The sequence below is a fragment of the Ranitomeya variabilis genome, chromosome 2, assembly GCF_051348905.1.
Source record: "Ranitomeya variabilis isolate aRanVar5 chromosome 2, aRanVar5.hap1, whole genome shotgun sequence".
NCBI lineage: Eukaryota > Metazoa > Chordata > Amphibia > Anura > Dendrobatidae > Ranitomeya > Ranitomeya variabilis.
This window is the reverse complement of record NC_135233.1, coordinates 171,544,063-171,616,151: the sequence shown is the minus strand read 5'-3', so window position 1 is coordinate 171,616,151 and position 72,089 is coordinate 171,544,063. Positions and strand designations below refer to the sequence as shown.

The window sequence follows — 72,089 nt, the reverse complement described above, 5'->3', positions numbered from 1 at the left end:
ACCCGAGTGTCAGAGGCGAACATATGTGCTGCGCCAGGCCATGAATCCCAGCCCCGCAGTGTTTTAACAATGTTAAGACACTGCGGGGCTGGGATTCATGGTCATCGCGAACCGCACCGGCCGACATTACATGAGGTCAGAAGATGGGCAGCGCTAACAGCGCTAGGCCGGGGGATAACACGACAGCGCAGACTCCTGTACAGCAAATAATAACGCTCAGGAGGCTGCACCCAGCACCAAGGTGGGATTCTTGACATCTGTGCTGCGTCTCATTACAAAGGGAACTCGCGCCTCCAACACAGTTTGACTGTATAAAGGGCTAAATGTTATACGTGTTTCATTCGGCGTGTGCAAGGAGCAAAATTAAAAGAGCAACCTTTGACTTGTGCGGCACTACTGCTGCATAAGCTGTGGCTCTTCTAGTTTGTAACCCCTGAGGGGGGGTTAAAGGTTACCTTTGAAATCGGTTCAATTAGGCTTCGGCCTACACTCTGCTCCACCGGCAGAGCCCGGGCTCCAACAACGCTAGTTGCTGTCCGGAAGTGCTGGCTGCACAGAGCCAAACACCTCGCCAATGTGTCAGTGGGGTCCAGCACCGCCAGCTGTTCCCCTGCTGTGTAGCCAGCAACGTGTCCTGCGACCGCCACGCAGGCACAACAGACCCAAAGCTGCCGCCAGTGCAGGCTTCGGCCTACACTCTGCTCCATCTCCTTCTCCTGCTGACCCCGGGCTCTAACACCGCCAGTTGGGGCCCGGTACTGCTAGCTGCACAGAGAAAAACACCAGCCAATGTGTCAGTGGGGTCCAGCACCGCCAGCTGTTCCCCTGCTGTGCAGCCGGCATCGTGTCCTGCAAAAGCCACGCAGACACTTGCTCTTGTACCTTCTGCTCCCCATCCTGGTTCCAGTACCGTCAGCTGGTTCTGGGCAGAGCCTTTGGCTTAGGTGCCTCCCTCTGGGTATCCGAGTTCCACCAACGTCAGGTGGTCCTTGGTAGTGCTTTCAGGCACGGGTACCTCCTGCTTAGTAACCGGGTTCCAGTAACGTCAGCTGGTCCTCGGTAGTTCCATTGGCTCTTGGACCTTCGGCTACCCATCCGGGTTCCAGCACCGTCAGCTGGTTCTCGGCAGTGTCTTTTGCTCTTGTACCTTCTGCTCCCCATCCTGGTTCCAGTACCGTCAGCTGGTTCCGGGCAGAGCCTTTGGCTTAGGTGCCTCCCTCTGGGTATCCGAGTTCCACCAACGTCAGGTGGTCCTTGGTAGTGCTTTCAGGCACGGGTACCTCCTGCTTAGTAACCGAGTTCCAGTAACGTCAGCTGGTCCTCGGTAGTTCCATTGGCTCTTGGACCTTCGGGTAGCCATCCGAGTTCCAGTTCCATCAGCTGGTTCTGGGCATTTTCTCAGCCTTCTTGTACCTTCTGCTACATTTCCAAGTTCAAGAGACTAAACACGATGACCCGGAAGACCACCCCTAAGATGACGACGACACCAGAGACGACAACCACCGTGATGACGACGACCCTGGAGACGATGACCCTGAAGACCACCCCGATGACGACGACCCAGGAGACGACGACCCTGGAGACGACGACGACCTGGAAGACCGAGAAGCAGAAGAACAAGAGGCTGCAGAACAAAGAGCAGAAGAACATTAAGCATAACACTAAATATCAGAGCAAAAAATATTATCTAAATTATAAGCAGAAGAAGACTAAGCAGTGTATGGGGGTGAGTCCGTTCCTCCTCGTGGTGCCCCTGGATAAAGCCTGATGCTGCAGGCCAAACTGAACGCGGACAAATGTAACTCTTTTGTGACAGGCAGAACGGAAGGTGTAATCTTCAAACTTTTATAGATAACAACTACGGGAATGCCTGTCACAAATAAGAATATGATGAAGAAGTAGAAAATGATGAAGATAATAGTAAAATAAAAAGAATATGAACAATGTAACCAAAAAAAATAATAGGTAGAAGATGAAGAAGAAGATGAATAAGGTGAAGATAGTTGATGTCAAAGAAGCTGATGATGAGGATAATGAAGAAGAAAGTGTGGGAGAAGTAAAAAAGAAGGTGAAGGGCGTGGAAGTAGTGAAACATCAATATCTGACAAAATAAAAAAAAAATTAACATAGTCAAAATCTTTCTACCGCCGAACGTCATAAAAAAAAACAAAATCCTGCTATTCTATTACATTGGGCTAAACCTCTGTGCCTTTAATGTCTCCGCCACGTCCCCCAATACATCCTACATTATTCTTAGTTGTTTTCCTTCATGTAGAATGAACCTACAAGTTTATAAAGGTTTTTTTTTAATTCCGATATTTTCGTCCCATTGACTTGCATTGGGATCGGGTATCGGTATCGGATTAGATCCGATATTTTGACGGTATCGGCCGATACTTTCCGATACCGATACTTTCCGATATCGGAAAGTATCGCTCAACACTAGTCCTAACGAATAAGCGCATAAGGGTGTCCCCTGAAAGTGTTGACTGGCTAACTTTCATTAAGATGAACAAGTCGTGGATATCCAAGGACTTTTGCATCCCAATCGCAGACTGTACAGACTAGGTGATATTGTATTTTTTAGTGTGATGCATTAATGTGACGTAACTGCACTCTGTGATATCTTTAGCATCACTTCTGTGGCTGCTGCTGATGTTAACACAAATTTATGGAAATGTGAACGGTCATGGTTGGTCTACATCTGCTGTTAGCTGTAGTGGAAGGCTTGATGGTCCCAATTATACTATTTCTATTCTCGTGAAAGTTATTTCACTTCGTGGTGTCAACTGTCAAGCCCTCATTGTTAATAATTTGAAAACTCCAATTTGGGTGTCCATCTGCTGGTTTGGGTGTTGTGATTGACCTGTCAGTCCCTATTCTACTATTTCTACTGTGGTGAAATTGATGCCACTTTGGCAGTGTCTTTTCCAAATTTTTGGAAATATGGATACTCCTTGTTGAGTGTCCATCTGCTGGTTTGGGTGTTGTGAAAGGCCTGTCGGACCCTATTCTACTATTTCTAGTGTGGTGAAGCTGATGCCACTAGAGTTGAGCGACTTTGACTTTTTTGGGATCGAGTCGGGTTTCGCGAAACCCGACTTTGTGAAAAGTCGGGTGAAATTGGCCGATTATTGCGAAAAGTCGGGGGCCGACTGAAACACGAAACCCAATGCAAGTCAATGGGGAATCAAAGTCGGCAGAGAGTGGAGGACAGGAAAACACCTACAGTGCCCATTTTAATGCCAAAAACATCAATTCTTATTACTGAAGCTTGTCAATCTTAATTTACTTTATAATAATAGTTAGGCATTGAAAACTGGGGGTCATTTGGCTAAAGTTGTGGGGGGGTAGGGCTGGCTCTAGTTTTTTGCAGGCCCAGGAAACGTGGAATACGTCACGGCGGTGGAGCAGGGAGAGGTAAGTATTTCAACTTTGGAAGTGCTGTGATCCTGAGCAAGCAGGGGGGGCTCACTCGTTGGCATTGGCACTGGCACAGGGCCCCTCATAGTACGGCGGTGTGTTTGACGGCGGGTGGCTGGTGGCGGCAGAGACACTTTTGTGTACTATGAGGGGCCCTGTGCCAGTGACGTCACCAACGAGTATGCCCCCCCACCTGATGAAGAAACCTGCACTTTCATCTGCACCTTCCTCTTTGTCCCCGTGTAAGGTGGTATAGTATGCGGGAAGGGGAACCTGACTTTCAGCAGGGTCAGATTCTGGCTGTGTAGAGTGCAAGGGGAATGTAGTGGTCTGGATCAATGTACCAACAGACTCATCTAGCAGTGGCTGGGCAATGGGCAGGATGAGGAGGAAACACAGATATAAGCCCAAATAATAAAGTGGGCTAAATGCAGTTCAAATGTGGTAACAGGACTAACCAGGCGGCATTGCTTTGTTCAGCGGAGGACAACTGTAAGGAGTGGCTGACACAGTGAGTAGGCCCAAATAATAAAGTGGGCTAAATGCAGTTAAAAATTGGTAACAGGACTAAACAGGCGGCATTGCTTTGTTAAGTAGAGGACAACTGTAAGGAGTGGCTGACACAGTGAGTAGGCCCAAATAAGTAAGTAGGCTAAATGTCTGCCAAAATTTTTTTCATAAATAAACAGGTGGCATATATAGGTACAGGGGTGGGCTCTGCTGAGTAGCAGACAGTGGTAGTAGGCGCAAAGTATTAACTGGTCTAAATGGAGACCAGGGCCCCTGTATATTTTAAGTATCATCTATCATTTCAACAAATTTGTATTGGCAGTGCCATTGAAGGATTTAACAGCACAGACTACACAGTGGTGGAACAGGGAGAAGTAAGTATTACAAGTGGGCAAGTGGTAGAGCACTGTTCGAGCTGGGGGGAACACTCTTGTGGGCGGCGGTACTGGCACAGGGCCCCTCATATTACGACGGTGTGTCTGACATTGGTTGTGCACCACCACCGTCAGAGACACTTCATTGTACTATGAGGGACCCTGTGCCAGTGCCGTCGCCCAAGAGTGGGCCCACCCACCTGTCCAGGCAAACGGCACTCGCTTGCGCCAGGTGGTGACCACGGCCCTGTGGGGGGAGTCAGCCCATTCAGGGAGGTATAAAAATTACCTATGGTGGACATTCAGCAGCTGCAAGTAGAGGAATTGGAGAAGTCAGTAAGAGGAGGCCAAAAGCAAGAAATTTTTCAGGCAAGCTTACGTGTCAGCAGGGGAAGGTGGGGCAAAATAATTTGAAATCTATGATTGGTTCATTTTAATGAAGGTTAGATCATCAACATTTCGGGTAGCCAGATGTGTCCTTTTTTCGGTCAGTATTGAACCAGCAGCACTGAATACTCTTTCTGATAGCACACTAGCAGCAGGGCATGCGAGCTCCTGTAATGCATATACTGCCAATTCAGGTCAGGTGTCTATTTTAGATGCCCAGTAATCAAAGGGGAATGACCTGTGAGGGAGAACATTGATAAGGGCGGAAAAGTAGTTCGTAACCATACTGGAAAAATGCTGTCTCCTGTCACTTTGAATCGATGCAGCAGTACCTGTCGTGTCAGCAGTCGTTGCAAAATCACTCCACAACCTGGTCATAAAACCCCTCTGTCCAACGCCACTTCGGATTTGTGCACCTCTAACACCTCTGCCATGTTGCCCACTACGGCTCGTGTGAGAACCATCACCGCCGCTGTGTGCTGGGAATGCCTGAACCAAACGGTCTACAAGAGTTGCTTGTTTGGTAGCCAATATTTGCTCAAGGTTCTCATGTGGCATGATATTTTGTAATTTTCCTTTATATCGTGGATCCAGGAGGCAGGCGAACCAGTAATCGTCATCGGTCATCATTTTGATAATGCGGTTGTCCCTTTTTAGGAAACGCAAGGCATACTCAGCCATGTGGGCCAATGTTCCAGGTGTCAATTCACTGCTTGTGCTGGGTTGAGGAGCACTTTCTTGCAAATCAACATCACTTGTGTCCCGCAAAAACCCTGTACCTGACCTTGCAACGCCACCAGTTTCTATTGCCCCCTGAGAAGCATCTTACTCCCATAAATATTTATCCCCATCCTCCTCCTGCTCCTCCTCTTCGTCTGCCACCTCGTCCAGGAGAGTTTCCTGAGCTGACAATGGCTGTGTTGTGAATTAGACTTTTTGGCTCCCTCTTGTGGTCACTAGTGATATGACACTTTGATATTCCTTCCCTGGCTTGGAACCCACCTGGCCTCGTTAGTCCAGGGGTGTCGCTATTTGAACTTCCTGGATTTTCAGTCTGGTGCCTGGCATCGTTGTAATCAGATCCTTCTGTTTGCTCCTGTCTGCTGGTCCTGGTTCTTTGCAAAATAAGCTAAGTCCTGCTTTCTTGTTTTGGGTTACTTGCTTTGCTCTTATTTTTGTCCAGCTTGTACTAAATGTGATTCCTGATACTGCTGGAAGCTCTAGGGGGCGGATGTTCTCCCCCCGTGCCGTTAGACGGTTCGGGGGTTCTTGAATATTCCGCGTGGAGATTTTGTGAGGGTTTTTGCTGACCATATAAGTTCATTTCTTGCGTTTGTCTTTTCTTTTTACCTCACCGTTATTATTTGTTGGGGGCTTGTATCCAACTTTTTGGGGTATTTCCTCTGGAGGCAAGAAAGGTCTTTCTTTTCCCTGCTAGGGTTAGTTAGTTCTCCGGCTGGCGCGAGACGTCTAGAATCAACGTAGGTACGTTCCCCGGCTACTGCTATTTGTGTGCTAGGTTCAGGTATATGGTCAGCCCAGTTACCACTGCCCTATGAGCTGGGTTTTATGTTTGCAGACTTCGCTATTGTCTCTGAGACCCCCTGCCATTGGGGTCATAACAGTATGCCAGGCCATAAGTGAATATTTAATGCATTGCAGAAGTGGGATTATAAGAAAGGAAATTCTGAGTTTTTTTTTTTTTTTCTTTCTTTCCTCCCCTTTATCTCTGAGTGGCTGGAGCCTTGCTGCAGACATGAATGTCCAGACCTTGATTACTAGTGTGGATCAGCTTGCTGCTCGTGTGCAGAGTATTCAAGATTTTGTTACTGGCAGTCCTATGTCAGAACCTAAAATACCTATTCTGGAATTGTTCTCTGGAGACCGATTTAAGTTTAGAAATTTCAGGAATAATTGTAAATTGTTTCTATCTCTGAGACCTCTGTCATGATTCCCAATGGCAGGGACTTAGGCAAAAACGGACTAGCTCTAGGAAGATGGTAACTCAGATGACCGCGATGCTGAACCTAACACACAAATAACAGTAGCCGGGGGGCGTGCCTACGTTTTTATCCCTAGACGTCTCGCACCAGCCGGAGATCTAGCTACCCCTAGTAGAGGAATACACAGACCTGACTTGCCTCCAGGGAAACCCCAAAAGTGATAGTAGCCCCCCACATATAATAATGGTTAGGTAAGAGGAAAACACGTACGCAGTATGAATATAGGTTCAGCAAAGAGAGGCCCTCTGACTAGATAGCAGAAAATACAAAAGAGGACTTCGCGGTCACCTCAAAACCCTAATCAGCCATCCTGAAATTACTTTAACTCCGATATCAACTCATGACACCAGAGTAGTAATTTCAGATCACTAGAGCTTCCAGCAGCAAGAGTGTATAAATGCGTGCTGGACAAAACAAACACAAAAATACCAAAAAAATCCAACTTAGCTGAATTGCAGACTTGGAGCAGGTAGCAAGCAACAGAGGTGCTCTGATAACATTGATTGCCGGCACTAGAATGACTGAGAAGCCAAACTAAATAGGAAACTCCCAAACCCTGACGGGAACAGGTGCACTGGAAACAAAAGACAAAAGTAAGCCAGTACCACCAGTAGCCACCAGAGGGAGCCAAAAACAGAATTCACAACAGTACCCCCCCCCCTTAAGGAGGGGGCACCGAACCCTCATGAGAACCACCAGGGCGATCTGGATGCGCCCTATGAAAGGCGCGGACCAAATCAGAGGCATGAACATCAGAGGCAGTCACCCAAGAATTATCTTCCTGCCCGTATCCCTTCCATTTAACCAAATATTGAAGTCTCCGTCTGGAAACGCGAGAGTCCAAAATCTTTTCCACAACATACTCCAATTCACCCTCCACCAGCACAGGAGCAGGAGGTTCAACAGAAGGAACAACCGATACCTCGTACCACCGCAACAACGACCGATGGAAGACATTATGAATGGCGAAAGATGCTGGTAGGTCCAAATGAAAAGATACAGGATTAAGAATCTCCAAAATCTTATAAGGACCTATGAACCGAGGTTTAAACTTAGGAGAAGAGACCTTCATAGGGACAAAACGAGAAGATAACCACACCAAGTCCCCAACACGAAGACGATGACCCACACGACGATGACGATTAGCAAACTGCTGAGTCTTCTCCTGAGACAACTTCAAATTGTCCACCACATGACTCCAAATCCGGTGCAGTCTATCCACCACAGTGTCCACTCCAGGGCAATCCGAAGATTCCACCTGACCAGATGAAAAACGAGGGTGAAACCCTGAATTGCAAAAGAAAGGAGAAACCAGAGTGGCAGAACTGGCCCGATTATTAAGGGCAAACTCTGCCAACGGCAAAAAGGCGACCCAATCATCCTGATCAGCAGACACAAAAAAAAAACCTCAAATAAGTCTCCAAGGTCTGATTAGTTCGCTCCGTCTGGCCATTAGTCTGAGGATGGAAAGCAGACGAGAAAGATAAATCAATGCCCATCCTGGCACAGAACGCTCGCCAGAACCTAGACACAAATTGAGATCCCCTGTCAGAAACAATGTTTTCCGGGATACCATGTAAACGAACCACATTCTGAAAAAACAAAGGAACCAACTCCGATGAAGAAGGCAATTTGGGCAAGGGTACCAAATGAACCATCTTAGAAAAACGGTCACACACCACCCAAATGACAAACATTTTCTGAGAAACCGGGAGGTCCGAGATAAAGTCCATAGAGATGTGCGTCCACGGCCTCTTCGGAATAGGCAAGGACAACAACAATCCACTAGCCCGAGAACAGCAAGGCTTGGCCCGAGCACAAACGTCACAAGACTGTACAAAAGTACGCACATCCCGAGACAGGGAAGGCCACCAGAAGGACCTGGCCACCAAATCTCTGGTACCAAAGATTCCAGGGTGGCCTGCCAACACAGAAGAATGAACCTCCGAGATGACTCTACTGGTCCACTCATCTGGAACAAACAGTCTCCCAGGCGGACAACGATCAGGCCTATCAGTCTGAAACTCCTGCAAAGCACGTCGCAAGTCTGGGGAGACAGCAGACAAAATCACCCCATCCTTAAGGATACCCGTAGGCTCAGAATCACCAGAGGAGTCAGGCTCAAAACTCCTAGAAAGGGCATCTGCCTTAACATTTTTTGAACCCGGCAAGTATGAAACCACAAAATTAAACCGGGAGAAAAACAGCGACCAGCGCGCCTGTCTAGGATTCAGACGCCTGGCAGACTCAAGGTAAATCAGATTCTTGTGATCAGTCAAGACCACCACCTGATGTCTAGCACCCTCAAGCCAATGACGCCACTCCTCAAATGCCCACTTCATAGCCAAGAGCTCACGATTACCGACATCATAATTTCGCTCGGCGGGCGAAAATTTTCGAGAGAAGAATGCACATGGTCTCATCACTGAGCAATCGGGACTTCTCTGCGACAAAACCGCCCCCGCTCCAATCTCGGAAGCATCAACCTCGACCTGAAAAGGGAGCGAAACATCAGGCTGGCGCAACACAGGGGCAGAAGAAAAGCGGCGCTTAAGCTCCCGAAAGGCCTCCACAGCCGCAGAGGACCAATTGACAACATCAGCACCCTTCTTAGTCAAATCAGTCAGAGGTTTAGCAACGCTTGAAAACCCAGTTATAAATCGACGATAGAAATTAGCAAAGCCCAAGAATTTCTGAAGACTCTTCAGGGAAGTAGGCTGCGTCCAATCACAAATGGCCCGAACCTTAACAGGATCCATCTCAATAGAAGAAGGGGAAAAAATGTACCCCAAAAAAGAGATCTTCTGAACCCCAAAAATACACTTTGAACCCTTTACAAACAAAGAATTGGCCCGCAAAACCTGAAAAACCTTCCTAACCTGTTGAATATGCGATTCCCAGTCATCCGAAAAAATCAAAATATCATCCAAATACACAATCATAAATTTATCCAGATATTTACGGAAAATATCGTGCATAAAGGACTGAAAGACTGAAGGGGCATTAGAAATACCAAAAGGCATTACCAAATACTCAAAATGGCCCTCGGGCGTATTAAATGCAGTTTTCCACTCATCTCCCTGTTTAATCCGCACCAAATTATACGCACCCCGAAGATCAATCTTAGAGAACCACTTTGCCCCTTTAATACGAGCAAATAAATCAGTCAATAGTGGCAAAGGATACTGGTATTTGACTGTAATCTTATTCAACAGGCGATAATCAATGCAGGGCCTCAGGGAGCCATCTTTTTTACCCACGAAAAAAAAACCTGCTCCTAAAGGGGATGAGGATGGACGGATATGTCCCTTTTCCAAGGACTCCTTAATATACTCTCGCATAGCAGCATGCTCAGGCACAGACAGATTGAACAAACGACCCTTAGGAAACTTGCTGCCCGGAATTAAGTCTATAGCACAATCACAATCCCTGTGAGGGGGGAGAGAACTAAGTTTAGGCTCCTCAAAAACATCACAATAGTCAGACAAAAATGCTGGAACTTCAGAGGGAGTAGATGAAGCAATGGAAACCAAAGGTACTTCCCCATGAGCCCCCTGACATCCCCAGCTTAACACAGACATTGTTTTCCAGTCAAGGGCTGGATTATGAGTTTGCAACCATGGCAATCCAAGCACTAAGACATCATGCAAGTTAGGCAACACAAGGAAGCGAATCACCTCCTGATGGTCAGGAGTCATACACATAGTCACTTGTGTCCAGTATTGTGGTTTATTCCTAGCCAATGGTGTGGAGTCGATACCCTTCAAAGGGATAGGAACTTCCAAAGGCTCTAGGCCAAACCCACAGCGCCTGGCAAAGGACCAATCCATAAGACTCAAGGAAGCGCCAGAATCCACATAGGCATCCACAGTAATAGATGACAATGAACAAATCAAAGTTACAGACAAAATAAACTTAGACTGTAAAGTGCCAATTGCAAAAGACTTATCAACCTTTTTTGTGCGTTTAGAGCATGCTGATATAACATGAGCAGAATCACCACAGTAGAAGCACAACCCATTTTTACGTCTATAATTCTGCCGTTCACTTCTGGACAGAATTCTATCACATTGCATATTCTCCGGTGCCTGCTCAGAAGACACCGCCAAATGGTGCACAGGTTTGCGCTCCCGTAAACGCCGATCAATCTGAATAGCCATAGCCATGGATTCATTCAGACCTGTGGGCGTAGGAAACCCCACCATGACATCTTTAACGGCGTCAGAGAGGCCTTCTCTGAAATTCGCCGCCAAGGCGCACTCATTCCACTGAGTAAGCACAGACCACTTTCGAAATTTTTGACAATATATTTCAGCTTCATCATGCCCTTGAGAGAGGGCTATCAAGGCTTTTTCAGCCTGAATCTCCAAATTAGGTTCCTCATAGAGCAACCCCAGTGCCAGAAAAAACGCATCCACATTGAGCAGCGCAGGATCCCCTGGTGCCAATGCAAATGCCCAATTCTGGGGGTCACCCCGCAACAAGGAAATAACAATTTTAACCTGCTGAGCGGGGTTCCAGCGGAGCGAGATCTCAGAGAAAGATACAATTTACAATTGTGCTTAAAATTCAAAAAACGAGATCTATCTCCAGAAAAAAACTCAGGTATAGGAATCTTGGGTTCAGACATAGGAGCATGTATAACAAAGTCTTGGATATTTTGAACTTTAGAAGCAAGAGTATTCAGGTTGGAAACTAAACTCTGGATATCCATTTCTCAACAGCTGAGATCTGAGCCATTCAGGGGTTAAGAGGAGAGAAAAAAAAAACAAACAGCAGATTGAAATTATGGCTAGACAGAACTTCTGAGTAAAAAAAAAAAAAAGGTCAGAAACTTCTTTTTTCTCTCTTTCTTCAGCCAATACCTTTAATACATTATGGCCGGCAATACTGTCATGATTCCCAATGGCAGGGACTTAGGCAAAAACGGACTAGCTCTAGGAAGATGGTAACTCAGATGACCGCGATGCTGAACCTAACACACAAATAACAGTAGCCGGGGGGCGTGCCTACGTTTTTATCCCTAGACGTCTCGCACCAGCCGGAGATCTAGCTACCCCTAGTAGAGGAATACACAGACCTGACTTGCCTCCAGGGAAACCCCAAAAGTGATAGTAGCCCCCCACATATAATAACGGTTAGGTAAGAGGAAAACACGTACGCAGTATGAATATAGGTTCAGCAAAGAGAGGCCCTCTGACTAGATAGCAGAAAATACAAAAGAGGACTTCGCGGTCACCTCAAAACCCTAATCAGCCATCCTGAAATTACTTTAACTCCGATATCAACTCATGACACCGGAGTAGTAATTTCAGATCACTAGAGCTTCCAGCAGCAAGAGTGTATAAATGCGTGCTGGACAAAACATACACAAAAATACAAAAGTTCCAACTTAGCTGAATTGCAGACTTGGAGCAGGTAGCAAGCAACAGAGGTGCTCTGATAACATTGATTGCCGGCACTAGAATGACTGAGAAGCCAAACTAAATAGGAAACTCCCAAACCCTGATGGGAACAGGTGCACTGAAAATAAAAGACAAAAGTAAGCCAGTACCACCAGTAGCCACCAGAGGGAGCCAAAAACAGAATTCACAACAGACCTCGTTCGTCTGGAGACTCAGCTCAGCAAGTTAAAATTGTTATCTCTTTCTTACGGGGCGACCCTCAGGATTGGGCCTTCTCGTTAGCGTCAGGCGATCCGGCATTGGCAGATGTTGATGCGTTTTTTCTGGCGCTTGGGTTGCTATACGAGGAGCCCAATCTTGAAATTCAGGCAGAAAAAGCTTTGCTGGCTATCTCTCAGGGCCAGGATGAAGCTGAAGTGTATTGCCAAAAATTTCGGAAATGGTCCGTGCTTACTCAGTGGAATGAGTGTGCTCTGGCCGCAAATTTCAGAAATGGCCTTTCTGAAGCCATTAAGAATGTGATGGTGGGTTTCTCTGTTCCTACAAGTCTGAATGATTCCATGGCGTTGGCTATTCAAAGTGACCGGCGTTTACGGGAGCGCAAAGTCGCTAATCCTCTGGTGGTGTTGTCTGAACAGACACCTGAGTTAATGCAATGTGATAGAGTTCAGACTAGAATTGAACGGAAAAATCATAGACGTCAGAATGGGTTGTGTTTCTACTGTGGTGATTCTACACATGTTATATCAGCATGCTCTAAACGCTTAACAAAGGTGGTTAGTCCGGTCGCCATTGGTAATTTGCAACCTAAATTTATTTTGTCTGTGACTTTAATTTGCTCATTGTCTTCCTACCCTGTTATGGCGTTTGTGGATTCAGGTGCTGCCCTGAGTCTTATGGATCTGTCGTTTGCCAAGCGCTGTGGTTTTGTTCTGGAGCCTTTGGTTAATCCTATTCCTCTGAGAGGTATTGATGCTACGCCATTGGCGGAAAATAAGCCGCAGTTTTGGACACAGGTGACCATGTGCATGTCTCCTGAACATCGAGAGGTGATTCGTTTTCTTGTTTTGCATAAAATGCATGATTTGGTCGTTTTGGGTCTGCCATGGTTACAAACTCACAATCCAGTTTTGGATTGGAAGGCAATGTCTGTGTCAAGTTGGGGCTGTCAGGGAATTCATTGCGATTCCCCGCCGGTGTCTATTGCTTCCTCTACTCCTTCGGAAGTTCCTGAGTATTTGTCGGATTATCAGGATGTATTCAGCGAGTCCAGGTCCAGTGCTCTTCCTCCTCATAGGGACTGTGACTGCGCTATAAATTTTATTCCGGGTAGTAAATTTCCTAAGGGAAGATTATTTAATCTGTCTGTACCTGAGCATACCGCAATGCGTTCGTATATCAAGGAGTCTCTGGAGAAGGGACATATTCGTCCATCCTCTTCCCCTCTTGGTGCGGGATTTTTCTTTGTGGCCAAGAAGGACGGATCTTTGAGACCTTGTATAGACTATCGACTTCTGAATAAAATCACTGTTAAATTTCAGTATCCTTTGCCTCTGTTGTCGGACTTGTTTGCCCGGATTAAGGGTGCCAAGTGGTTCACCAAGATAGATCTTCGTGGTGCGTACAACCTTGTGCGCATTAAGCAGGGAGATGAATGGAAAACTGCATTTAATACGCCCGAAGGTCATTTTGAGTACTTGGTGATGCCTTTTGGGCTCTCTAATGCTCCTTCAGTGTTTCAGTCCTTTATGCATGACATCTTCCGGAAGTATCTGGATAAATTTATGATTGTTTATCTGGATGATATTCTGTTTTTTTCTGATGATTGGGACTCCCATGTAAGGCAGGTCAGGATGGTGTTTCAGGTTTTGCGTGAGAATGCTTTGTTTATTAAGGGCTCAAAGTGTCTCTTTGGTGTGCAGAAGGTTCCCTTTTTGGGTTTTATCTTCTCCCCTTCTGCTGTGGAGATGGACCCAGTCAAGGTCCGAGCTATTCATGATTGGACTCAGCCCACGTCTGTTAAGAGTCTTCAGAAGTTCTTGGGTTTTGCTAACTTCTACCGTCGTTTTATCGCTAATTTTTCTAGCGTTGTTAAACCTTTGACGGATATGACCAAGAAAGGTTCTGATGTTGCTAACTGGGCTCCTGCAGCCGTGGAGGCTTTTCAGGAGCTGAAGCGCCGGTTTACTTCGGCGCCTGTTTTGTGTCAGCCTGATGTCTCGCTTCCCTTTCAGGTTGAAGTGGATGCTTCTGAGATCGGTGCAGGGGCCGTTTTGTCGCAGAGAGGCCCTGGTTGCTCAGTAATGAGACCATGTGCTTTATTTTCTAGGAAATTTTCGCCTGCTGAGCGGAATTATGATGTTGGCAATCGGGAGTTGTTGGCCATGAAGTGGGCATTTGAGGAGTGGCGTCATTGGCTCGAGGGTGCAAAGCATCGTGTGGTGGTTTTGACTGATCACAAAAATCTGATGTATCTCGAGTCTGCTAAACGCCTGAATCCTAGAGAGGCCCGTTGGTCATTGTTTTTCTCCCGTTTTGACTTCGTGGTCTCGTACCTACCTGGTTCAAAGAATGTGAAGGCTGATGCTCTTTCTAGGAGCTTTGTGCCTGACTCTCCTGGAGCCTCAGAGCCAGTTGGTATTCTTAAAAAGGGAGTAATCTTGTCGGCCATTTCTCCGGATTTGCGACGTGTGTTGCAGAGATTTCAGGCTGGTAGACCTGACTCTTGTCCACCTGACAGACTGTTTGTTCCTGATAAATGGACCAGTAGAGTCATTTCCGAGGTTCATTCCTCGGTGTTGTCAGGGCATCCGGGAATTTTTGGCACCAGAGATTTGGTGGCTAGGTCCTTTTGGTGGCCTTCCTTGTCACGGGATGTGCGGTCATTTGTGCAGTCCTGTGGGACTTGTGCTCTGGATAAGCCTTGCTGTTCTCGTGCCAGCGGGTTGCTTTTGCCCTTGCCTGTCCCGAAGAGGCCTTGGACACACATTTCCATGGATTTAATTTCGGATCTTCCAGTGTCTCGGGGCATGTCTGTCATCTGGGTGGTGTGTGATCGCTTATCCAAGATGGTCCATTTGGTCCCCTTGCCTAAGCTGCCTTCCTCTTCTGATCTGGTTCCGTTATTCTTTCAGAATGTGGTTCGTTTGCACGGCATTCCTGAGAATATCGTGTCTGACAGAGGATCCCAGTTTGTTTCCAGGTTCTGGCGATCCTTTTGTGCTAAGATGGGCATTGATTTGTCGTTTTCATCTGCCTTTCATCCTCAGACTAATGGCCAAACTGAGCGAACAAATCAGACTCTAGAGGCTTATTTGAGATGTTTTGTTTCTGCAGATCAGGATGATTGGGTGACCTTCTTGCCATTGGCTGAGTTTGCCCTTAATAATCGGGCTAGTTCCGCTACTTTGGTTTCGCCATTTTTCTGCAACTCTGGTTTCCATCCTCGTTTTTCCTCGTGACATGTGGAGCCGTCTGACTGTCCTGGGGTGGATTCTGTGGTGGATAGGTTGCAGCGGATTTGGGATCATGTGGTGGACAACTTAAAGTTGTCACAGGAGAACGCTCAGCGTTTTGCCAACCGCCGCCGCGGTGTGGGTCCCCGACTTCGCGTTGGGGATTTGGTGTGGCTGTCTTCTCGGTTTGTTCCTATGAAGGTCTCCTCTCCTAAATTTAAGCCTCGCTTCATCGGTCCTTATAAGATTTTGGAAATTCTTAATCCAGTGTCCTTTCGCTTGGAACTTCCTGTGTCGTTTGCCATTCACAACGTGTTCCATAGGTCTTTGTTGCGGCGGTACGTTGTGCCTGTGGTTCCTTCTGTTGAGCCTCCTGCTCCGGTGTTGGTTGAGGGCGAGTTGGAGTACGTGGTGGAGAAGATCTTGGATTCTCGTCTCTCCAGGCGGAGGCTTCAGTATCTGGTCAAGTGGAAGGGCTATGGTCAGGAGGATAATTCCTGGGTGGTCGCCTCTGATGTGCATGCGGCCGATTTGGTTCGTGCCTTTCACGCTGCTCATCCTGATCGCCCTGGTGGTCTGGTGAGGGTTCGGTGACCCCTCCTTAAGGGGGGGGTACTGTTGTGAATTAGACTTTTTGGCTCACTCTTGTGGTCACTAGTGATATGACACTTTGATATTCCTTCCCTGGCTTGGTACCCACCTGGCCTCGTTAGTCCAGGGGTGTCGCTATTTGAACTTCCTGGATTTTCAGTCTGGTGCCTGGCATCGTTGTAATCAGATCCTTCTGTTTGCTCCTGTCTGCTGGTCCTGGTTCTTTGCAAAATAAGCTAAGTCCTGCTTTCTTGTTTTTGGTTACTTGCTTTGCTCTTATTTTTGTCCAGCTTGTACTAAATGTGATTCCTGATACTGCTGGAAGCTCTAGGGGGCGGATGTTCTCCCCCCGTGCCGTTAGACGGTTCGGGGGTTCTTGAATATTCCGCGTGGAGATTTTGTGAGGGTTTTTGCTGACCATATAAGTCATCTTCCTATATTCTGCTATTAGTTAGTGGGCCTCTCTTTGCTAAAACCTAGTTCATTTCTTGCGTTTGTCTTTTCTTCTTACCTCACCGTTATTATTTGTTGGGGGCTTGTATCCAACTTTTTGGGGTATTTTCTCTGGAGGCAAGAAAGGTCTTTCTTTTCCCTGCTAGGGTTAGTTAGTTCTCCGGCTGGCGCGAGACGTCTAGAATCAACGTAGGTACGTTCCCCGGCTACTGCTATTTGTGTGCTAGGTTCAGGTATATGGTCAGCCCAGTTACCACTGCCCTATGAGCTGGGTTTTATGTTTGCAGACTTCGCTATTGTCTCTGAGACCCCCTGCCATTGGGGTCATAACAGGCTGACTGTCATCAAGGCTTCCCTCCTCTTCGGCTGCAGACGCCTGCTCCTTAATGTGCGTCAAACTTTGCATCAGCAGACGCATTTGTGGGATGCTCATGCTTATGATGGCGTCGTCTGCACTTACCAGCCATGTGCATTCCTCAAAACACTGAAGGACTTGACAGAGGTCTTGTAGCTTCGACCACTGCACACCAGTCAACTCCATGTCTGCCATCCAAGTGCCTGTCCGTGTATGTGTATCCTCCCACAAATAAATTACAGCACGCCTTTGTTTGCACAGCCTCTGAAGCATGTGCAGTGTGGAGTTCCACCTTGTTGCAACGTAGATTATTAGGCGGTGCTGGGGAAGATTCAGCGATCGCTGATGGTTCAGCATATGGCTGGAGTGTACGGGCGACCGGCGGATGTGCGAGCAAAGTCTTTGCACCTTCAGGAGCAGGGCCGGATAATTTTTCAGGAAGCACTGCACCACCAGGTTCAAGGTGTGAGCCAGGCAAGGTATGTGTTTCAGTTCTGAAAGGGCTATGGCAGCCATAAATTTCCTTCCGTTATCACTGACTACCTTGCCTGCCTCAAGATGTACACTGCCCAGCCATGACTGAGTTTCTTGCTGCAAGTACTCAGCCAGTACTTCCACGGTGTGTCTGTTGTCGCCCAAACACTTCATTTGTAACACAGCCTGCTGACACTTACTGCTAGCTGTTCAATAATGGGACACCTCGTATGCGACACTGGCAGCTGCGGATGGAGTGGTCGTGCGACTGCGCTATGTGGACGAGCTTTCACTTCTGGAGGAGGAGGAGGAGGGGTGGCGAATGCCTACAGCCAACTGTTTCCTAGACCGTGGGCTAGGCAGAACTGTCCCACTATGGCTGTCCCCTGTGGACCATGCATCCATCACATTAACCCAGTGCGCCATGATGGAAACGTAACATCCCTGCCAATGCCTACTGGTCCATGCATATGTTGTGAGGTGCACCTTTCCACTGACTGATTGCCTCAGTGCATGGACAATGCGGTCTTTGACATGCTGGTGGAGGGCTGGGATGGCTTTTCTGGCAAAGACGTGCCGACTGGGTAGGTCATAGCGTGGTATTGCGTGGGCCATCAGGTCTTTGAAAGCTTAGCTTTCAACCAACCGGTAGGGTATCATCTCTAACGAGATTAGTCTAGCAATGTGGGCGTTCAAACCCTGTGTACGCGGATGAGAGGATGAGTACTTTCTTTTCCTAACGAGAGTCTCTTGTAGGGTGAGCTGGACTGGAGAGCTGCATATGGTGGAACTAGCGGTGGTGGTAGTGGTGGACATGGCGGATTGAGAGAGGGTTGGTGATGGCATTCTTGATGTTGGCCTACATGCAGTGTTTCCTACCAATAACCTTGTGATTCCCTGACTGCTTTGGCCTTGTGACGATACCTCCACATTTGCTGCTGGTGGTGTCCTAACCGGTGGGCTTACAGTGAGGGAAGCAATGTAGCGTTGCTGACTACCTTCATTCTGAGCAGGTGCACCAATGGTACGTGGCGTTTGGCAGTTAGTCCAGGCATGCAAATGCATGCTGGTTAAATGTCTACGCATGCACGTTGTATTTAAATTTTGAAGACTCTTCCCTCTGCTAAAGGTCTTTGAGCATTTCTTACAGATAACTTTGCACTGATCATTCGGCTCTTGGTTAAAAAATTGCCACACTGCACTCTTCCTACTATCGAATACCTTTTCAGGCATTGCACGCTGTGCTAGTTTCACCGGATGGCCACACTGTCCTAAAACTGTTTTTGTTTTTGACACATGTTTTTGGCCTGATATGGGCCTGCCAGATGACAGCAGTTGCGATGTAGATGGCTGCTGCTGATCATCCTCCTCAGCTTCTGAGCTACTGGTAGCGGCACCCTCTTCCCCCAATGGCTGCCAATCTGGTTCAACAACTACACTATGTTCCAAATTATTATGCAAATTACATTTTTCTCAGATTTTCCTAAAAGGTCGGGGCAAATGACAGTCAGTCTAATAAAAGTCATCACCCGTTAGATTATACATTGAATTTTATTGAGAAACCTCCCAATGATAACAGTATAATCTCCAAAATGAATAAAAACTCAAAATGCACTGTTCCAAATTGCACAGTAGAATTTCTAAACATTTGATATGTTTTAAAGAACTGAAAATGCTCAATTGTGGAATTTGCAGCATTAGGAGGTCACATTCACTGAACAAAAAAGCTATTTAACTCCAAAACATCCTAACAGGCCAAGTTACATGTTAACATAGGAATATCACCTTCACAATTCTTGGATCCATTACACTTGTGAATTTTTGGAGAGTTTCTGCTTGTATTTCTTTGCATGAAGTCAGAATTGCCTCCCAGAGCTGCTGTTTTGGTGTGAACTGCCTCCCACCCTCATAGATCTTTTGCTTGATGATACTCCAAAGGTTCTCTATAGGGTTCAGGTCAGGGGAAGATGGTGGCCACACCATGAGTTTATCTCCTTTTATGCCCATAGCAGCCAATGACTCAGAGGTTTTTTTTGCAGCTACAGATGGTGCGTTGTCATGCATGAAGAAGATTTTGCTCCTGAAGGCACGTTTCTCCTTTTTATACCATGGAAGAAAGTTGTCAGTCAGAAACTTTATGTACTTTGCAGAGGTCAATTTCACACCTTTAGGAACCTTAAAGGGCCCTACCAGCTGTTTCCCCATGATTCCGGCCCAAAACATGACTCCTCCACTCCTTGCTGACGTCGCAGCCTTGTTGGGACATGTTGGCCATCCACTACTCCATCCATCTGGACCATCCACAGTTGCTCGACACTCATCATTAAACAAGACTGTTGGAAAATTAGTCTTCATGTATGTCTGGGCCCACTACAACCGTTTCTGCTTGTGAAAACTGTTTAGCGGTGGCCGAATAGTAGGTTTATGCACCACAGCAAGCGTTTGAAGGATTCTACACCTTGAAGTTCGAGGGACTCCAGAGGCACCAGCAGCTTCAAATATCTGTTTGCTGGTTTGTAATGGCTTTTTAACAGCTGCTCTCTTAATCCAATTAACTTGACTGGCAAAAACCTTCCTCATTCTGCCTTTATCATCACGAACACGTCTGTGCTCAGATTCAGCCACAAATCTCTTCACAGTATGATGATCACGCTTAAGTTTTCGGGAAATATCTATTGTTTTCATCCCTTGACCAAGGCATTGCACTATTTGATGCTTTTCAGGAAGAGAGAGATCCTTTTTATTTCCGATATTGCTTGAAACCTGTGACCTGCTTAATAATGTGGAACATCATTTTTAAGTAGTTTTCCTTTAATTAGAATCACCTGGAAAACTAATTATCACATGTGTTTCAGATTGATTTCAGTGATCCATTGAGCCCTGAGACACAATACCATCCACGAGTTTATTTGAAAAACAAAACAGTTAAATCTTTACGACACTGAAATCCAATTTGCATAATAATTTGGAACACAGTGTAGGTCATCTATCACCTCCTCTTCAATGTCATGTGCACCTTCCTCTTTGTCACCGTGTAAGGTGCTATAGCGTTCGGGACGGGGCACCATAGTCTCATCAGGGTCAGATTCTGGCTCAGTACACTGCGAGGGCAATGTAGTGATCTGAGTCAATGGAACAGCATAATAATCTAGCTGTGGCTGTGCATCAGTGCACTCCATGTCCGATTCATCTTGTAATGGGCAGTTAACAATTTCCCTTTCTAACCCAGGCACGGTATGTGTAAAGAGCTCCATGGAGTAACCTGTAGTGTCGCCTGACGCATCCTTCACTTTTGGTTTGGGTGAAGGACACAAGGAAACGTCTTGTTCCTGACCGGGAGCATCCACTGACAACTCGCTGCTTTTATATTTTGAACTTTCTGAAGAGGAGACGAAAGAGCTAGAGGCTGAGTCAGCAAGGAAAGCCAAAACTTTTTCCTGCTGCTCCGGCTTTAAAACTTATTTTCCTACTCCCAGATAAGGGAGCCTTCGAGGCCTTGTGTAGCCAGACGATGACTCTGGCTCAACACCTCCAGCCTTAGGTGCTATTTTGCTTTTCCCACTACCACCAGATGCTCTACCACCACCACCACCATCAGTACCAGCTGGCAACGACTGCCCACGGCCTCTTCCACCAGACTTCCTCATTTTGGGGAAAATGTAACCAAAATAAAAACCATTATATGGTACTGTAAAACAAGGTACTGTAGAAGATGTATATAAACTTGTTGAGAATTTAAATCTCTCCAGTGATTTCCGGCTTATATTTGTAAACGTGAAGGGCATACCACCCCTTGTCTCCCCAATGGCGCGTATACCGAACACGGTCACCAGGGTACAGATCCCGGCCTGGGTGTCCCTCGATGAGGTGTGCCTCCATGTCCTAACGATTTACAAACACTTCAAGAGCGAGGCCGGGCTCCTTTATAAAGCCCCAACCCCCTTGCATGCGGAAGGTCACGACTGTGCCGTAATGCTGGGGGCCACAATCCTCCAGACTCATCTGTCTAGCCTGATGTTTGGCCTGCAAGTTTCTGAACGGTCGGCCTGATGTCTGAGCTCTTTCTTCCTGGCCCACTCCTGCTGCCGGAGTACCTGCTGATGGTAATCCAGCTGGGAGACGACCTCCAAGCTCCTTCCTTCTGGCTGGGCCTCCCCAGGAAACCCTATCAAGTTGGTGGTAGCACGGGTCCACTTGAATGTCACCCTCTCTCCCTGGACATTCACCGTCTGCTTGGTGGGCTGCAGCGGAACGTCGGAGGTTTTTAAGGTCTCCCAGGGCCTCTCGCATTCGATGCGGCTACACACCCGGCCAGGTGGTGGTGGTGGGGGTGAGTCTACGGACACGAGCAGGGGTTCCTCAGCTACCGGGGCAGGGTCAGTGTCGTTACCTGCCTCCGTGGCGTCTCCGGTGCCGGTCTCCTCTGCAGGCTGGGGTTCTGGCGGCTGGCGGTGCTGCTGCTCCTCGCGGCCGGTGGTCACACGGTGGCACAGATTCCGGAACTGACGGCACAACTCCTCCAATTCTGCTCCCAGGATTTCCTGGTTCCTGCGACCTGGCAGGGTCTCGCTCGGCTCCCATTGGCTGGGACGGTTACGGGTTTTCTCCCCCTCTTCCGGGCGATCTCCGCTCGCCATGCTGCCAACCAGGTTCTGCCTAATGGCGCCCAGGCGTTCTTGCTACTCCTCCTCCGGTGGGCGGTTCCTTCTCCTTCCCCCATCCCAGACCAGGAGGCGGACCTTTCTCGTTGACGGGCATATCTCTCGGACATAGTAGTATCTGTGAGGGGCTGGCTCCACTTTCGCGCCATTCTTCCAAGCTACTCCCATGATGACACGCCCCACTCCTCCTGCACACCACATGGTGCTGTAATGGCGGCGGTTTGGGTGGGAATCTTGTGCAGCGCCCCAGAGTCCTGGTCATTGCAGTACTGTTGCTCCGCCGCTAAGGGGGGCTATGGTACGTCTGATGGCACTGAAGGAGTTCATCTGACCAGGTATCACAGACACCAATACATTTCACAGTCTGGCCTCCAGGGGGAGCTAAGGGCACTATGTATTAGGCCACTCCTCACAGTCTGGTAAAACTGGGGGTTGGATAGGAAGTTAGATGAGAAAGCTGACTGGGAATCGAACAGGCAACACCCTGTGGCAGAGGGTGTTGCAGGGAGAGACTCAGGGGGGTCCCTGTCAGGGGTGGGATCCTGACAGAGGCCAAGCGAACAGTGAGAACGTTACGGGACCGCGTCTGCACTTCATCGCGGCGGTACCCCAAGAAAGGACAAAAAGCGAGGTTTATTGTGCTGAGTGAGAAACGAGATCAACGCAACAAGGAGAAACACCAGTAGGAGTCGTGCTGTAAGACGAGGCAACATCCTACTGAGGCGCACAACCGGTGGCCGGAATGCCGAGGAAGAATAGAGCTCCAGGCAATACTTCAAACCTACGGCAGGACAGTCAGTTAGAGGCGGGCTGTCTCACCCAAATCACCTAAGAAGACATAGGGGGCAACAATAGGAGAGGGGCGACTCTAGGGTCCCGGAAGACCTCCGAGCCTACCCGTCATACGGGTGCGTCCTTACCATAGCATCTGGGGGACGAAGAAGAAGAACATCATATAATCGAGTTGTGAGGGAACACGAGAAACAGACACAACAGTTGTGGGGACTATCCCGTAAGCACAGCAGGGGAGGACCGCAACACACAAGCGCTAGAAGGTAGGCACAGATTTCCACCTGCAAAGGGAATTCTGGAGGTGCCATCGGACCGGCCGGGCTTGCGCAGCTCGGTTAACCATATTCCGGACCGAGGATCCTGAAACCTTCAGTAAAGAGGTAAAGAGACTGCAAACTGGTGTCCTCGTTATTTACTGTGACCTGCACTACACCATGACAACACCACCATTCCCCACCCTTTTCATTGGACGCCCCTCAGCAGGGTCACGGACCGGGTCTAGCCACCGTGACAACCCTAGAACAGAGACTCAGAGGCCCGGTACCGGGTACCCCTCGGCCCTGCGGCAGTGGGGGCGCCGCAACTTGGCGTCACGAACAGGATCTACTTAAGCCTGAAGAATCAGGTCATGTGTGCCTTGGAACTGTGATTTATTGTGCTTGGACTGTGACGTATTGCAAAGAGTGTGTACCGCCACTTGCCGCCAAAGGTTCCCGCCAAAACCGCCGCCATTACAGCGCTAAGAGGAGCGCAGGAGAAGAAGAAGGGCGTGGAAGTGGGCGTAAACAAGCTGAAGAGCGCGAAGGACAATGGCCGCCCAGTCTAAGTATTTCTGCCCCTTGAGGACGTGTCCATCAGCAGCCGAGATCCGCCTCCTCATCCTCAATGGAGGGCAGAGACAACGCAAGCGAAACCGCCCACGAAGGAGAGAGCGGGAAAAGGACCAGGAAGAAGAAGTCAGCGACATGGAGGACGCCATGGCGAGCCACACGGAGCTGGAGCGTGGGGGTAGGAGCGGAGGACTCCCCCAGCTATCCGGAGGGGCACCGCAACCAGGCCTCCACCGTTGATATTGACTTCCTGCAGGCCAGAGCGGACGAGCTCGGCGACCAACTCCGGCGGACGCAGCTGAGCACCGAGGCCGAGTGGAAGAAGACCATCATCGGGAGCCTCGCCAGAGGCCTGTCGGCAGCCTCGCTTGGTCCGGAGCAGGGAAGAAGGTCTGGCACTCCGAAGCTGGAAAGCAAGGCCCTGCCGGAAAGCGGGATGCTGCAAATGGAGATGACAACGTCGCAGCACCAGGCCCCACAACAAGCGTTCCAGACCCCAGCGGAGACGGAACAGACCGGCACCAGAGGGACTGCATCTGAAGCAGGTATGAAGGACAACCCTGCCCGGATGACCGACACCACTCCAGTGACTGCTAGTGCCACAGCTGCTGACTCCATTCCAGTGACTGACCTTGCAGCAGCCGCTACCTCTGCTGCAGCAAATGCCCCTACTCAAGCTGCGCAGACCTCCATTGCTGCGCATGATTTAACCGTACATGAAAGACGGATTAACGGCGTTTGTCCAGCACTGGGTGTAACCCTGGACCTCACTTTTCCCAGGCCAAGAAGGGTTAAGTGCCAGGTGCAGCCCTGGAAGCCGTCCAACTAAACCTCGGAACCATGAGAATGTAAATAGTTAACTGTTTGCTCCCTGCTTTTTGCTGCTAATACCTGACCTGGGTTATTCTTAAAGGGATCCCTTCGTTTACCCGGGATCCCTATTGCTTTTTGTTTTTGTTTTCTACTTTTGCACCAGTTCTCAAAAACTGCTGAATCATGAACAATGCATGATTACAAACTTCTTGTAAATAGTTTGCACCTTCTTAAAGGTGCTCTTTACTGGTTTTACAAAAGAAAGGACTCTTTGCGAGGAAACTGTTCCTGGAAACAGCATCGGAGTCCTTACTGCATACAGACTTGCAGCTTGAGAAGTTGCACTACCTAATAGAGACTTGGTTCCCTCTTAAAGGGAATGTTCACCCATAGCACTTAAAGTATAATGATGCTTTAAAAAGAAGAAATAGTAATAATGCTTTCCTGAATAAGTTATGAATAGTTCCTTGACTGACTGTAAGAAATGTTTGATAATGTTGTTAGAAACTGAGGACAGGAAATGAACCCGTAGGGGTTAGCTAGTGAGTCCTCCAGAGAACCATAAGAGATGGTTGATTGGTTTAGTAAATGAGAGAATTACGTTCGCATGAGAAGAAAGGCAGTAGGCCTGGGCAGATAGACAGGCGGTCCTGCATGAGATAATAGTCCTCCTAGGGGTCATACAGAGATGGCTCCGCGGTCCTAAATTGTGAGATGGATGATAAGTTCTATACCGTGTATAGCAGCAGAAAGGCAGTAGGCCCGGGCGGAAAGGGGCGGTCCTGTAACAGAACGAGAGGCAGTAGGCCTGGGGCAGACAGACAGGCGGTCCTGCAGATGTAAAGATGGAGAATGAAAAAAAAGTTGGTTAGCCTTATAGTGTTTTATAAGAAGGTCTTTAGTGGATTGAGTGTGTACGTCCTTAAAGGCAATGTTAAATTATTGTTCAAAGTTTGCACTAAGTAGAATACCTGGTTGGGTAAAAGGAGTTATTTATAGTAAGTTATTTTAAATATTTAACCATGTTTGTAACGTTCAAGTGTCCTCACCTCCCATAAAGGGAAGCTCTGTTAAAGTTTACTTGTTATTGCATTTCAAAATTGTATGTCTTTTTGTTAACATGTATTGTCGTTTTCTTCCCAGTCCAGGAGTACTGGATTTAACCGGGGGGGAGTGCAGCGCCCCAGAGTCCTGGTCGTTGCAGTACTGTTGCTCCGCCGCTAAGGGGGGCTATGGTACGTCTGATGGCAATGAAGGAGTTCATCTGACCAGGTATCACAGACACCAATACATTTCACAGTCTGGCCTCCAGGGGGAGCTAAGGGCACTATGTATTAGGCCACTCCTCACAGTCTGGTAAAACTGGGGGTTGGATAGGAAGTTAGATGAGAAAGCTGACTGGGAATCGAACAGGCAACACCCTGTGGCAGAGGGTGTTGCAGGGAGAGACTCAGGAGGGTCCCTGTCAGGGGTGGGATCCTGACAGAGGCCTAGCGAACAGAGAGAACGTTACAGGACCGCGTCTGCACTTCATAGCGGCGGTACCCCAAGAAAGGACAAGATGCGAGGTTTATTGTGCTGAGTGAGAAACGAGATCAACGCAACAAGGAGAAACACCAGTAGGAGTCGTGCTGTAAGACGAGGCAACATCCTACTGAGGCGCACAACCGGTGGCCGGAACGCCGAGGAAGTATAGAGCTCCAGGCAATACTTCAAACCTACGGCAGGACAGTCAGTTAGAGGCGGGCTGTCTCACCCAAATCACCTAAGAAGACATAGGGGGCAACAATAGGAGAGGGGCGACTCTAGGGTCCCGGAAGACCTCCGAGCCTACCCGTCATACGGGTGCGTCCTTACCATAGCATCTGGGGGACGAAGAAGAAGAACATCATATAATCGAGTTGTGAGGGAACACGAGAAACAGACACAACAGTTGTGGGGACTATCCCGTAAGCACAGCAGGGGAGGACCGCAACACACAAGCGCTAGAAGGTAGGCACAGATTTCCACCTGCAAAGGGAACTCTGGAGGTGCCATCGGACCGGCCGGGCTTGCGCAGCTCGGTTAACCGTATTCCGGACTGAGGATCCTGAAACCTTCAGTAAAGAGGTAAAGAGACTGCAAACTGGTGTCCTCGTTATTTACTGTGACCTGCACTACACCACGACAACACCACCATTCCCCACACTTTTCATTGGACGCCCCTCAGCAGGGTCACGGATCGGGTCTACCCACCGTGACAACCCCAGAGCAGAGACTCAGAGGCCCGGTACCGGGTGTCCCTTGGCCCTGCGGCAGTGGGGGCGCTCCACTTGCGGTAAATGGCGATACACAGTCTTTAAGAAAATCACAGTTCAAATACAATTCTGGCACAGTTCTTAGGTGCACATGACCCGATTCTCAGGCTTAAGTAGATCCTGTTCGTGAAGCCAAGATTTTGGAGCACCTCCACGCAAGGGCAATAGGGTACTCGGCACCGGGTCCTTCGGTTCGGGGGGATGTCACGGTGGCCCAACCCAGTCCGTGGCCCTTTGAGGGACGTCCAATAAACGGAATAGAGTTTTTATGGTTTTGGGTAAGGTCTTTGAAGGGGAAGTTCGTGACGCCACCTGTGGTACTCGGTCAGGGTGACTGACGCTGCTTAGGGGTCCGCTGGGGTGATGTTATGGCAGCAAGATGGTATACCTTCCCACAGGTGAAGTGTATCCCCAGGGCTTCCCAGAGTGAAGATGGTGATGGTGGAAGTTGCAGGGTGCAGGAAATAACGAGGACACAAGGTTGCAGTCTCTTTACCTTTTACTGAAGGCTTCAGTGTCCACAGTCCTGGGCACCGGATCACAGGGTAGGCAGAGTCCGGCCGGTCTGAAGGCAAATCCAGAGTCTCCTTGTCCAGGTGGAATTCAATAGCCTTCCTATGCGCACAGTAATACAGTAGGTCCCTACTTGCATAAGCTCTAATAAGGTCCTCACTGTTATTACTCATCTCTCTGTTCCCTGTGGTCGGATAGAACAAAACCCGTATGACTGATGGCCTGAGGCTTGTTTATAGGGACCCTAGAGACGCCCCGACCCCCACAAGTTGCCACCGTGTCTTCCTAGGTATTAAGGTCGGGCAGCCAACTTGGAATTGACTGTCCTGCCAGTCTCTGGAGCAAGGCTTGGAGACAGTTGCTCCCTCGGTATTCCGGCCACCGGATCGTGCACCAGAAGGATGCCGTTTCTCTTCGGCCACTATCCTCTCTGGTATCCACTTGTTGCTATGCCTTCGTTTCTCACTCACTGCATTACACTTCCTTTCATTGTCTCTTTCGTTGGATGCTGCCGCACGTGGGGCAGGCGCAGGTCCTCCTCAGACCGCAGTCTGGATCTGACTGGACCTCGCTCTAGCCAGCTCGGTCTGGAGACCTTTCTCTCTCAGTCTCCAGCCAGGAACTCTCTAACTTTCCCTCCAACTACCAGTTTTACCTAACTGAGGAGTGGCCTAGTAGATAGAACCTTTGCTCCCCCTGGTGGACTGGAGTGTGAAGTGCGTTGTGTGTGGTTGTGATACCTGGACAGAAGATCTCCTTTATTGCCTTCAGACCTAATATTGCTCCCCCTGGTGGAAGAACAACATTACTGCAACGACCAGGACTCTGGGGCGCTGCATATCCACTTTGTGAGAATTTGAATCTCACTTTTTTTGGGGGGGAGACTGAACCCAAACTCAGGCCCAGTGTATTTTACAACGCAATGTGAGTGGCAGCAAGTGGCTGGCTGATACACGACAAACTTAACAGGACTGAAATATATCCACTATGTGAGAATTTCAATCTCACTTTTTTTTTGGGACACTGAACCAAAACTCAGGCACAGTGTATAAAACAACACAATGGAAGTGGCAGAAAGTGGCTGGCTGATATACGACAAACTAAGAGGACTGAGGTATATCCACTTTGTGAGAATTTGAATCTCACTTTTTTTGGGGGGATACTGAACCCAAACTCAGGCACAGTGTATAAAACAATGCAATGTGAGTGGCAGCAAGTGGCTGGAAGATATATGGAAAAAGGACTGTAGTACAATTTCAATCTCCCTACAATGATCTCAGGACAAGTAGGGCAGAAATAAAAAGGACTGCTGCACACAAACGTGTGGACAAATAAACAAGATAACTGTGCAGAAAGGAGCAACATGATTTTTGCTTTTAAAAAAGCAGTTGGTTTGCACAGCAGCGGTGCAAACAGCAATGCAGCTATCAGGGAGCCTTATAAGGCAGCCTAATAAGCTACAGAGCTGATGCACAAAGATATAGCCTCCACTGTCCCTGCAAAAAAAGGTGGTGTTGGACAGTGGAAATCGCTACAGCAGAAGTGGTTTGGGGGTTAATCTTCCCTCCCTAACTATGTCCCTTCTGACGAGGCTGCAGCAACCTCTCCCTATGCTAAGATCGGCAGAAGTAAGATGGCGGTCGGCGTGCACGCCCCTTTATAGCCCCTGTGACGCCGCAGAATGCAAGCCAATCACTGTCATGCCCTTCTCTAAGATGGTGGGGACCGAGACCCATGTCATCACGCTGCCCACACTCTGCGTCCTCCTTCATTGGCTGAGAAATGACGCTGAATGTGTCATACGAAACGCGACTTTGGCGCAAAGATCGCCGACCTCATGGCCGATCCCACACATTGGGTAAGGTCGGGTTTCATGAAACCCGACTGCCGAAAGTCGGCGATTTTTGAATTTGTCCGATCTGTTTAGCTCAACCCTAGATGCCACTTCCATGGGGTAAGGCCCTCAATTCTTTAAATGTGAACACTCTTTGTTGATTGTCCATCTGCTAATTTGGGTGTTGTGAAAGGCCTGTCGGCCACTATTCTACTATTTCTAGTGTGGTGAAACTGATGTCACTTTTATGGGGTAAGGCCCTCAATTCTTTAAATGTCAACACTCTTTGTTGATTGTTCATCTGCTGGTTTGGGTGTTGTAAAAGACCTGTCAGCCCCTTTTCTACTATTTCTAGTGTTGTGAAATTGATGCCACTTCTGTGGGGTAAGGCCGTCAATTCTTTAAATGTGAGCACTCCTTGATGATTGGCCATCTGCTGGTTTGGGTGTTGTGAATGACCTGTCGGTCCCTATTCTACTATTTCTACTGTGGTGAAATTGATGCCACTTTGGTGGTGTCTGCCTCAAATTTTTGGAAATATGGACACTCCTTGTCGAGTGTCCATCTGCTGGTTCGGGTGTTGTGAAAGACCTGTCGGACCCTATTCTGCTGTTTCTAGTGTGGTGAAATTGATGTCACTTGTTGAGGTGTCTGCCAATAATTTTTGGAAATGTGAATACTCCTGGTTGGGTGTCCATTTGCTGGACTGGGTATAGTGAAAGACCTGTCAGTCCCTATTCTACTATATCTAATGTGGTGTGAAATTGATGCCACTTTTGTGGTGTCTGCCAATAATTTTTGGAAATGTGAGTGTGGCTCAGCATGGAAACAGGTAGAGGTGTTGCATCTGTTATCAAGGCTCCCAGCCAATATTTCCTACACTGATCCCTCACCCATCTCATCTTACTGTGACATTCATTGGAAAGCTGTAAATGCTGACCCAGACCTCGATAACTCATGCCTGGCTGATTGCTGCAGTTCCATGCTGCAATTTGTACTGTGGGTGAATTGAGGCCACATTCCTGGTGTCTGTCCCTCATTTGATGTGTTTTGTCAGCATTTGGGGCCGCCCTACTGTGTTGTGCATGCGTTTGTTTTTGCCTCCCATTGACTATAATGGCATTCGGTAAAGTTTGACGAATATTCGTTGAACAATTCAGCGAATATTGCAAATTCGGAGAACATAATCCAAATCAAACATTGAAATATTCACTCATCTCTAGTCATAAGTATTCAGACCCTTTGCTCAGTATTGAGTAGAAGCACCCTTTTGAGCTAGTACAGCCATGAGTCTTCTTGGGAATGATGCAACACGTTTTTCACACCTGGATTTGGGGATCTTCTGCCATTGTTCCTTGCAGATCCTCTCCAGTTCCATCAGGTTAGATGGTGAACATTGGTGGACAGCCATTTTCAGGTCTCTCCAGAGATGCTCAATTGGGTTTAGGTCAGGGCTGTGGCTGGACCAGTCAAGAACGGTCACAGAATTGTTCCGAAGCAACTACTTTGTTATTTTAGCTGTGTGCTTACTAAGGTCATTGTCTTGTTGGAAGGTGAACCTTCAGCCAAGTCTGAGGTCCAGAGCACTATGGAAGAGGTTTTCATCCAGGATATCTCTGTACTTGGCTGTATTCATGTTTTCTTCAATGACAACCAGTTGTCCTGTCCCTGCAGCTGAAAAACACCCCCATCGCATGATGCTGCCACCACCATGTTTCACTGTTGGGATTGTATTGGGCAGGTGATAAGCAGTTCCTGGTTTTCTCACACATACCGCTTAGAATTATCACCGAAAAGATCTATCTTCGTCTCATCAGACCAGAGAATCTTATTTCTCATAGTCTTGGAGTCCTTCATGTTAGCAAACTTTATGTGGGCTTTCATATGTTTTGCACTGAGGAGAGGCTTCCGTCTGGTGACTCTGCCATAAGGGCCCGACTGGTGGAGGGCTGCAGTGATAGTTGACTTTGTTGAACTTTCTCCCATCTCCCTACTGTATCTCTGGAGCATAACCACAGTGATCTTGGGGTTCTTCTTTACCTCTCTCACCAAGGCTCTTCTCTGTTATGAACTATTCTTTTTGGCTCCCTCTTGTGGTCACTAGCGGTATGGCTCTTGGATATTCCTTCCCCAGGTTGGTAGTCACCTGGTTCGTTAGACCCTGGGTGTTCCTATTTAAACTTCCTGGATTCTTAGTCCATTGCCTGGCATCAATGTAATCAGTCCTTGTCTGGTTGCTCCTGTCTACTGGTCCTGATTTTTGCAACATAAGCTAAGTCCTGCTTTCTGGTTTTTGTTTATTTGTATTGTTCTGTTTTTTTGTCCAGCTTGTTCATAATGTGATTCCTGATTTTGCTGGAAGCTCTAAGGGGGCTGATATTCTCCCCCCACACCGTTAGTCGGTGCGGGGGTTCTTGGATATTCAGCGTGGATATTTTTGTAGGGTTTTTCGCTGACCGCATAAGTCCGCTTTCTATATTTCTGCTATTATTTAGTGGGCCTCTCTTTGCTGAATCTAGTTCATACTTACGTTTGTCCTTTCTTCTTACCTCACCGTTATTATTTGTTGGGGGCCTGTATCTACTTTGGGGTACCTTTCTCTTGAGGCAAGTGAGGTCTGATTTTCTCTGAAAGGGTTAGTTAGTTCTCCGGCTGGAGCGAGACGTCTAGAACCAACGTAGGTACGTTCCCCGGCTGCTATTAGTTGTGGGCTAGGATCAGGTATGCGGTCAGCTCAGTTACCACCTCCATATGAGCTAGTTTTTTATGTTTGCAGACTTTGCTGAAGACCCTGAGATCCTCTACCATTAGGATCACAACACTTCTCCCACGATTGCTCAGTTTGGCTGGACGGCCAGGTCTAGGAAGACTTCTGGTTGTCCCAAACTTCTTTCATTTAAAGATTCTTCCATTTAAGGATTGTGGAGGCCACTGTGCTCTTGAGTACTGCAGAAATTCTTTTGTAACCTTAGCCAGATCTGTGTCTTGCTACAATTCTATTTCTGAGCTCCTTGGCCAGTTCCTTTGACCTCATGATTCTCATTTGTTTTCACAAATTAAGTCGTATCAGTTTAATTAAACACAACTGTACTCCAATGAAGGAGTAGAACCATCTCAAGAAGGATCACAAGGAAATGAACAGCATCTGACTTAAATATAAGTATCTGAGCAAAGGTTCTTATGACCATGTGATATTTCATTTTTTTCTTTTTTAATAAATTTGCAAAAACTTTTACATTTCTGTTTTTTTCTGTCAAGATGGGATGCAGAGTGCACATTAATGAGAAAAAATGAACTTTTTTGAATTTACCAAATGGCTGCAATGAAACAAAGAGTGAACAATTTAAAAGGGTCTGAATACTATCTGTACCCACTGTACATGGCTCCTGCAGTATGTCATGAAGGGGTTAACATATGTCACTCTCAATACTAGCCCTGTCACCTTTGTATTCTCTTTAAGCACCTTTGAATGTTACACTGGCCCTAACGGATAGGGATCACTGATATTTCCTGATAGGCCGCAAGTCCTAAATATGTGAGTGCCAAAACTGTAGAAAAGAGACATAGACCACACATCCAAAAATCATACGTTGATTTAATTCCGCTAAGCATAGAGTTACAAAACTGATCATGAGGTTCATAGTTTAACATTCTGATCAGACTTTATGAAGCCCACTACCTTGTTACAGTGAACCTCTCAGTGGGTCCCTAGACTAAAAGGTGCAGCATGGTGTTCAAACCGTCATCGCAGCGAAGATACACCAGCAGGGCGGGCGACCTGGTACCTCACAGCACCCATGCTGCGAAGCTGATTCCCCATGACTTCAGGCCACAACACCCCACAAGCACAACACCACAGCAACAGTCACCACCACACAGCACAAACACCAGTGATTAATTGTAAAAAACTCACATTCCACAAGTTCTCATACTGTGGACTAAGAGTAAAAATAGGCAGAACTCCTCTTGCAGTCTCCTGCTGATTTAAAAACACCTACACTTTTGGCCTAAATATGTGAGTCACTTTGTACACAGCCTGCTCCTCACACTGGCCATCTTTCTTCCATTAAGCATGGCCCCTGCTCACAACATGTACCATATGTCTAAACTGGAAGTATCTCAGTTCACTCAGGGTCTTCTTTTAGGAATGACAGGTGTCCGGCGATCAACATCTGAATTTTATGGCTTGAACTGCGAAGTCAATCTTTAATGCTTTACCTAAAAAGTTAGTCTTCGCTGCTTGAACTACATAGTCGAGACGTCCCCAGGATCAGACCGCTCTAAGGTACAATGAGCACAATATCTTCCACAAGCCCGTCCTTTTGCCCTGGCTTGTGCTTCACGGTCCTGGCCTTTTATATTTAGCAACTGTGTCACAGATGTCACTTGACCCAGTGTCCCCCTCAAATTATTTCATCTAGGGAACACACTCTCCGTCCTTCAGTTCCTGGCTATCCAGTGCAGCCAGCAGATGGTGGCATTTACTTGCAGGTGCTGTGCAATGTTGACTGAATGCATCTTCCATTTGCCACCCCTTTACAACTGAATACAGATTTGATAGAATTTTGATTGACTTGAGATTGAAAGGTCAGTCCAGAGGAAGAAGCACAATTCTCTGATAACATATATTGCATATTCTTGATTAACAAACTTATAATTAAAATGACAGTTACTATTTGAATACTGTGCAATTTATGTTCTAGCAACACTGAAGTATATAATGCCACCTAGACTGATAAAAAACCAGTTCCACATTTTGTGTGTCACTTTTAAATCTTCTTTAATCATCTTCATTTTTTAAAACAACATAAATGTACCCCAATTTACATCTTTGTAAGGAAATATGCTTATAAGCAGCCAGGTGTTCAATGACTATACGAAATAATCCTTCCTCACAATGCAATGTATAATCTGTGTTATAAAGATCCATAGAGGCTCAGATACACTGCTACATATTATTCACTAACTTCTTTATTAACTTTATTCTAGATGTTTAATGTAAAAGTTCTCATAGAAGAAAAGGCAATAAACGTTTAAAATGTGGCCCTGATGATAATAATCTTTATTTTTATATAGCGCTCACAATCTAAATTCCCTATCAGTATGTCTTTTGAATGTGGGAGGAAACCGGAGAACCCGGAGGAAACCCACGCAAACACGGAGAGAGAACATACAAACTCTTTGCAGATGTTGTCCCTGGTGGGGTTTGAACCCAGGACTCCAGCGCTGCAAGGCTGCTGTGCTAACCACTGCGCCACCGTGCTGCCCATATGATGATGATGACAAGGGGCCTTTGACTCACGAAGAGTCAACCTTCAGCAGTCAGGAACGGAAAGCCCCCAGTGGAGGAAATCTCTCTAGCAAACCATGGCTGAAGGACTGCCTTTCACTTAGGCTTTGGGTGTTCATTGATGACAACAGAGACCGAGCCCGGAATCTGCCTTATTGTGCAGTAGAAAACTCACTTATTCAGTGAGTGCGTCTAGCTGCTGAATGTCCAGTAATGTCATATCCAGTGGTGGAGAACAGAGACCAAGTCTGGAATCTGCCTCGTTCTGCAGTAGGAAACTCACTTTTTCAGTGAGTGCGTCTAGCTGCTGAATGCCCAGTAATGTCGTATCCAGTGGTGGAGAACAGAGACCGAGCCCGGAATCTGCCTCGTTCTGCAGTAGGAAACTCACTTATTCAGTAAGTGCATCTAGCTGCTTGCTGCTGAATGTCCAGTAATGTTACATTCAGGGGTGGAGAACAGAGACCAAGTCTGGAATCTGCCTCGTTCTGCAGTAGGAAACTCACTTTTTCAGTGAGTGCGTCTAGCTGCTGAATGTCCAGTAATGTCATATCCAGTGGTGGAGAACAGAGACCAAGTCCGGAATCTGCCTCGTTCTGCAGTAGGAAACTCACTTATTCAGTAAGTGCATCTAGCTACTTGCTGCTGAATGTCCAGTAATGTTACATCCAGGGGTGGAGAACAGAGACCAAGTCTGGAATCTGCCTCGTTCTGCAGCAGGAAACTCACTTTTTCAGTGAGTGCGTCTAGCTGCTGAATATCCAGTAATGTTATATCCAGGGGTGGAGAACAGAGACCAAGTCTGGAATCTGCCTCTTTCTGCAGTAGGAAACTCACTTTTTCAGTGAGTGCATCTAGCTGCTGAATGCCCAGTAATGTCGTATCCAGTGGTGGAGAACAGAGACCGAGCCCGGAATCTGCCTCGTTCTGCAGTAGGAAACTCACTTATTCAGTAAGTGCATCTAGCTGCTTGCTGCTGAATGTCCAGTAATGTTACATCCAGGGGTGGAGAACAGAGACCAAGTCTGGAATCTGCCTCGTTCTGCAGTAGGAAACTCACTTTTTCAGTGAGTGCGTCTAGCTGCTGAATATCCAGTAATGTTATATCCAGGGGTGGAGAACAGAGACCAAGTCTGGAATCTGCCTCGTTCTGCAGTAGGAAACTCACTTATTCAGTAAGTGCATCTAGCTGCTTGCTGCTGAATGTCCAGTAATGTTACATCCAGGGGTGGAGAACAGAGACCAAGTCTGGAATCTGCCTCGTTCTGCAGTAGGAAACTCACTTTTTCAGTGAGTGCGTCTAGCTGCTGAATGTCCAGTAATGTCATATCCAGTGGTGGAGAACAGAGACCAAGTCTGGAATCTGCCTCGTTCTGCAGTAGGAAACTCACTTATTCAGTAAGTGCATCTAGCTGCTTGCTGCTGAATGTCCAGTAATGTTACATTCAGGGGTGGAGAACAGAGACCAAGTCTGGAATCTGCCTCGTTCTGCAGTAGGAAACTCACTTATTCAGTGAGTGCGTCTAGCTGCTGAATGTCCAGTAATGTCGTATCCAGTGGTGGAGAACAGAGACCGAGCCCGGAATCTGCCTCGTTCTGCAGTAGGAAACTCACTTATTCAGTAAGTGCATCTAGCTGCTTGCTGCTGAATGTCCAGTAATGTTACATCCAGGGGTGGAGAACAGAGACCAAGTCTGGAATCTGCCTCTTTCTGCAGTAGGAAACTCACTTATTCAGTGAGTGCGTCTAGCTGCTGAATGTCCAGTAATGTCGTATCCAGTGGTGGAGAACAGAGACCGAGCCCGGAATCTGCCTCGTTCTGTAGTAGGAAACTCACTCGTTTTGTGAGTGCGTCTAGCTGTTGAATGTCCAGTAATGTCATATCCAGTGGTGTAGAATGTCCAGTAATGTCATATCCAGTGCTGATATAAAGTCGTCTCCAGCTGGATCCCATGTTCTTTGTGGGTTCACAGCGAGACCCCGCCCTGCCTCACCTGCAAAATAAATGTCACAACATTAGCAAAACAGTAAAGATGACTATATGGATATGGAGACAGATTTTAATGAGCAAGACAGCTGGAAAAGTTTATATGTCATTCATTATTTTCAGATTATATTGCTTGTGGAGACTTAAAGGAAATGCAATGCTTCCCAGGGAATCTGAATAAGTAAATAGCCTCTTCAGAGAGGAAGAGGACGTGAACTCTCTCAAATTCCCAGGGAAGAATTGTCTACACAAAGAAACCTAAACCCTTAAACCCCATGTCAGACGTCTCTCACGCAGGAAAATCAGATCTCCTGCTTTACACTGATGAGAAGCAAACACCCCGAAACACATATCTGCAATGGGAATTTCTGCTTTGGCTTCTTTTCCTAAGTTATGTGGCAAGGTTTTTTAAAAAGTCGATATTGACTTTTAAGATTGCTACTTGGAATAGATGGCACTACTGTTCATGTCCTCTGCATCTCTGAAGAGGCTTCTTACATTATATTACAGCAGTAGTCTTTACAGGCAATGAACTGATCCTAGCCTTACAGGCCATCCTCTGACAGATTGACTACTAGATTAGCGATTAGTCTCTTATTGAAAGGAAATGGATTTTAGAAACATTAACAGAACCAGTATGGAAACTCCCCTCTGTATCACTCTGTCACTGTTACTTTGCTTACTGTAAGCGATAGCTGTAATTTGTGTATAACCCCTTCTCATGTACATCACCATGGAATCAATGGTGCTATATGAATAAATAATAATAATATGTTGCTGGTACCAGCTAGACTCCATACAAAGACCAGATTTGGCTCCCAGTCTGAAGCTTTAGCTTGCACAAATAAAAATATCGCTATCAACATTAAGGTCTCGAGTGATCAATTTCTAACTAGTTATCCCACTGCTTGTTAATGCTAGAACATAACATACTGTATATCATTAAACATATATTTAAGTCTTAAGAACTTACTGTCGGTTTTGGCTGAGACGGGCTTCATCTTCCGAGAAGCCATTAGGATGTTCAGATGTTTGTCTTAAAACAGGCAGAGGAGGAGGAATATGTTTTTCGTCCTCTTGATGTTCTGTAAAATACACTGTTAGTGAGACTAGTTGATCATGGAAAGGACATTGTTTCTACTCTACAGTCAGCCTGGGATTGGAGACCCCAAACATACTAAGAAATGACTTAAGGGGAAACTGTCACCATGAAAACACAGCTCTATCTGGAGACATCATGTAATAGATCTGGGGGATGAGTAGATTGATGTATAATGTACTGTAGTTGTGTGAGAAAACATTGAGTATTACCTGTGTTTTAATCATTGATCCCTTTGCTTTTTCTTGGATTTTCAGACCAGTTGGCGGTACTAGCACTAACTGACATTTTTTTGTACAAGTATGTATAAAGAGGTAGCTGTCAACCACGGATAGGACTGCCCACTGGACCACAAATCCCAGAAAGAGCAGAAGTTTAAATGATTAACTCCTTCATGACCTATGACATATACAGTGCCTACAAGTAGTATTCAACCCCCTGCAGATTTAGCAGGTTTACACATTTGGAATTAACTTGGCATTGTGACATTTGGACTGTAGATCAGCCTGGAAGTGTGAAATGCACTGCAGCAAAACAGAATGTTATTTCTTTGTTTATTTTTTTTTTAAATTGGGAAAAGTTTTTTCAGAGGGTCATTTATTATTCAACCCCTCAACCCACCAGAATTCTGTTTGGTTCCCCTAAAGTATTAAGAAGTAGTTCAGGCACAAAGAACAATGAGCTTCACATGTTTGGATTAATTATCTCTTTTTCCAGCCTTTTCTGACTATTTAAGACCCTCCCCAAACTTGTGAACAGCACTCAAACATGGTCAACATGGGAAAGACAAAGGAGCATTCCAAGGCCATCAGAGACAAGATCGTGGAGGGTCACAAGGCTGGCAAGGGGTACAAAACCCTTTCCAAGGAGTTGGGCCTACCTGTCTCCACTGTTGGGAGCATCATCCGGAAGTGGAAGGCTTATGGAACTACTGTTAGCCTTCCACGGCCTGGACAGCCTTTGAAAGTTTCCTCCCGTGCCGAGGCCAGGCTTGTCCGAAGAGTCAAGGCTAACCCAAGGACAACAAGGAAGGAGCTCCGGGAAGATCTCATGGCAGTGGGGACATTGGTTTCAGTCAATACCATAAGTAACGTACTCCACCGCAATGGTCTCCGTTCCAGACGAGCCCGTAAGGTACCTTTACTTTCAAAGCGTCATGTCAAGGCTCGTTTACAGTTTGCTCATGATCACTTGGAGGACTCTGAGACTGACTGGTTCAAGGTTCTCTGGTCTGATGAGACCAAGAGCGAGATCTTTGGTGCCAACCACACACGTGACGTTTGGAGACTGGATGGCACTGCATACGACCCCAAGAATACCATCCCTACAGTCAAGCATGGTGGTGGCAGCATCATGCTGTGGGGCTGTTTCTCAGCCAAGGGGCCTGGCCATCTGGTCCGCATCCATGGGAAGATGGATAGCATGGCCTACCTGGAGATTTTGGCCAAGAACCTCCGCTCCTCCATCAAGGATCTTAAGATGGGTCGTCATTTCATCTTCCAACAAGACAACGACCCAAAGCACACAGCCAAGAAAACCAAGGCCTGGTTCAAGAGGCAAAAAATCAAGGTGTTGCAGTGGCCTAGTCAGTCTCCTGACCTTAACCCAATTGAAAACTTGTGGAAGGAGCTCAAGATTAAAGTCCACATGAGACACCCAAAGAACCTAGATAACTTGGAGAAGATCTGCATGGAGGAGTGGGCCAAGATAACTCCAGAGACCTGTGCCGGCCTGATCAGGTCTTAGAAAAGACGATTATTAGCTGTAATTGCAAACAAAGGTTATTCCACAAAATATTAAACCTAGGGGTTGAATAATAATTGACCCACACTTTTATGTTTAAAATTTATAAAAATTTAACTGAGCAACAAAACTTTTTGGTTTGTAAGATTTATGCATCTGTTAATAAATCCTGCTCTTGTTTGAAGTTTGAAGGCTCTAACTTATTTGCATCTTATTAAACCTGCTAAATCTGCAGGGGGTTGAATACTACTTGTAGGCACTGTACACTCACTGGCCACTTTATTAGGTACACCATGCTAGTAACGGGTTGGACCCCTTTTGCCTTCAGAACTGCCTCAATTCTTCGTGGCATAGATTCAACAAGGTGCTGGAAGCATTCCTCAGAGATTTTGGTCCATATTGACATGATGGCATCTCACAGTTGCCGCAGATTTGTCGGCTGCACATCCCTGATGCGAATCTCCCGTTCCACCACATCCCAAAGATTTCATGTTGTTTACGCCAAATTCTGACCCTACCATCCGAATGTCGCAGCAGAAATCGAGACTCATCAGACCAAGCAACGTTTTTCCAATCTTCTACTGTCCAATTTCGATGAGCTTGTGCAAATTGTAGCCTCAGTTTCCTGTTCTTAGCTGAAAGGAGTGGTACCCGGTGTGGTCTTCTGCTGCTGTAGCCCATCTGCCTCAAAGTTCGACGCACTGTGCGTTCAGAGATGCTCTTAGGCCTACCTTGGTTGTAACGGGTGGCGATTTGAGTCACTGTTGCCTTTCTATCAGCTCGAACCAGTCTGCCCATTCTCCTCTGACCTCTGGCATCAACAAGGCATTTCCGCCCACAGAACTGCCGCTCACTGGATTTTTTTTCTTTTTCGGACCATTCTCTGTAAACCCTAGAGATGGTTGTGCGTGAAAATCCCAGTAGATCAGCAGTTTCTGAAATACTCAGACCAGCCCTTCTGGCACCAACAACCATGCCACGTTCAAAGGCACTCAAATCACCTTTCTTCCCCATACTGATGCTCGGTTTGAACTGCAGGAGATTGTCTTGACCATGTCTACATGCCTAAATGCACTGAGTTGCCGCCATGTGATTGGCTGATTAGAAATTAAGTGTTAACAAGAAGTTGGACAGGTGTACCTAATAAAGTGGCCAGTGAGTGTATATGCGTCATAGTTTGTGCTCTGCAATACATGCAGGCTACCATTCTGAGCCCTCATGTTTTTAGGCACATGAGAGCTGATCTGATCAGCTGTCCTGTGCCCCTAACAGTCGTGAGTGTAATCACGATTCACCCATAGCAATTAACCTGTTAAATGCCGCTGTCAATCTATAAAACGGTGGCATTTATCATGGTCATGGCAGAAGCGAGTCACTAATCTCGCCCATCTTCGTGCCCGTCACATAAATACGAGGTGTCAATGGGATATCATGACTACCCGGGGTCTGCAAGAGACCCCTGTGGTTGTCATTGCTGATCTGCTATGAGCGCCGCCCTAAGGCCAGCGCTTATAGCAAATGATCAATTCTGCTACAGGTAGCAGGGCTGAAGCAAACTGATGATTGCAGCTTCAAGTATCCTAAATAGAGTATTGAAGCAAGTAAAAAGTAGAAAAAAATGTTTTTAAAAATATGAAGAGAATTAAAAAAATAAAAATTCCAATCACCCTCTTTTGCCCCGTTGAAAATAAAGTGAGAAAGCAAAAAAAATAAAATATACACATATTTCGTATTGACGCATTCAGAAACGCTTGAGCTATCAAAATATAAAAATTAATCTGATCAGTAAACTGCGTAATGAGAAAAAAAAATCAAAATTTCAGAATTAAGTTTCTTTGGTCTCCGCAACATTGCAATAACAGGCTATCAAAAGATTGTATCTACACCAATATGGCATCAATAAAAAATGTCAGCTCGGTGCGCAAAAAATAAGCCCTCGCCGGCCGGCCCAAGATCCCAAAAATTGGAGACATTACTTGTCTAGGAAAATGGTGCCATTGTTTTTTTTTTTTTTTTTACAAACATTAGATTTTTTTTCACCACTTACCGTAAATAAAAAAGTACCTAGACATATTTGGTGTAAGAGAACTCATAATGAGCTGGAGAATCATAATGGCAGGTCAGTTTTAGCATTTAGTGAACATGGTAAAAAAAAAAAAAAAAACGCATTTGTGGAATTGCACTTTTCTTGCAATTTCTCTGCACTTTTAGTTTTTGTCCTGTTTTACAGTACACAATATGGTGTTCTTTTATTGTTGATCAAAAGGACAACTTGCCCACACAAAAAAAAGCCCTCAGATGACCACATTGACTTAAAAAGAAAAAAATTACAGCTCTGGGTAGAAGGCGAGATAAAACAGAAACTCAAAAACAGAAAGCCCCAAAGTCTTAAACAGCTTAAAAATTCAGTTTTAGGCCATATGCACACGTTCAGTATTTTTCGCATTTTTTTCATGTTTTTTCGCTATAAAAATGTGATAAAAACGCGAAAAAAACGCTTACATATGCCTCCCATTATTTTAAGTGTATTCTGCATTTCTTGTGCAAAAAGCAATATGTTCATTAAATTTGCAGAATTGCGTGGATTCCGCACACCTAGGAATGCATTGATCTGCTTACTTCCCGCACGGGGCTGTGCACACCATGCGGGACTTAAGCAGATCATGTGCGGTTGGTACCCAGGGTGGAGGAGAGGAGACTCTCCTCCACGGACTGGGCACCATATAATTGGTAAAAAAAAAAAAGAATTAAAATAAAAAATAGTCATATACTCACCTTCGATGGCCCCCGCAGTCTTCCCGCCTCTCAGCGGTGCATGCTGCCGCTTCCGTTCCTATAGATGGTGTGTGTGAAGGACCTGCGATGACGTCACGGTCACATGACCACAATGACGTCGCGGTCACGTGACCGCGACGTCACCTTCACCTTCACGTGAGCTTCACGTCACCTTCTGCGCACACATACCATCTATAGGAACGGACGCCGCTGAGGAGATCGGCTGTCTGCAGAGGGTGAGCATAACCATTTTTTAATTTTTTTATTATTTTTAACATGATATCTTTTTACTATTGATGCTGCATAAGCAGCATCTATAGTAAAAAGTTGGTCAACTTGTCAAACAGTATGTTCGACAAGTGTGACCAACCTGTCAGTCAGCTTTCCAAGCGATGCTACAGATCGCTTGGAAAACTTTAGCATTCTGCAAGCTAATTTCGCTTGCAAAATGCTAAAAAGAAACGCGAAAAAAACGCAAAAAAAAATGCGGATTTCTTGTAGAAAATTTCCGTTTTTCTTCAGGAAATTTCTGCAAGAAATCCTGACGTGTGCATATACCCTCACTGAATCTTTTCTCACAAAACTATCAATCTACTCCGCTTCCTCTGCTGTATTTTCTTGGTGACAGGTTCTCTTTAAAGAAGACTATTCACCACAAATTTTTCATGTTGAACTGGCCACTTGATGGAATATTGGCAGTAAAGTGGAATACATTTTTTTTTTTTAAATCTGCTTCTCAGTTAAGTAGATATTAGTTATCAAAATTTTTCTCATTACTGAGGGAACGTTTGTGAAATCAGTGTGGGAATTGCCAGAGAGTTTTCACTGGGGTATACTTCTTTTCCCTCTATGATGCTAGCCACATCTAGAATATGGGATCCAGTCTTAGGCTGGGCGTTTGAAAAAGGATATTCAGAAATTAGAGTCAGTTCAAAGGTGGGAAACTAGATTATTACATAGGGTGGAAGGCCTTTCATAGGATGAGATGTGGAAAAGTTGGGCTTCTTACATGAGATCTCATTATAACATCTATAAATATATGTGGGGTCAATAAAATGGTCTAGCAAATGACTTATTTATTTCTTGCAAGGACCATACTTAGGACCAGTGGGCACTTTTTACGGGTGGAAGAAAGGCTATTCTTGCAGCTAAATAGGAAAGGGTTCTTTACAGTTAGAGCAGTCAGATTGTAGAATGCCCTATCACAAGAGGTAGTAATGGCAGGCACTATAACCACTTTTACAAAGATCTGGACGATTTCCTCAATACACATAACTTTGTGGGTTATAGTTAATTTAGTGACAAAATGCCCAATTGGTGGAGAAAAGTTGAACCTGATGGACCTAAGTCTTTTTCAACCTATGAAAAAAAGCATAAGCAACACATCAGAAAAAGAACTCATCTCAATGTGTGAGATGTGAGGATACAGCCCTAATCTCCTGGTCTAACCTTCTGCACGAGTCAGTGTGGAGGCAGAGGCAGCACAACTGAGTTTCTCTGTGTCACATTACAAACCCTTCTATCAACTTTCATCTTTCTTTGATAGCACAGTCACCATCTCTGCTGTCCTGCCTCTATCCCACACTGTCTGTCCAGAGATGCATCAATCATCACACTAATGTCTAATGCAAAAAAAAAAATAACAAAATCATTTTATTTCACTCTGCAGTCACTTTTACATCATGTGACCAGTTCAACCAGAAAATTTTGGTGAAAAGACCTCTTTAAACTGCAAATCAATAACATATTGTTATAAAGTGTTTATTTTATGCAAGCAAAGAAAGTTAAAATAACAGCTGTTTGGGTTTTTTTGGGGTTGGTGATGTCAGCAATCTTTTCTATCAAGGTTAAGACAAAATTAACTTACTGCGAGGGTCGGTGACCGCGTCCTCATCTGGGCCCATATTGATTACTACATCACCGGCATCAGGCATAGGGATCATGGTGCTGTTGAGGATTTCTCTCTTTTTCACCATGGGTTCATGAGGAGCGACATCGATCACAATATTTGGTTGTTCCTCATGCTTTCCTGTAATGTAGAATATTGAAATTGGTATTAAAATCTTCCCAAGCTAAAGCTTCCAAATGTTTATTGAAAAAAATGACATAAAGTGACACTGGTCAGAATGAAAAAAATTGGCCTGGTCATGAAGGCGCAAAAAGGCTCTGGCACGAAAGGGTTAAGAGACCATTTCTAAAAAGATGTTCTTCTATTAATTACGAATCAAATGTCCCCAGATTAAGTCATCGATGTCATAAAGCGGAATGTTACCAAGTTATAAAAAAGCAAAACAATAACTATTTACATATAGATTTTATAGTCTTGTCCAGGGTTAGAAAAACATAATTGGTTTGTTTGAAAAATAAGACCACCCCTGTCTACAGGTTGTGCCTGGAGACCACCCCTGTCTACAGGTTGTGCCTGGTATTGTAGCTCAGCTCCAGTGAAGGGAATGGTACAGAGCTGCAATACCATGAACAAGCTGAAGATTTTGAAAGCACAGGGTTTTTTTTTTTTTTTTTTTTATGGCAGCCCTGTTTTTCTTATCCTGGAGAACAGCTTTAGTGTCAGATTGGTTAGGCTGTACTTACCAAGAGGTTTAGCAGTAGTGTCTGTATCTCCATCAGTAGAACATCGAGATTCATCATTTTTCCCGGATTTATCCTTTTTCAGACATCTTTAAAATAGTAAAATATAAGGTATATTGTGAATTACAAAGTAACATATCTGTATTCTGCAGAATGTAATAAAGACTCATATGTTTCTTCATTCATTTTGTCTCTTACATTCTGTAGAAACATTGGCAATAAGTAAAATTTTGGTATTTATCAACCATTTTTTATGTACATGAAAGTTCAATATGTGTGGATCATACTGGATTGTAAGGTAATATGAAGATTAGACATGAGTGGATTTATTTGAGTGGAATTGAATTCTGCTCATATTTACAAAACTCAGAATTTTGGAGAACACAGATTTTTTGTATTTTCCTCCACGAGAATAAGGCAAAGTGGAAGCTAGCTGCAGCCGCCAGCTTGTGGAACAGTAGAGCACTGGCAAAAAGTTTGGCTCTCCTCTCTGACGCCTTCTGCTGCTTTATTCTCGATGGCCAGTTTTCCACACTACCATTGTACCGTGCCTCTGGCCAAGTGTTCCCTTTGGATTGATGCTTTAGCTACAAGCGGGCCCAGAAAGGTCTTTGCTCACGCAGGTCCCAACCAAGAGTCAACACTGGGCTGGAGTTACGGGCAGAGAGCAGTGGGGGCTTCCGGAGAGGGGCTTGATGTGTATGAACTTTATTCTCTTCTTACATCCTTCATGTATCATGATCTGAGACTGGGGAGACCCCTGAACATAATAGGGAACAATTAATTTGTGAAGAATAATTTTGCTGTAAATCCAATCTCTAAATAAAATCTGCATAATTTGGCAGAATTTTGTCAGAGCCTCGCATTTGTAATAAAGACATAATTTTATTTTACAGACTCCCATGTACAATATAAATCATCCTTTACAATACTCACCTACATATGATAATACACATGACACCAATGAATAATCCAAGGCGGAATATGCCAATAGAAACGGCAATATAAATGAGGTATTCAATCCAAGGGATCTTTGAAGGAACAATACCATCCACTGAAAAAGAAGAAAAAATATGTATATCATATATATTTAATAGCTTGTCTGTAATACACTATGCCATTATTATCGAAGCAGTCCTATAAAGAGAATCCATCACTAGGCTTTTACCATATTATCTGAGACACCATAATGTAGAAGCATAGACCTTTATTATAGCTATGTGTCAATTACTGGACTGTTTCAATAGAATCACTGTATTACCAGCAATTGATTATCACTACAGGACAACTGGTCTTGCGCCTCCTAGTCCAACCAGGCCTCCAGCACTGATTAGCCGCTTTCTGTCAATATACAATGTAAACACAAAGCTGTGGCGCGGTTATACACAGCTCAATACCTGAGCTCTGCTCAATCTGCAGCAGAGATATCTGTGACTCTATTATATATTCTATTGGACTGTAGGACCCGGCAAGATGATTAAAAATATGGGACGTTAGTTTTACAAAATTATGTCTCAGGGATGATGCCATATTAATATACAATAGATATAATGGACAATATAGAGATCTATCCAGTTACTTAGGTAGAGGCCGATGTGTCCTGGTGAAAATTTTTTACCTGGGTCCCCACCTGCATATTTGTCAGATGTATGGTCTCTTGTAGCATTCCATATCCTGTGAAGACATACGTGTTTGCCCCCTTATGTACAATGTCCCCATCCTGTAATAAAGTCCCAATTACATGCCCTTCATATAATAATATCACCCATCCCGGCCCCCTTCCTGTAATAATGTCCCCATCCTACCCCATTCCTGTTATAATGTTCCCCATCCTGGACCTCATTCAGTAATAATATCCAACATCTTGATATAAAGTCTTTATCCTTGGCCTCTTCCTGGTATAATGTCCTCCATCCTGGACCCTTTCCTGGTATAATGCCCCCCATTCTGGGCTCCTTCCAGTTATATATATCCCCATCCTGGTATATTTTTCCAGTAAAAAATAATGTCCCTGTTCTACAGCTCTTCTCTAACAAAGGTAAAAAAAAGAAATGATTCTATTCAAATTCCCCCACTCCCACTACTTGTGACATCTTCTTCCATAGCCGGAGCAGAAGCCGGCAGCTGACTTTAGCGTGTAAGTGACGGGAAGCGCATGACATCACTAGCACGCGCCACTCGGTGAATATTTGTGCCGCAGTGAATTTCAGCTCAGTGTATGTCTGCAGGGCCCACCTACCCAGGCCTGATCGCACTCACTGTGACCTCGATCGTTAGGCCCCGGATCTATCTTTCTATATCCAGGCATGTAAACACCTCAAAAGGGCCTGTGTGTCTAGAGGAAAAACGTTTAAAAGACATCTGGAGGCTTTTCCCTAAATAGATAATATTACTAGATATCTGCTCTAGATTACTGGAGAAGAGGGATTGATCCAGGAGCGGAGTCTAATTGCAGTATTTATTAGGAAGGAACATTGGCTACAGAACATCGGGGCTACTTCAAATTAACACTGACAGATAATAGATAACCAATCCACGTAACTATGTGACTTACATCCACAATCCTCAGGTCCTTTGCACTGTTCTGTGCGGAGAAAACACTTGTCCTGTCCGTTTTGGCAGCCTCTGGTTTTATAGACCACCCTGGTACCAATGCCTGAAGAAATGAGACATCAATTAGTTGTAGGAAAACACTATAGGAACTTTTCTCAATGTATCAGTGTAATTCTCGGTAGTCTTCTAGTGGAGGAGAACATCAGACGTCTACAGCTACTAATATATACATTATTCACTGCACCTAATTTACTTATCCAGACCTAGGACCATTTCTTATAAGTAACTCTAGGACTGCACAGATCACAATTATAGGAAATCTCAACATGTTGGACAGATTAGTCCCCGTTAGTCATAAAACTGTATTATTTCCCCTGTGGTAATGATGAAATCACGCGACTGATGATCACAGACACAAGTGACTCCATTATTCCTTACAGGAAGATCTACATTTACTCTTACAATTAGTTTGAGAGCCCAGAATAGGGAATACAGGATGGGAGGGGGTAATACATGAAGACTCCTCCATGAAATGTATCATGTGACTTATTAACAATCTCAGCCACTCAATAAAAGTTATATAAGAGCAAATATTTGGTGTCTCTAATGAAGCGGAGTCTGACACCCATCATATTACACTGGGTCCTATTAGTGATTGTCAGTAGGTTCTGGTGCCAGATGTGAAATGTTGAATGTGAAGGTTATATCTTAATTGCGAGTTACTTACCGCATGTTGTTGAGCACGGACCAAAGATCAGGTGATTAGTGTTGCCTAGAAATTAAAAGTAGACGTTAAAGAAAATCTCTGCTGACAAAATTAGAAGTATTACCTATACCTCCCTTCTGTTCTATGTAGAAGTTATTGTATCCGACCCGCAGTATTACACCTCTATGTCTGATCTCTATGTTATTTGACTAAACACTTGTATCAGTCCTGGCCATGTATTTAGGATTAGATCCTTTATGACCTTTGACCTACATGTACGTCAAAGGTCGTGTCCTTGCCTTTAATGCCATTCGCATGTCAAGCCTGCATGTCTCCTGGCTGTTAATGGCTGATTCATGTGATTTTGACAGTCGCGGGCGGAGTAGGGCTCCACCGATGGGTGTTAACCTGTTTAATGCCCCTATGAATCTCTGACATTTGCATTTAACACGTGCCGTGGGGGGTCATATCAGAAGCTGATCAGCGTACCCATGACATGTTGGTGGGTGACGATGGGTTGCCATGACAGCCGAGGGTCTGCTGAAGATACCGTGCTTGTTGCGAGGATCCTCTTGTGAAAGTCAGCCTGTAGCTGGCGTTCATAGGAGAACGTGGTTTTAGCTATACATAGCAGTGTTTATCCACTCTTATGTATAGCACAATCAACAAGACAATCGCAGCTTCAAGTCCCTAAAGAGGACTATTGAGTACAGTAAGAATACAGTAAAAAATGAAAAAAGTTCATTAAAAATTAAACACTTTAAAAAAATAATTCTAAATACACTTTTGTTATCGCTGCATTTATAAAAGTTCAATCTATCAAAATCTAAATTAAATTTATCTGATCAGTAAACAGCATAATGAGAGATCTCAATTGACATCACAAGGAGCGGAACACGAGGAGCGGAACACGGGTGGTGTCACAATGGGTCAGATAACTGCAACCACTGAACATGGAGCAGCTCCAACAATCTATATATGATTAATATAATATTAGTGTATAAGGACCAAGCCGGGTTAGAGGATATTACGAATGTATGGGGGCCTCATAGAGAGACATGATTCATGTGTTGGGGCACAGAGACATTACTACTACTGGGTCACATAGGGTGGCAATATTAACTCATGATGAACACATGGGGGACAGTTTTATCAGATGAGTGCCACATAGGGGCCAATATTAATGTATGGGGGGCAGCATAGGGGGACATTATTACTATATGGGGGCCAGAAAAGAGGACAATATTACTGTATATGGGTCACATAGGAGGAAATGATTAAAAATCGAAATCGCCAGAATAACATTTTTTGGCAGCTGCAACATTGCAAGAAAAGGCGATCAAAATATTGAATCGACCCCAAAATGACAGTAAAAATGTGAACTCAGGGCGCAAAAAATCAGCCTTCACTCAGCATAATGGGGTTTACCCCATAATATGTGAATATTTGGAAAAGTACTTACCTGCTGGGATTGTCTGCTTTGGCCAGGAATCATGGCGGCGGATGTTGATAGGCGCCATATGCTTTGGCCAGGAATCATGGCGGCGGATGTTGACAGGCGCGCCTTCCACAGATGCTAATAGCACACTCACGATTAAAAGAAATCGAAAGAGCATTTCAGCCTGAAGAAATATCGCTTAATGTGTAATGCACAGTGAGCTTCTTCAGACAAAGCCTCTTCCTGCAGCGTCGCCGCCTTATAACCACACATTCCGTGATGTCACAATGGAGATCTCAATGTGACATCACAAGGAGCGGAACACGAGTGATGTCACAATGGTCAGATAACTGCAACCACTAAACATGGAGCAGCTCCATCAATCTATATATGATTAATATAATATTAGTGTATATGGACCAAGCCGCGTTAGAGGGTATTATGAATGTATGGGGGCCACATAGAGAGACATTATTTATGTGTTGGGGCACAGGGAGACAATTACTATTACTGGGCCACATAGGGTGGCGATATTAACTCATGATGAACACATGGGGGACAGTTTTACCAGATGAGTGCCACATAGGGGCCAATATTAACCCCTTTCTGACCTCGGACGGGATAGTACGTCCGAGGTCAGAAGCCCCGCTTTCATGCGGGCTCCGGCGGTGAGTCCGCATCAAAGCCGGGACATGTCAGCTGTTTTGAACAGCTGACATGTGCCCGTAATAGGCGCGGGCAGAATCGCGATCTGCCCGTGCCTATTAACTAGTTAAATGCCGCTGTCAAACGCAGACAGCGGCATTTAACTACCGCTTCCGGCCGGGCGGACGGAAATGATCGCATCGCCGACCCCGTCACATGATCGGAGGTCGGCGATGCTTCAGAATGGTAACCATAGAGGTCCTTGAGACCTCTATGGTAACTGATCCCCGGCAGCTGTGAGCGCCACCCTGTGGTCGGCGCTCACAGCACACCTTCAATTCTGCTACATAGCAGCGAACATCAGATCGCTGCTATGTAGCAGAGCCGATCGAGTGGTGCCTGCTTCTAGCCTCCTATGGAGGCTATTGAAGCATGGCAAAAGTAAAAAAAAAAAGTAAAAAAAAAGTGAAAAAAATAAAAAATATATAAAAGTTTAAATCACCCCCCTTTCGCCCCAATCAAAATAAATCAATAATAAAAAAATCAAACCTAGACATATGTGGTATCGCCGAGTTCAGAATCGCCTGATCTATCAATAAAAAAAAAGCATTAACCTGATCGCTAAACGGCGTAGCGGGAAAAAAATTCGAAACGCCAGAATTACGTTTTTTTGGTCGCCACGACATTGCATTAAAATGCAATAACGGGCAATCAAAAGAATGTATCTGCACCAAAATGGTATCATTAAAAACGCCAGCTCGGCACGCAAAAAATAAGCCCTCAACCGACCCCAGATCATGAAAAATGGAGACGCTACGGGTATCAGAAAATGGCCCAATTTATTTTTTTTTAGCAAAGTTTGGAATTTTTTTTCACCACTTAGATAAAAAATAACCTTTAGTGAACCTAGCAAAAAAGCCAAGCAAAAAACAAGTGTGGGATTGCACTTTTTTTGCAGTTTCACCGCACTTGGAATTTTTTTCTCGTTTTCTAGTACACAACATGGTAAAACCAATGAAGTTGTTCAAAAGTACAACTCGTCCCGCAAAAAATAAGCCCCCTCATGGCCAAATTGACGGAAAAATAAAAAAGTTATGGCTCTGGGAAGGAGGGGAGCGAAAAACGAACACGGAAAAATGGAAAATCCCAAGGTCATGAAGGGGTTAATGTATGGGGGCAGTATAGGGGGATATTATTACTATATGGGGGCCAGATAAGGGGACAATATTACTGCATATGGGTCACATAGGAGGAAATGATTAATATATTAGGGGCATATAGAGGGACATTATTATTTTTTTAATTTGTTTCTTGTATGTGGTAGTATTGGTACACTGTGTGCAAAACTATTAAAGAGGTTATCCGGGACTTTAGCACTGATGGGATATCCTTAGGATGAGTCACCAATGTCTGATCCTTGGGGGTGCGTCACCTGGTACACCCGTGTCAGTTAAGGAGCCAAGGGGTAACGCTTTTCCTTGTGGAGGGTGACATATTCAGCATGCCAAGGTGAGGAGATTTTTAAGCCACAATGCTCCTCTGGGAAATATGCAAATTGTGTCTTCAGAGAGGAAGAGAACTAGAACTCTAGTGCCACTTATAGAAAGAAGCAATCCTAACAGTCAATGTTGACCCTTTGGGAGTTGCACAACTCCATGAACTGTATAGTGGCCGCAGCAGAGTACTGCACATCCACCAGCAATTCAAGGACAGATGTGCAGTACCCGGCCGTGACCACTTTTCCATCAACAGAGCTGTGCAGCTCCGAAATGAGCACCGTAGTTCCAGTCGCCGAGCTGTAATGTGACTACAAGTAGGCGACATGCACATCCGGCCACATTCCAAGTAGACGCGCACAGCCGCGCTCAATTTACTTGTATTGAGCATCAAATCAAGATGAAGGGCACCATCATATACAAGGATCGACCTGTAGCATGTCAAAATATTACTAAATTATACAAAAGAACAGAAACATGCAATACATCAGGGATCAACTTAAAAAATGTAAATACTTTATTGATATACACAGAACCACACAGAATAATGTAAAAAACATTTAAAAGTCAAAAAGACACAAATGCTTGCAATGGGGCTGTGACTTGCCTTTCCTTCTACCACAAAAAATAAAGATGGAAAATACTGGACAAAGTAGTACACCGCTCAGAAGCTAAAATATAGATATAGGTGTGACATGTAATCATGCAGATTCTCAGTTATAATCCATGAAAATAAAGGTGATGGGCTCAGTGTCTCCTATATGGTAAATGTAAACTCAAGCCAGTAAATCATCCAGACATTCAAAAGGCAACATGAGGCCCCACACATAAGATATTTCCACTTGCAGGACTGAATCATAAATTAACCCTTCAGGCCAGAGGCGTAGTTAGGGTTTTGGTTCGGGGGGGAGGGGGGCGAAACTTCTGAGTGGGCCCCTAACCAGGTAACCTTGATTACAACTGGGTGACGCACCCTAATAGTGGGGGAGAACCTCGGCAGATGACTTCGCTGTTACTGAAGATAATCTCTATATAAAGACCAACATGGATTTTACCACCATATGGTCACTGGTTAGTTAAAACACACTAGTTGTACCCAGATATCTCAATAAAATATAAATAATTATAGTATAAAATTATACAATCATAAAATCAAGATGCCCGGGGGGTCACCAAAGTGTGTCAATATCGTAGTATAACACTACAAAGAAGTTGAAAAGAATCGTGCTTATAGCATGGAAGGGCCAAGAACTATACACAACAGAGAATATGAGTAATTAAAAATTTATTTATTAAGTGGTATACAACAGTTTATATGCATATACACCCCCTGACGAAGGAGCTGTGTGTCCGAAACGCGCGTCGGGGTGCACCATACTTTATTTGGCGGTCCATCTCTTTATCCCTACATCCAAAAGTAAGTTGTCTCATATGTGGAGTCAATTATTAGCACTTTATATATATATGGGCTCTTTTTTTGCACTGAATACTTTTGCACTTTTTTTCACTTACTGCACTTTATCTTGTTCCTCTCCCTATATGCACATTGTTGCATTTTATTATAATAGGGACCTTTACACATAGTAATTTTTGCCCCTTTTTTCACAATATATATTTTTTATATATTGTCTTAACAAGTAACTTTGAGTCCGTATGGAGATATATAATACATATAATGGCAGCCAAATAAGTATGGGCACTAATATTACATACATGTATATGAAATGATGGTTTTAATAATATTTTTATAAACTGTTGTATACCACTTAATAAATAAATTTTTAATTACTCATATTCTCTGTTGTGTATAGTTCTTGGCCCTTCCATGCTATAAGCACGATTCTTTTCATATGGTCAGTGGTAGATACCAGCCCTGCAGAACATATAAGACATCACAGTACAGTTACAGATAGTGACTCACCGCTGACGTTCTTTCTGATAGACTCAGGGGCGTAACTACCGCGGTCGCAGCGGTCGCAGCTGCGACGGGGCCCAGACTACTTAGGGGCTCCATGGACAGGAGTGAAGGAGAATGAAATGACCCATGATTGATGATGATCCACCATTTGTGAGTGACCCGCAGCAGGGAGCCGTCACCGCTCTCTAATTATACTTACCTACTCCCGGCACGGTCCCTGGACGTCCCTGCTTCTTCCAGCGCTGCAGATTCTTCCTGCACTGAGCGGTCACATGGTCCCGCTCATTACAGAAATGAATATGCGGCTCCACCTCCCATAGGGGTGGAGCCGCATATTCATTTCTGTATTGAACGGTAACTGTGACCGCTCAATACAGGAAGAATCTGCAGCGCTGGAAGAAGTAGGGACGTCCAGGGACCGTGCCGGGAGTAGGTGAGTATACAGCGCTGCGCAGCGCTGTGCGATATTTACCGCTCCTCGTTCCGGTGTGGCTCTGTCATCAGCGTCCTCTGGCAGTGACGCTCAGGTCAGAGGGCGCGGTGACGTAGTCAGTGCGCGCCCTCTGCTGAACGTCAGTGCCGAAGACGGAGCCGCACGAGGAGCAGCCAGGTAAATATTGAAAGTGCCGGGGGTCCTGAGCGAAGAGAGAGAGGTGAGGTGAGTATGTGATTTATTTTTTTTATGGCAGCAAAAGCATAAGGGGCAAGTGACTGCACGGAGCATTTTATGGGGCCATAACGCTTGTGCAGCGCCAGCACTATAAGGGGCAGTGACTGTGCGGAGCATCTTATGGGGCCATAACAATTGTGCAGCACTATATGGGGCAAGTGGCTGTGCGGAGCATCTTATGGGGCCATAACACTTGTGCAGCACTATAAGGGGCAGTGACTGTGCAGAGCATCTTATGGGGCCATAACACTTGTGCAGCACTATAAGGGGCAGTGACTGTGCGGAGCATCTTATGGGGCCATAACACTTGTGCAGCACTATAAGGGGCAGTGACTGTGCAGAGCATCTTATGGGGCCATAACACTTGTGCAGCACTATAAGGGGCAGTGACTGTGCGGAGCATCTTATGGGGCCATAACACTTGTGCAGCACTATAAGGGGCAGTGGCTGTGCGGAGCATCTTATGGGGCCATAACGCTTGTGCAGCACTATAAGGGGCAAGTGGCTGTGCGGAGCATCTTATGGGGCCATAATGAACGGTGCAGAGCATTATATATGGCACAGCTTTATATGGCGTATCTATGGGGCCATAATGACCGGTGCAGAGCATAATACATGGCACAGCTTTCTATGGAGCATCTATGGGGCAATAATGAACGGTGCAGAGCATTATATATGGCACAGCTTTCTATGGAGCATCTATGGGGCCATAATGAACGGTGCAGAGCATTATATATGGGGCAGCTTTATATGGAGCATCTATGGGGCAATAATCAACGGTATGGAGCACTATGAGGGGGGCTGCGTTGTATTCTATGGGGGTTACCTTGAGTTGTATGGCAGGGCTGCGGGGGGGGGGGGGGGGGGGCATTTGGAAGTTCGCACCGGGGCCCATAACTTTGTAGTTACACCACTGGATAGACTCATTCACTTTTCCCATCTGGCCCAGACCGACATGACAACTTCTTCCAGCCACGACTCGGCTGCAGAGAATGCAACAAAGACACATTTCACTTCTCACATTCTAGCTCCATCACCATCTATTCCCAACCTGCACAAACTCCTCATCCTGCTGATACCCAGATACTGAGCCGCTGCTGCCGTATGTGACCCTATTACTGCACCTGCTGTGTGGTTCTCTGTGCCTTCTAAATTCTAAAGCACCCTCTAGAATATAGTAATGCTGGGTGCAAGTGCCCTAGAAAACAGTGCCCATATTTTGCCCCCTCGAAAGTAATAATGCCGTCTGTGCCCCTTTGATAGTCACAGTAACCTGAGTTCCCCAATAAACATAAGTGCCCACATTACATTTAATAATGTCCCGAGTCTCCCCCCTGTACAGCTCCCCTATACCCAGTATGATGCTCTCTTATACACAGTATAATGCCCCCTCACTGTATAGTACCCCCACACAGCATTCTGACCCCTTAGTAGCCCCCAAACTGTTTGATGGCTCCAACACTGTACGATGGCCCCCTCACTGTAATCTCCACACTGTGTGATGGCCCCTCACTGTAATCTCCACACTGTATGATGGTCTCCTCGCTGTACTCTCCACACTGTATGATAGTGTGGCGCCCCAGGCTCCTGGTCATCACAGTGGCATTGCTTTCCACCCAGGGAGAGTGATACTACGTTCGGAGGCAAGAAAGAATAACTGTAACCAGGTAACCCCAAACATGCAACACATTCACACTCCAGGCCACCAGGGCGAGCTTTTGATCCTATTTACTAGGTGAATCCCCATACTGTATATATATATAACTGGTAGTCTGTTGGGAAAGTCAGTTCCAGACATCTGTCTGAGGAAGACAGAGGGTCAACTGAGCTGTGCATGCTCCCAGAGCAGCAGCTCCCAGAAAGAAACATTTTGAAAGCAGAATTTATTGCAGCGAACGTGCAGGAGAGGAAGCACAGGAGAGGATACCAGAAGGGGACCAGCCCCGAGCAGGCTGCCTCCTTCTGAGGCGCAGAAACACTGGTAGCTGGAAAACACCGAGGTTGTGAGGACCTGCACGCCTTACATCAGAGTCCGGCAGGACAGCTAACTGCACGTTACCTGTCCGCACCCACACCCAGGAGGCACGGGGACACCCCGTAGAGCCAGGTCATCTAAGAGACCCTATAAGCAGGCTCAAGTCACCAGTCATACGGGTTTTGTTCTATCCTAACCGGGGGACAGAGAGAGAGATAACATCTGTGAGGACCTTATGTGAAGCTTAGCAGTAAGGGACTACACCACTACAGCGCAAAGGAAGGCTTCTATTCTCCACCTGTATAAGGGGACTCTGGACTTGCCTCTGAACTGGCCGGACCCTGCCTGCCCTGTGATCTGGTGCCCTGGACTGTGGCTGCTGAAACCAACAGTAAACAAGGTAAAGAGACTGCAATCCTGTGTCCTCGTTCTTCACCATACCACCATCTACACACCGGGAGCCCTGGGGATATACTTCACCTGTGGGAAGTTATATCATCTAGCTGCCATAACATCACTCCAGCGGACCCTTTAACCCCTTAGTGACAAAGCCAATTTGGTACTTAATGACCGAGCCATGACCGAACGCTTTAACAGATCCCGCTGATTCAGAGGGTTTTTTTCATGACATATTGTTCTTCATGTTAGTGGTAACATTTCTTCGATATTACTTGCGATTATTTATGAAAAAAATGGAAATATGGCAAAAAAATTTAAAATTTTGCAATTTTCAAACTTTGTATTTTTATGCCCTTAAATCAGAGAGATATGTCAGAAAAAAAAGTTGATAAATAACATTTCCCACATGTCTACTTTACATCAGCACAATTTTGGAAACACATTTTTTTTTTGTTAGGGTTTTGGGTAGGGTTAGGGATAGGGTTTTGTATAAGGGTTAAAAGTTGACCAGCAATTTCTCATTTTTACAACACCATTTTTTTTAGGGACAACATCACATTTGAAGTCATTTTGAGGGGTCTATATGATAGAAAATAACCAAGTGTGACACCATTCACCATTCTAAAAACTGCACCCCTCAAGGTGCTCAAAACCACATTCAAGAAGTTTATTAACCCTTTACGTGCTTCACAGGAACTGAAACAACATGGAAGGAAAAAATGAACATTTAACTTTTTTTGCAAACATTTTACTTCAGAACCATTTTTTTTATTTTCACAAGTGTAAAAACAAAAATTTAACCATAAATTTTGTTGTGCAATTTCTCCTGAATATACTGATGCCCCATATGTGGGGGTAAACCACTGTTTGGGTGCACCGCAGAGCTTGGAAGAGAAGGAGTGCCGTTTGACTTTTTCAATGAAGAATTGGCTGGAATTGAGATCGGACGTCATGTCGCGTTTGGAGAGCCCCTGATGTGCCTAAACAGTGGTAACCCCCAAGTGACACCATTTTGGAAACTAGACCCATTAAGGAACTTATCTAGATGTATGGTGAGAAATTTATTAAGTAGAGCCGTGAAAATGAAAAGTCCTTTTTTTTTTCCTCAGAAATGATTTTTTAGCCTGCAATTTTTTGTTTTCTCAAGGGTAACAGGAGACATTGGATGGCAAAATTTGTTGACTAGTTTGTCCTGAGTTTGCTAATACCCCATATGTGGGGGGGCACTGTTTGGGAACACATCGGGGCCCGGAAGGGAATGAGCGCTGCTTGGAATGCAGACTTTGATGGGATGGTCTGCGGGCGTCATGTTGCATTTGCAGAGCTCCTGATGTACCTAAACAGTAGAAACCCCCCACAAGTGACCCCATCTTGGAAACTAGACCCCCAAAGAGCTTATTTAGATGTGTGGTGAGCACCATGAACCCCCAACTGCTTCACAGAAGTTTATAATGTAGAGCCATGAAAATAAAAAAAAATCATATTTTTTCCACAAAAATGATTTTTTTCACCCCAAAATTTTTACTTTCACAAGGGTAACAGGAGTAATTGGACCCCAAAATTTATTGTGCAATTTATGCTGAGTAGGCTGATACCTCATATGTGGGGGGGACCACTGTTTGGGCGCATGGCAGAGCTCGGAAGGGAAAGAGCGCCGTTTTGGAATGCAGACTTTGATAGAATGGTCTGTGGGCATTATGTTGCGTTTGCAGAGCCCCTGATGTACCTAAACAGTAGAAACCCCTCACAAGTGACCCCATTTTGGAAAATAGACCCCCCCAAGGAACTTATCTAGATGCATGGTGAGAACTTTATATGCCTAAGTGCTAAACAGAAGTTTATAATATAGAGTCATGAAAATAAAAAAAATTTTTTTTCCACAAAAAAGATTTTTTAGCCCCCAAGTTTTTATTTTCACAAGCGTAACAGGAGAAATTGGACCCCAAAAGTTGTTGTCAAATTTATTCCGAGTACGCTGATGCCCCATATGTGGGGGTAAACCACTGTTTGGGCGCACGGCAGAGCTCAGAAAGGAGGGAGCACCATTGACTTTTTGAGCGCAAAATTGGCTGTGGTGTTTGGAGACCCCCGATGTACCTAAACAGTGGAAACCCCCCAATTCTAACTTCAACCCTAACGCCAACACACCCCTAACCCTAATCACAACCTGATCCATAATCCTAATCACAACCCTAACGATAATCACAACCCTAACCCCAAAACAACCCTAATCCCAACCCTAACCATAACCCTATTCAAAACCCTAAATCCAGCACACCCCTAATCCTAATCTCAACCCTAACCTTAAACCTAACCCTAATCCCAATACACCCCTCACCCTAATCCCAACCCTAACCTTAACCCTAATCCCAAACCTAACCCTAATCCCAAACGCAACCCTAATGCCAACCCTAACCCTAATACCAACCCTAATCCAATCCCTAACCCTAATCCCAACTCTAACCCTAACTTTAGCCGCAACGCTAGCCCTAACTTTAGCCCCAACCCTAGCCCTAACTTTAGCCCCAACCCTAACCCTAGCCCTAACCCTAGCCCTAACTTAAGCCCCAACCCTAACCCTAGCCCTAACCCTAGCCCAACCCTAGCCCTATCTTTAGCCCCCACCCTAACCCTAGCCCTAACCCTAGCCTTAACGCTAGCCCTAACCCTAACTTTAGCCCCAACCCTAACCCTAGCCCTAACCCTAGCCCTAACCCTAACCCTAACTTTAGCCCCCACCCTAACCCTAACTTTAGCCCCAACCCTAACCCTAGCCCTAACCCTAACCCTAACTTTAGCCCCAACCCTAACCTGTTGTGAATTTGCTTTTTGCTCCCTCTAGTGGTTACTAGTTTTTTGACTCTGGTTTTTCTGTCATTCCTTTTATCCGCACCTGGGTCGTTAGTTAGGGGTGTTGCTATATAAGCTCCCTGGACCTTCAGTTCAATGCCTGGCAACGTAGTTATCAGAGCTAGTCTGCTGTGCTCTTGTCTTCTGATCCTGGTTCCAGTTATATCAGCTAAGTCTGCCTTTTGCTTTTTGCTATTTGTTTTGGTTTTGTATTTTTGTCCAGCTTGTTCCATATCTATATCCTGACCTTTGCTGGAAGCTCTAGGGGGCTGGTGTTCTCCCCCCGGACCGTTAGACGGTTCGGGGGTTCTTGAATTTCCAGTGTGGATTTTGATAGGGTTTTTGTTGACCATATAAGTTACCTTTCTTTATTCTGCTATCAGTTAGCGGGCCTCTCTGTGCTAAACCTGGTTCATTTCTGTGTTTGTCATTTCCTCTTACCTCACCGTTATTATTTGTGGGGGGCTTCTATCCAGCTTTGGGGTCCCCTTCTCTGGAGGCAAGAAAGGTCTTTTGTTTTCCTCTACTAGGGGTAGCTAGATTCTCCGGCTGGAGCGTGTCATCTAGAATCAACGTGGAATGATCCCCGGCTACTTCTAGTGTTGGCGTTAGGAGTAGATATATGGTCAACCCAGTTACCACTGCCCTATGAGCTGGATTTTTGTATTCTGCAGACTTCCACGTTCCTCTGAGACCCTCGCCATTGGGGTCATAACAGTTTGCCAGGCCTGTATTAAATGTTTAATGCATTGCAGAAGAGGGATTATAAGAAAGAAGATTCTGAGTTGTTTTTTTTTTTTTTTCTTCTTCCCCTTTACCTCAGAGTGGCTATGCTTGCTGCAGACATGAATGTCCAGACCTTGATTACAAGTGTGGACCAGCTGGCTACTCGTGTGCAGGGCATACAAGACTATGTTATCAGAAATCCTAGGTCAGAACCTAAAATACCGATTCCTGAACTGTTTTCCGGAGACAGGTTTAAGTTTAGGAATTTCATGAATAATTGTAAGTTGTTTTTGTCCCTGAGACCCTGTTCATCTGGAGACTCTGCTCAGCAAGTAAAAATTGTTATTTCGTTCTTACGGGGCGACCCTCAGGATTGGGCTTTTTCGCTGGCGCCAGGAGATCCGGCATTGGCTGATATTAATGCGTTTTTTCTGGCGCTCGGTTTACTTTATGAGGAACCCAATCTTGAGATTCAGGCAGAAAAGGCCTTGCTGGCTATGTCTCAGGGGCAGGACGAGGCTGAAGTGTATTGCCAAAAATTTCGGAAATGGTCCGTGCTGACACATTGGAACGAGTGTGCACTGGCCGCTAACTTTAGAAATGGCCTTTCTGAAGCCATTAAGAATGTTATGGTGGGTTTTCCCATTCCCACAGGTCTGAATGATACTATGGCACTGGCTATTCAAATTGACCGGCGGTTGCGGGAGCGCAAAACCGCAAATTCCCTCATGGTGTTGTCTGAACAGACACCTGATTTAATGCAATGTGATAGAATCCTGACTAGAAATGAGCGGAAAATTCATAGACGCCGGAATGGCTTGTGCTACTACTGTGGTGATTCTACACATGTTATCTCAGCATGCTCTAAACGTATAGCTAAGGTTGTTAGTCCTGTCACCGTTGGTAATTTGCAACCTAAATTTATTCTGTCTGTAACTTTGATTTGCTCACTGTCATCTTATCCTGTCATGGCGTTTGTAGATTCAGGTGCTGCCCTGAGTCTTATGGATCTGTCTTTTGCTAAGCACTGTGGTTTTACTCTTGAACCATTAGAAAATCCTATCCCTCTTAGGGGTATTGATGCTACGCCATTGGCAGCAAATAAACCGCAGTATTGGACACAGGTTACCATGTGCATGACTCCTGAACACCGCGAGGTGATACGTTTCCTGGTTTTACATAAAATGCATGATTTGGTTGTTTTAGGGCTGCCATGGTTACAGACCCATAATCCAGTCCTGGACTGGAAGGCTATGTCAGTCTCAAGTTGGGGCTGTCGGGGTATTCATGGGGATTCCCTGCCTGTGTCTATTGCTTCTTCTACGCCTTCGGAAGTTCCGGAGTATTTGTCTGATTATCAGGATGTCTTCAGTGAGTCTGAGTCCAGTGCACTGCCTCCTCATAGGGACTGTGACTGTGCTATAGATTTGATCCCAGGCAGTAAATTTCCTAAGGGAAGACTGTTTAATCTGTCGGTACCTGAACATACCGCTATGCGTTCATATATCAAGGAGTCTCTGGAGAAAGGACATATTCGTCCGTCTTCTTCCCCTCTTGGTGCGGGATTCTTTTTTGTGGCAAAAAAGGACGGATCTTTGAGACCTTGTATTGATTATCGGCTTTTAAATAAGATCACTGTCAAATTTCAGTATCCTTTACCGCTGTTGTCTGACTTGTTTGCCCGGATTAAAGGTGCCAAGTGGTTCACCAAGATAGACCTTCGTGGTGCGTACAACCTTGTGCGCATTAAGCAAGGTGATGAATGGAAAACCGCATTCAATACGCCCGAAGGTCATTTTGAGTACTTGGTGATGCCTTTTGGGCTCTCCAATGCGCCTTCAGTTTTTCAGTCCTTTATGCATGACATTTTCCGGAAGTATCTGGATACATTTTTGATTGTTTATCTGGATGATATTTTGGTTTTTTCTGATAATTGGGATTCGCATGTGGAGCAGGTCAGGTTGGTCTTTAAAATTTTGCGTGAAAATTCTTTGTTTGTCAAGGGCTCAAAGTGTCTCTTTGGTGTACAGAAGGTTCCCTTTTTGGGGTTCATTTTTTCCCCTTCTGCTGTGGAGATGGACCCAGTCAAGGTCCGAGCTATTCTTGATTGGACTCAGCCCTCGTCAGTTAAGAGTCTTCAGAAGTTCTTGGGTTTCGCTAACTTCTACCGTCGTTTTATCGCTAATTTTTCTAGCATTGTGAAACCTTTGACGGATATGACCAAGAAGGGCTCCGATGTAGCTAACTGGGCTCCTGCTGCCGTGGAGGCTTTCCAGGAGTTGAAACGCCGGTTTACTTCGGCGCCTGTTTTGTGCCAGCCCGATGTCTCACTTCCCTTTCAGGTTGAGGTGGATGCTTCAGAGATTGGAGCAGGGGCCGTTTTGTCGCAGAGAGGCCCTGGTTGCTCGGTTATGAAACCTTGTGCCTTTTTCTCTAGGAAGTTTTCGCCTGCCGAGCGAAATTATGATGTGGGCAATCGGGAGTTGTTGGCCATGAAATGGGCATTTGAGGAGTGGCGTCATTGGCTCGAGGGTGCTAAGCATCGTGTGGTGGTCTTGACTGATCACAAAAATCTGATGTATCTCGAGTCTGCTAAACGCCTTAATCCGAGACAGGCCCGCTGGTCATTGTTTTTCTCCCGCTTTGATTTTGTTGTCTCGTATTTACCAGGTTCAAAGAATGTGAAGGCCGATGCTCTTTCTAGGAGCTTTGTGCCTGATGCTCCTGGAGTCGCTGATCCTGTTGGTATTCTTAAAGATGGAGTTATCTTGTCAGCTATTTCTCCGGATCTGCGACGTGTGTTGCAGAGATTTCAGGCTGATAGGCCTGAGTCTTGTCCACCTGACAGATTGTTTGTCCCGGATAAGTGGACCAGCAGAGTCATTTCCGAGGTTCATTCCTCGGTGTTGGCAGGTCACCCGGGAATTTTTGGCACCAGAGATCTGGTGGCCAGGTCCTTTTGGTGGCCTTCCTTGTCAAGGGATGTGCGGTCATTTGTGCAGTCCTGTGGGACTTGTGCTCGAGCTAAGCCTTGCTGTTCTCGTGCCAGCGGTTTGCTCTTGCCCTTGCCTGTCCCGAAGAGACCTTGGACACATATCTCCATGGATTTCATTTCTGATCTTCCGCTATCTCAGGGCATGTCCGTTATCTGGGTGATATGTGATCGCTTCTCAAAGATGGTCCATTTGGTTCCTTTGCCTAAGCTGCCTTCCTCTTCCGATCTGGTTCCTGTGTTTTTCCCGAACGTGGTTCGTTTGCACGGCATCCCTGAGAATATTGTGTCAGACAGAGGATCCCAGTTCGTTTCCAGGTTCTGGCGATCCTTTTGTAGTAGGATGGGCATTGATTTGTCGTTTTCGTCTGCTTTCCATCCTCAGACTAATGGACAGACGGAGCGAACCAATCAGACTTTGGAGGCTTATTTGAGGTGTTTTGTCTCTGCTGATCAGGACGATTGGGTGACATTCTTGCCGTTGGCTGAGTTTGCCCTTAATAATCGGGCTAGTTCCGCCACCTTGGTTTCGCCTTTTTTCTGCAACTCTGGTTTCCATCCTCGCTTTTCTTCGGGTCATGTGGAGTCTTCTGACTGTCCTGGGGTGGATTCTGTGGTGGATAGGTTGCAGCGGATCTGGGATCATGTGGTGGACAACTTGAAGTTGTCACAGGAGAGGGCTCAGCGCTTTGCCAACCGCCGCCGCGGTGTGGGTCCCCGACTACGCGTTGGGGATTTGGTATGGCTTTCTTCCCGCTTTGTTCCTATGAAGGTCTCCTCTCCCAAATTTAAACCTCGTTTTATTGGGCCTTACAAGATATTGGAAATCCTTAATCCTGTATCTTTTCGTCTGGATCTTCCTGTGTCGTTTGCTATTCACAATGTATTTCATAGGTCCTTGTTGCGGCGGTACATTGTGCCTGTAGTTCCTTCTGCTGAGCCTCCTGCTCCGGTGTTGGTTGAGGGCGAGTTGGAGTACGTGGTGGAGAAGATCTTGGATTCTCGCCTCTCCAGGCGGAGGCTTCAGTACCTGGTCAAGTGGAAGGGCTATGGTCAGGAGGATAATTCCTGGGTGGTCGCCTCTGATGTTCATGCGGCCGATTTAGTTCGTGCCTTTCATGCCGCTCATCCTGATCGCCCTGGTGGTCGTGGTGAGGGTTCGGTGACCCCTCACTAAGGGGGGGGTACTGTTGTGAATTTGCTTTTTGCTCCCTCTAGTGGTTACTAGTTTTTTGACTCTGGTTTTTCTGTCATTCCTTTTATCCGCACCTGGGTCGTTAGTTAGGGGTGTTGCTATATAAGCTCCCTGGACCTTCAGTTCAATGCCTGGCAACGTAGTTATCAGAGCTAGTCTGCTGTGCTCTTGTCTTCTGATCCTGGTTCCAGTTATATCAGCTAAGTCTGCCTTTTGCTTTTTGCTATTTGTTTTGGTTTTGTATTTTTGTCCAGCTTGTTCCATATCTATATCCTGACCTTTGCTGGAAGCTCTAGGGGGCTGGTGTTCTCCCCCCGGACCGTTAGACGGTTCGGGGGTTCTTGAATTTCCAGTGTGGATTTTGATAGGGTTTTTGTTGACCATATAAGTTACCTTTCTTTATTCTGCTATCAGTTAGCGGGCCTCTCTGTGCTAAACCTGGTTCATTTCTGTGTTTGTCATTTCCTCTTACCTCACCGTTATTATTTGTGGGGGGCTTCTATCCAGCTTTGGGGTCCCCTTCTCTGGAGGCAAGAAAGGTCTTTTGTTTTCCTCTACTAGGGGTAGCTAGATTCTCCGGCTGGAGCGTGTCATCTAGAATCAACGTAGGAATGATCCCCGGCTACTTCTAGTGTTGGCGTTAGGAGTAGATATATGGTCAACCCAGTTACCACTGCCCTATGAGCTGGATTTTTGTATTCTGCAGACTTCCACGTTCCTCTGAGACCCTCGCCATTGGGGTCATAACACTAACCCTAGCTTTAGCCCAACTCCTCTAGCTGCTGGCCGGCAGATCATGGCGGGCGCACTGCGCATGCGCCCGCCATTTTCTTACCGGATGAAAAAGCAGGCGGCCAGGAGGGGACGCAGGAGGACCCAGGGACACCGGTAAGTATAACAGGGTCCCCGAATCCCCCTATTTCTCTGTACTCTGATGTGCGATCACATCAGAGGACAGAGAATGACACATCGCTTTTTTTGCGGCCACCAGTAAACAGTTAATTACCGCTGATCGCAAAACAGGGGTCGGTAAAAACCAACCCCGATCATGTTCTTTGGGGTCTCGGCTACCCCCGGCAGCCAAAACCCCAAAGATCTTCTGGGTGCCGGCCGGTGGGCGCACTACGCATGCGCCCGCCATTTTTTGGCTGGAACAAGATGGCGGCGCCTACTGGGAGCCATGAGGAGCACCGTGGGAGACAGATGAGTATTGGGGGGCGATCGGGGACCCCATTTCTCTGCCCTCTGATGTGCGATCACATCCGAGGACAGAGAAATTAAATGGGAAATCGCGTTGTGTTTTTTTTTTTGCGACCGCCGGTAAGCGGTTAATTACCGGCGATCGCAACCCGGGGGTCGGTAACCCCCCCCCCCGAATCATGTTCTCTGGGGTCTCGGCTACCCCTGGCAACTGAGACCCCAGAGGGGGCGCTATTCACTTTTTCCACAGCTTAAGTACCCTTAACTGCCGCCGTTAAAAGGCGTATCGGTGGTCGTTAAGGGGTTAAAGCAGCGTCAGTCCCCACTTACCAAATACCACAGGTGGCATCACAAACATAAACTTTATTCTCTTTAAAGGCCTTTCCCTTTTACATGGGTGCCTAGGGCCACGGACCGGGTCGCAGCCACCGTGACATCCCCCTGTGAACAGCAGGACCCGGTGCCGAATACCCCACAGCCTTGGCGGGCGACTCAATAGCCCCTCACTCTAATTTCCACACTGTATGATGGTCCCTCACTGTAATCCCCACACTGTATGATGGTCTCTCACTGTAATCTCTACACTTTGTGATGGCCCCTCACTGTAATCACCACACTGTATGATGGCCCCCTAGATAGCCTATATATAGTATAAAGCATCAGATAGTCCTAAATATAGTATAATGCACTCCTCATAGGCCTACTCTATATTGTATAATGCACCTCCATAGGCAGACTCTATAGCACAAGGCAGCACCCCCATAGGCAGACCTTGTAGTATAAGACAGCATCCCATAGGCAGACTTTGTAGTATAAGACAGCACACCCATAGGAAGACCCTGTAGTATATGACAGCCCCCCATAGGAAGACTCTGTAGTATAAGGCAGCACCCCCATAAGCAGACCCTGTAGTATAAAACAGCACCCCCATAGGCAGACCCTGTAGCATAAGGCAGCACCCCCATAGGCAGACACTGTAGTATAAGGCAGCATCCCCATAAGCAGACCCTGTAGCATAAGAATGCACCCCATAGGCAGACTCTGTAGTATAAGGCAGCACCCCATAGGCAGACCCTGTAATATAAGGCAGCACCCCCATAGGCAGACCCTGTAGTATAAGGCAGCACCCCCATAGGCAGACTCTGCAGTATAAGGCAGCACCCCCATAGGCAGACTCTGCAGTATAAGGCAGCACCCCATAGCAGACTCTCTAGTATAAGGCAGCACCCCCATAGTCAGACCCTGTAGTATAAGGCAGCATTCCCATAAGCAGACCCTGCAGCATAATAATGCACCCCATAGGCAGACTCTGTAGTATAAGGCAGCACCCCATATGCAAACCCTGCAATATAAGGCAGCACCCCCATAGGTAGACCCTGTAGTATAAGGCAGCACCCCCATAAGCAGACTCTGTAGTATATAAGGCAGCACCCCCATAGGCAGAATCTGCAGTATAAGGCAGCACCCCATAGCAGACCCTCTAGTATAAGGCAGCACCCCATAGGCAGACCCTGTAGTATAAGGCAGCACCCCATAGGCAGACCCTGTAGTATAAGGCAGTACCCTATAGGCAGACTCTGTTGTATAAGGCAGCACCCCCATAGGCAGACCCTGTAGTATAAGGCAGCACCCCCATAGTCAGACCCTATAATATAAGGCAGCACCCCATAGGCAGACTCTGTAGTATAAGGCAGCACCCCCATAGACAGACCCTGCAATGTAAGGCAGCACCCCATAGGCAGTCTGTAATATAAGGCAGCACCCCCATAGGCAGACTATAGTATAAGGCAGCACCCTGGTAGGCAGACCCTGTAATATAAGGCAGCATCCCCATAGGCAGTCTCTGTAGTATAAAGCAGCACCCCCATAGGCATACTCTGTAGTATAAGGCAGTACCCCATAGGCAAACTCTGTAGTATAAGGCAGCACGCCCATAGGCAGACCCTGTAGTATAAGGCAGCACCCCATAGGCAGACCCTGCAATATAAGGCAGCACCCCATAGGCAGACCCTGTAGTATAAGATAGCACCCCATAGGCAGACTCTGTAGTATAAGGCAGCACCCCCATAGGCAGACCCTGCAGTATAAGGCAGTACCCCCATAGGCAGACTCTGTAGTATAAGGCAGCATGCCCATAGGCAGACCCTGTAGTATAAGGCAGCACCCCATAGGCAGACCCTGTAGTATAAGGCAGTACCCCATTAAAAAAATCAATAAATACTCACCTCTCTTCCTACTCCCCCATCTGCTCAGGGGCCCCATAGCAGCAGAACAGGGAGATCTATTTTCCCTGCTCTGCCGCAGAATGTGCCGATACAGTCACAGTAGCGTAGCTCCAGGTGGGCCCCCTCTGAGCACCGGGCCCAGGTCGATGGCCCCCTCTGCCCACCCGGTAGCTACCCTACTGCTTGTTACAAAGAAGTGCCAAAACAAATATGTCAATCTGGATTATAGAGTAGTTGAGCCTACAAATAGAGGACTATAGTTGAACAAACATAAAAAGGCAAAAACAGCAAAACCTAACCCTGAAGATTTACATGGTATTGTCCTTTACATGGCTGCTTACAAATCCAAATATTTGTCTATGATTTGAAATGTCAAAAGACACCCATGATGATGTGGCCGCATCTGACTTATGGGAGTCACATGTAAACTGCATTTCGATGGCAAAAATATATACAATACTTGTCCATTGATGTTTGAAACAAACATAGAGTTATTGCAGTCACACTACCGTGCAATATAGCCTAGTGCGATGCGATAAAACATTGAATAGCACTTGGCCCAGTGTTACTCTATGGGGCAATCCTGATCAGTGTATTTTTTCTCTGGCGTATTAGGCGTGCGTGTGAAATTGCAGCATGCTGCTATTGGCACCGAGACTTGGCCGAGTCTCGGCTCACTCACACCCATATAAGTCTTATGAGTGCAGGTGACACAACGCACAGCACAGGAATATCATCCGAGTGCGGTGCGATATATGCCGAAAGCGGAAGAGATGAAAAAATTAATTTCTCCGCCTCTTCCGCAGCTGTGCTCCAATCATCTCTGTGCGAAAGGCACGTATGACACTCTGCTCCTGCTCACAGCAGGTCAGGAGCAGAGGGCGGATACGCTAGTGTGACACCAGCCTAAGACAGAGGCCTTGATGCATCAAGGCAGGTATTTTTATGTTGGTCATGATGAGGGGGCAGAAACCTGATTCATTAAGTTTTAATCAGGCAAGGCACGAAGTGGCGCTTGTCTCTGTGTGTACCTCTCTACAATTCTTACTCCAGTCAATAACTGGAGTAAGATTTATGGCATAAGGTACTCCATCACTCATGAATTTAACCAAAAAGCATCACCAGACCCAGTCCTGTGAAAATTGCAAAAAAAAAAATCTCAAAATGTTTTCACAGCTTGACTTTGTGTAAGTAAATTTTTGCAACTTTTCTAACTTTTAGAACCATATTTCTAGTGTAAAAGCTTTGATGACTCAGGGCCAGAATTCCCTGGTTGTTCACTCTGCATAACACTGTGTTTCTGTATTGCTGGGTGTATTTCTCTTGGAGGTTTTGACATGAAAGTGTAATTGCACTTTGACAAAATATGACATGTCATAGACACAAGGCCGAAGTGTTAATGAGGGTCTGGATGTTAAGACTTCTGTCATTTACAAATAAGAAAGATTGGAAGTGCTATCTCGACTATAGTTCTTCTCTGAGACTAAAAATATGCCATCCCCAATTTCCTCAATTTCCAAGAAAAGCTTCCCCTAGTAAGAAACATTATAACTAAGGGATAAACTGTCTTGAAGTCCATTATCCATTTGCCTACTGAACAGCTTGGTTACAGGGTACAGGGAGCAAAAAGAATTTAAATTTTTTTGTGCCTCGTTCCCATTCATGTGTATTGCAACTGTTACATGTTGCCATGGCGAAACAATGCCAAGAAGAGAATGGATAGCAGTTGCCATAAGACACATATTACCATGGATACATGTTCTTTCTTTGAATTCCTGTTACAATTGCAAGTATGTTGCCAAGAATACCTGTTGCCATGGAGACATATGCTTCTTTGAGCATTTATTGTCATGGATACGTTTCTATGAACATTTGTTGTCAACCTACTTGTTGATTAACAGTCTCTGCCATTGATAATTAAGGAAGGTTGTCATAGGTTTCAATGAGACATGCAGATAGACAAAGATGATTGCATCAACAACAGAAGCCTCAACTGACCTCAGGGGCAACCGTGCAGGCTTCTCCATTATTCTTAGGCTGTGCTATTTCATGTAATATAACAGTAATCAGAAGGATCTATCATAGCCTGTATAAAAGCCAAAGCAGGGAATGCAGCAGACATTTTAGGATGATTTAGTAACTCATGTGCCGGAACTACATATGCCAGCGCATGCGCCCTTCTGTTTTTTGGCTTTGCACACAGTTGGGCTATGTTTATCAGCAGGCTCGAGATGTCGCACAGGGCAAGAGGCGTTATCGATGAAGTAGGACGGCGACCAACAGCCGATGGGCGTGATGTAGAGACCACGCCCATCGGACCAGACTGAGAAATTACCATACAGCGCGGGAAACATTAAAACACGTTTTTGTGAGTATACAAGGAGAGTCAGGGGGTTCTATACTGATGTAGGGAATGCATAGCAGACACTTAATAAGGCGATATTTTTAGCTGCTATGCCATAAAAATGGTGACAGATTCCCTTTAACTATTCTTGTCTGTTTTGCACACCTGTTTTACTAGTCCACTTGACATCCATACACACTATACCTATACTGCAGCCTGCTGCCACATTTTGCTTTCTGAACGCGATTGTGGTAGAATAATTAAAGAGCACTTATCATAAAAAATTATTTTGATGCATTACTGTTAGAAAACAACAAAATACTAACTGTAAATACAAGTTATTAAAAAACCATTAAGGAAAGGCTTTTATTACTGTTGAATCAATATGCAAATTATATGCTAATATGACGATCAGTAAATGTCGCCACCATTTCATGACGTACCTAGCGCTACTACGGCACTCCACAGCACGGAAGATACATATCTGCTCTGAACAGCGTGCTCTTGCTGCTCATCTTCATAGCATGTTCAGTATTGTGGGGTGAGTGTGTGCGGTGCTACTTTATTAAAAGAGTTATCCATGATGCGCTCAAATCAAAGCAATGACAAGTTTTATAGTGATAGAGAAGCTGCTGACTGGCAGGGACAAATGTAATAATATACTTATCACTGGTGAAGCAGCAGTGAGTGGTCTTCTAAGATCATGCAGCGTTGCATTGCCTGAGAGCACTCGCATATGGTGACATTTCCTGGTTCCGCTCCTGACTTAGCAGAGAGCCTTTGATAACTTGTGAGTAGGGATGAGCGGACCTGGTGGAAGTTTGGATTCTGGTACCCGACCTGAACTTGGGCATCTAAACTTTGGATCTGGAAAATTTTTCTCCCTCTCCTAAGTTTGGGTTTGCTCATCTCTACTTGTGAAATCTCACCATTTAGTGTAAAAAGAGAGACCAGGAAGTGTTCCCATGGGCAGCATGGTGGCTTAGTGGTTAGCACTGCAACCTTGGAGGGCTGGGATCCTGGGTTAAAATCCCTCCAAGGACAACATCTACATGGAGTTTGTATATGCCGATAATGTCTGTAAAGTGCTGTGGATCTAATGGTGCTATATAAGGCCGGTTTCACACGTCAGTGGCTCCGGTACGTGTGGTGACAGTTTCCTCACGTACCAGAGACATTGACACACGTAGACACATTAACATGAATGTATCTCTGCAGATGTCAGCGATTATTCCCGGACCGTGTGTCCGTGTGCAAAACACGGAGACATGTCAGTGTTCGTGGGAGCGTACGGATCACATGGACCCATTAAAGTCAATGGGCAAATTTTAGGCCACGCCTCTGACCACACCCATTCATAATTAGTCACACCCATATCCTCGTCCCAACCACACCCATTTAGCACTGCTGATCACACTGTTTTATATACAATAATTATAAACAAAAAAAAATATGGCCACACAGTGCTCCATACGGTATAATGACCCCACATGATGCTCCATACTGTAAAATGGCTACACACAGTGCTCCATACTGTATAATGGCCACACACAGTGCTCCATACTGTATAATGGCCACACAGTGCTCCATACTGTATAATGGCCACACGTGATGCTCAATACTGTATAATGGCCACACATGATGCTCCATAGTGTATAATGGCTGCACATGATGCTCATTACTGTATAATGGCCACACATGATGCTCCATAGTGTATAATGGCCACACATGATGCTCCATACTGTATAATGGCCACACATTATGCTCAATACTGTATAATGGCCACACATGATGCTGCATAGTGTATAATGGCCACATATGATGCTCCATAATGTATAATGGTCACACAGTGCTCCATACTGTATAATGGCCACACAGTGCTCCATACTGTATAATGGTCACACATAGTGCTCCATACTGTATAACGGCCACACACAGTTCTCCATACTGTATAATGATCCCACATGATGCTCAATACTGTATAATGGCCACACATGATGCTCCATACTGTATAATGACCACACATGATGCTCCATACTGTATAATGGCCATTGGCCACACATGATGCTCCATACTGTATAACGGCCACACATGATGCTCCATA

The 72,089-nt window shown here is 45.8% G+C and overlaps 1 protein-coding gene across 1 annotated transcript; it reads right to left on the bottom strand.

Annotated features, from left to right (window-relative positions):
• Positions 1-34,221: 34,221 nt before the first annotated feature.
• Positions 34,222-50,860, bottom strand: LOC143804771 (uncharacterized). The gene is made up of 8 exons (XM_077283171.1): positions 49,375-50,860; positions 47,934-47,978; positions 47,208-47,309; positions 45,590-45,707; positions 44,657-44,742; positions 43,932-44,093; positions 37,421-37,532; positions 34,222-36,454 (listed from the first exon to the last, which is right to left on the bottom strand). Exons 1-8 carry the CDS (start codon positions 49,526-49,528, stop codon positions 36,451-36,453), a joined length of 783 nt encoding a protein of 260 aa, XP_077139286.1. The 5' UTR covers positions 49,529-50,860; the 3' UTR covers positions 34,222-36,450.
• Between the last annotated feature and the right edge of the window lie 21,229 nt (positions 50,861-72,089).

Bases quoted from the DNA above. Each gene is read 5' to 3' on its own strand.
- LOC143804771 (XM_077283171.1), bottom strand. From the start codon at position 49,528: ATGCTCTTTCGATTTCTTTTAATCGTGAGTGTGCTATTAGCATCTGTG. The intron at 47,310-47,933 runs GTAAGTAACTCG...TCATTTCTTCAG, and splicing joins TCCGTGCTCAACAACATGCG to GCATTGGTACCAGGGTGGTC. The intron at 44,094-44,656 runs GTAAGTACAGCC...TCTACATTACAG, and splicing joins CACTACTGCTAAACCTCTTG to GAAAGCATGAGGAACAACCA.